Genomic DNA, 72089 nt, shown 5'->3' with positions numbered 1-72089 from the left:
CTGATATATGTCAATATTTCAAGTTTTGTGGGCGCCTTTGTGAATTTGAAATGCAGCCTTTTCCATTTTTCTTTTCCTGCTTGGAGGGATTGTGCGAGGAGAGAGGGAGAGTTAGGAACACACACACACACACACACACACACAGAGTACTTATGTGCTCCAGTCACAAGTTTTGGTACTTCTCGTCCAAACAAGAGTAATGCTTGATTATTGACAAGTAAATCTGCAAAATCGTATGCTGCTGCAGGCACAACAGATTTTGAGTCACTTTAGGAGCCTGAGAGAAAATACTGTCCGAAAGGCGAGGTGATATGACAAGCTTAAAATTAAGCTCCTCAGTGAGCAGGTGAATGCTATCAATAGAAGGACTTAGATTATTATTGCTTCTCTCCAGGGAACTGTTTTCTGTGGATATAATTGTAAGATAACCAGATGGTTTTTGTACATATAATTTCTTTTATTGCTCCTCAGTGAGTAATATAGGCCTTCACAACCTATTTTGGATCAAGTTTGGAATTGGTCCGATTTTGACAATAAGAGATTTCAGGCTTTATCCTTTAGAATCATGCCTTACAAAAATTAGCCTATTAACTCTGATGCAGTCCAGAGCAATAATATTTTTTTGAATCGCTTGCTCAATTATTTAAGCAAGCGAGATTGTATTTTTTTTTTTTTTTGAAATAATATTTTTAAGCAAGCGAGATTGTACTGTTAGACACCAATAATGTGCATGTTGGGATCGTGCGTTCAAAGCAGCAAAGAATGCCTCGTGTGAGTCGTGTCAGCACAGACATGATAGCAACACGCCATTAATTGTTTTGTTTTTATTTGAGAGCATTGTCTATATGTTTTATGTAGGGATCATATGCAGCAGACTCATTATCACTAATTGTTATAATATATTTCCTGCCCAAGTTCTGTCAAATAACATTACATAAATAAAATAAAGATAAATAAACGGATGGCAACTAAAAGAAAATAAGCGGTGTTTATTGTGGGAAGTGGGAACTGTGGTAATTCCAGGTACTATATATATAACCAATCTGGTAATTTTCCATTTATCTTTTTTTTTTCCCCTTTCTTTTACCTTACACCTTGTTTGGATGGAGAGTAGAGGAAGGGAGAGAATGAAAAGAAAATAAAATTTCCGTCGAATCGTGTTTGGTTCATAAAATTATGTCGGAGGTGAAGATTACAGCACAGGAAGTGAAAGGTTTAATCTTGTATCATTGTAATCAATAGAATCGGTTTCCCTTCTAATTTGGATTGTAACACAAATGTCTAATTCTATATCTTAACTATATAATTCTCATACAGTTTTTTTTTGTCACGATCCTACAACATCCACCAAATTTCTCATGAAACTTCTAAATTTTAATCAATCAAACAAGAAATAAAATAGAAAAAAAAAATTAAATTTATTTCCTCTTATTAATTATCCAAATACAAAGAGCTTAAATATATTAATATTTCTTTTTATTCCATTTCATTCTTTTCTATTCTTCACCTCGCATTCCTTCCGGCCTTTTTTATTAATACCCTTAAAAAAAATAATTTTAAAACTGCTCCCGATTTTTAAAACTGTCTCGATCGCCTGGTGTACGGGCGGTTCAGATCTCTAGAAGACTGCTGGGCAGTCCGCTAAGGATCAAACCGCCTGTGATATGAGCGATCCAATAGGGACCCATTAAACTCGTGAAATAGTGGCCGCATTCCTTCCACTACTCTCGTGGATAGGGTGTTAGAGAATTGACCCGTTACCATAAATTTGTTCAGGATGGAACACAAAATTTGAACATTCTCTGATCAAGCATCTTATTTATCAGAACATGTATTTCAAATAAGTGCCATTAATAATTTTAAAGAGCGGATTTCTATCTGAACATAAAGAAGTTTGTGGAAAAATTGCACACGGTTGCAATTCACACAATACAAATTAGGAACTTTTTGGATTGTGTGCTTATAGTTATGAGTGAATCCGTATCACCTCAGGTATCTGAGGTGCAAGTAGAAAATTCAGGCTGTTCTTTTAGCATGGCACAAATCTCAAAGCAGACCCCCCTACAGTCATAATAGAAGCCCGGTTGAGTTGGATATGAATGGAATTAATCTGAACCGTTCATTTTTTTTAAAATTGACCTAGGCGGACACGGACTCTATAGTTATATAGATCAAACGCCGCACTGCTATTTTCCCTTTTTCTTTTTGCACAAATATATACTGTACATGGAGTATCTTGTGGTCAAATTTAATTGGTTCAACAATCCGGATCCAAACTCAAAATTAGGGAAGCCTACCTGCTCCTTTTCTTGAGAAAAGGAGGACTCTTCTATTCTCCAATCCGAACCGTTCAACATCGATAAACGGCTTCAATTTCTTTTTAATATGACACGAATCTCAAAGCACAAATAAATCAGATGTAATTAAAACCGTTTGATCGATTTTAAACGGTTCGAATTGGAGAATAGGAGGGTCCTCCCAGATTTCATTCCCAAAATTAGGTAGGGATCTGAGTTCCACCGATAAATGGACCTGGTATTTTACTATATCAGTGAAGAATGGGCATTATATATATGGAATGGGACAGGGACGTGAGATCAGAAATCAGCCTTATTTATATTTCTGATGAACTTTTAAGAATAGTACAGTGACAAGTCTATGAAAGATTAAAACTTTATGAGATAACTTAATTTTGTTGTTTTGTTGGCTTCTTAATTGTCTCTAGCTAATTCATACATCTAGCTTTACTCATTGAATTTTATTTTATTTTATTCAAATTTCAAATTGAAATATTATCCTCTAATTTAAATTCAAATTAACACATTTGGCAATCAAAAGTTTCAATTTATTAGATTCTACATTTAACATTTATATCTAATCATAAACTTCAAATATGTGGTGATAATCTCATTTGTCTTTTCTTATAATTAATAGCTACTAGTGATCATCTAGTAAGATTCTTTTTATCCATGGAAACATCCGGTATACGTTGTGAGTAATTATTAATTAATGTATCAAAGATAAATATATATCTTCTCGTTCATCCCCACTGGATTGTTTCTCATATACATGATTCTAAATAGCTAATTATAGCTATGCAATAACTGCGTTATAGCTTTTGCGGACCTCAAAAGCTATAATGCTATTAATAGCTTTTCTTTTATAATAATTATAAATAGCTAGCTATAATTGCGCTATAGCTTTTTCAAATCTTAAAAACTATAACATTATAATCGTTATTTAGAACCTTGCTGATATATGATATATTATTCTTATCCTTCTCCTCAAGCAGATCATCATCATCGATGTCCATATATAATACAAATGAGAATGCTTCTGCATTTTCCTATAAGTATTACCGTCATTCTTTTTTCTTCTTCCTTTTTTTTCTGCCTTATTTTTTTTTCCTATGATATTGATGGTAAAAGTTTAAATTTTTTTAAACTCATACACAACTTGTTTCTCAGCAGAAAGAAATATCTGAATTTTCTTAAAAATATATAAATGAGAATGATTCTTTTTGTTTTCTCTGCCTTATATTTTTTTATGATATTGACATATAATAGTTAAATAGATTATCACAACAGCATTTGTATTGGTTTTCCGTTGTTAATGGGTCCCATATATGGAATAAAATTGAGTTATATAGATGTAGATATATAGTCTGAAATTGGTTTAGCGAGAATTGCTAAAACTAATGTTCTAATTTCATATATGGGACCCATTAACAATGTACAAATCTCCATGTATCAATATATAGTACACCTTACAAAACCTAGATTTTGTTTTTCTTGTGTAAAAGGAAATTAAGGTCCAATCGTTTTCGATTCCCATAAGCTTGAGCATGTTGGATTTGAAACATGCCACATAATAAACAAAATATATTCTCTTAATATAACTAACTATGCTAAACGTGGTTCTTACCTAATTTTTATAAATATTAGAAATATCACGAAATATAACTGTAAAGTACCAAGACTCCATGTGATGATATGAATAACCATTACTTGTCCCGTCCTTCAGTGAAAAGTTTAATTAATTTGCTCAGCGCCTAAAATAAATTATCTTGCATGCTTATATATATATTTAATTTAGCTCATACTTCTTGTTTTCTTTTTTTGAAAAACTTAGCTCAAGCTACAGAATCATGAGAGGAGCTCAAATTCTCGACCTAATTTGGATAACCACAGTCTTAGAACGTATTTTTTTCTCGTAGCCAACTGTACTACTGGCCCCATCTCTTAGCTCATACTTTTCATTGCTTGAGTTCAACCTCCTTATATATTGAGCTCATAGTTTGAATGTTTTCTAAGGTGCATAAATTTATACTATTTGTCATGTTTTCTAATATATATAGCATTGGTAACATTCATAGTACTGATGAATAGCTAGATATATAGTAAGAACCTATCATTGCAAATTCAGATAATCTAGCTTTATACGAAAGGTGTATATGTGGTCCATATGAATTTATTTTCTTATAAATGAACCGTTAATTCTTTATGGGCGGTATAATGAATGTAGAATAATAATATTAGATTGGATATATATATATGAGTAGAACTAGGGTGCTCTTAAGCTCACCAAAGTTTTGGTGAGCTTAACTCCAAAACTTATCAAATCGATTTCAAATGACGAATCCGAACCGTTGAAAGAATTAACTCCAAAACTTATCAAGCCGCCTACCTTATGTGTGATGCATCTACATGTGAAATTTTTAAACATTCGAATTAATTTAGTATAAAGTCAAGCGGTCAAAATTAGAAGGTTAATAAATTAATTTTAGTGCATTCATTTTTTGAACGTTTTTGACCGCTTGACATTATACTAAATTAATTCGAATGTTTAAAAATTTCACATGTAGATGCATCACACGTAAGGTAGGCGGGTTTCAACGGTTCGGATTCGTCATTTGAAATCGATTTGATGAGTTTTAGAGTTAAGCTCACCAAAATTTTGGTGAGCTTAAGAGCACCCTAGTTTTACTCTCTCTCTATATCAGTGTTCTAAATAGCGCGCTATAGCGCCGCTATAGCGGCGCTATAGCGTTTTTGGACCCAAAACGCTAAGCTATACAATTAAAACACGCTATTTGAGCTACAGACGCTATAGCGGTAATAGCGGTCCGCTATAGCGCATAGCGTGTAGCGCAAATAGCGCCCGCTATGCAACATGCTGTTTTTTTTTTCTTTTCAATTTATATGGGCTTTAAATAAAGGCTCAGATTGGATTTTAACTGTGATTTTTTTTTATAATTGACATACTAAGCTTTATATTAAATTATTAATTATTATTTTAATAAAAAAAATTATTAATTATTAAATGAGATCAAATAAGGAAGCTACAGCGCGCTATGCAACATGAGCTGTTTTTTTTTTTCTTTTTTTAATTTATATGGGCTTTAAATAAAGGCTCAAATTAAATATATTAAGATATTTCTTGAAGTAACAAAATGATACTTACTATATGGTAGTTTGAATATTTTGAATAGATTAAGATAATTAATTATGCCATGATGTCTAGGTTATTTTGAAATTTAAATAGAAAAAAGATAGATTATGTCATGATGCTAAATATATTTTGAATAGAAAAAGATCGATAGTTTATGATATTAGTAATACTATGGATATTTTGAGTCGCAATTTGGACTTTGTATTGGTTCAATATGAATACTATAATTTTTTAATCAATTTGATGTTATTTATTATTCTATGAGACTTATATAATGTTGATATTTAGTACAAATATATGATATAATTTTTATAAAAATAAAAAAACGCTATGTGGCATAGCTTTCGCTATAGCGACGCTATTCGCTATAGCTTTTTTTTTCGGCTTCCCGCTATGACGCGATAAACGCTATTTAGAACCTTGCTCTATATATATATAGGGCCCGGCTAAATTGCTATCGGGGTTATATTTTATTTTGTGATGTTCAAACAATAAATTCAAACTGTTAGATATTTAATCTATATTAAAATCTACTTGGAGACCAAATTTTATATTTTTTGGAATTTTTTTACTATTTATTAAGCTGGTTTGAAAACCGCTATTTTTAATGTTGCAGAAATTTACTAAAAACATAGGTTTTCAAACCAGCTTAATAAATGGTAAAAAAATTTCAAGAAATATAAAATTTGGTCTCCAAGTAGATTTTAATATAGATTAAATATCTAACGGTTTAGATTTATTGTTTGAACATCACAAAATAAAATATAGTCTCGGAAGCAATTTAGCGGGGCCCTATATATATAGAGAGAGAGAGAGATAGGCTAATGTGCTTTCGGTAGCATATGAACCAAAATACATACGGTCAAAATTTGAAATTTCAAAATCCAAAAAGTCGATCTGAACCGTTCATCTTGTTCTCCATATTAATATGTGCTTGTAGACCAAATTTTACATTTTTCTGAATTTTTTTACTTTTTATTAAGCCACTTTGAAAATCGTTGATCCAACGGTTTTACTGTTTTGTTAAGTCAATCAATAATTTTCAAAGTAACTTAATAAATAGTAAACAAATTCAGAAAAATATAAAATTTGGTCTCCAAGCACATATTAATATGGAGAACAAGATGAACGGTTCAGATCAACTTTTTGAATTTTGAAATTTCAAATTTGGACCGTGTGTATTTCGGCCCATATGCTACCGAAAGCATATTAGCCTATATATATATATATATATATATATATATATATATATATATATATATATATATATTAGTAGAACTAGGGTGCTCTTAAGCTCACCAAAGTTTTGGTGAGCTTAACTCTAAAACTTATCAAATCGATTTCAAATGACGAATCCGAACCGTTGAAACCCGCCTACCTTACGTGTGATGCATCTACATGTGAAATTTTTAAACATTCAAATTAATTTAGTATAAAGCAAGGTTCTAAATAGCGATTATAGCGGCATAGCGGGGAGACCAAAAAAAAAAGCTATTGCGAATAGCGTAGCTATAGCGGAAGCTATCACACATAGCGATTTTCCCTTTTCAAACTTTATATTCTATATTTCTACTAATTATCAACATAATCAATATTAGAGAATTGATGTAACAACTAAATGACAACTAATCTAAGTCTATACTTTTTATCAATTACGTAAATAAGAAGGAAAAAAAATCTAAAAAGTAACATTATTTAATAGTTTATACTTCATGGTATTACATATTATAATAGACAAAGAGTAATTAATTTTATAAGGTAAATGAAGTCAATATACATATTTAAACATTTTATAATTATAATAATAATCAAAATCAGCTTTCAATTGAAACGAACGATAATAATTTTACAAATTAATACTATAAAAAAAGTAATCAAAATGAAGAATTAGTATTTGAATATTTCTCGATATAGAATGATAGAATAAATCACAAATAAAAATAGAAGCATATATTTTTTTTAGTATACTTATCGTAGAAGACCATGTAGCATTAGAAATAAGAATAGAAGTACAGCAGTCCATATAAATTGCAAAAAAAAAAACATGTAGCATAGCGGTAGCTATAGCCGGTCTCATATAGCGGTAATAGCGGTCAACTATTATAGCTATAGCGGTCGTAGCTGAGTTAGCGCAATTTTATCTCATAGCTTAGCGTTTATGGTCCGGAAAAGCTATAGCGTAGCTATAGCGCCGCTATAGCTAGCTATTTAGAACCCTGGTATAAAGTCAAGCGGTCAAAAAACGTTCCAAAATGAATGCACTAAAATTAATTTATTGACCATGTTAATTTTGACCGCTTGACTTTATACTAAATTAATTCGAATGTTTAAAAATTTCATATGTAGATGCATCACACGTAAGGTAGACGGATTTCAACGGTTTAGATTCGTCATTTGAAATCAATTTTATGAGTTTTATATGAACTTTGGTGAGCTTAAGAGCACCCTAATTCTACTCTATATATATATATATATATATAACATGGTGGGTCACTCGTTCCTGCTATTTTGATCTTGGCATGTACATACGTACAGTAGAGCAGATAAGTAGGTCCGGGCCCATCTGATTTAACAAGAACCGTGCGCAGCTACCAGTCATGCATATACAGCAACCAGTCATACATATACTGATATACAGCTCCTGTTTGCTTGTTTCCGGTATATATAGATTCCTTTTGTGTACGAAATAAACCAGGTACATGGTACTTGGGTGAAGGTGTGCATGTTGTTCTTTCCTTTTCCCCTTTCTTTCTCCAATGGCTCCTCTTTGCAAGAACAGATAGTCAAATGGTCAGACTCAGACTCCGACCGAGAGCAGCCCCCGCCTCATTCCATTTATTGCTCTATTTACTTTCACATGCCCAACTTTGTCTTTTCTGTTTTGATTCCTTGTGTTTCTCTTTCCTACAGTCAATTATGTAACAATTAATAACAATATAATTTATTTATGCATGTTTAATTATAACAACAATTTTTCAGTAAGGGTTGGAGTTAGAATCATCTAATTATTTATTATTTACAAGAAATTTTTTATCTGAGTCTTTGAAACTTGTGACTTTTTACACAAAAGTTATTGTATTTACCACTAGTAATTAGGGGCAGATCCAATAAGGACAGAGGAGAGAATTTTATGGAGATCTTTAAGTCCGATCTAACTTTGACCTCTTTCTCTGGAATTTTATATGCCTTCTTCTGAAATTATGATTTATAATTATGGTTAAATTTAAGGTTCAAATTGGGATAAATTTCTTGAATTATGATTGGTATATTTAGTTTTAGAAGTTAGGGCATTGAAAATTATAAGTTAGAGCATTAATTTTTTTTTTTTTTAAGTTAGGGCATTGAAAATTATAAGTTGGAGAATTAAGTTAGAGTATTAATTTTGTGTGCCTGTTTAGCTAATGAGATTGAACCTAATTAACTATTTAAACACGATTTACTATTTACTTACCACTAACAAAAATTATGAATCCGTTTTCGTCACTAGATCAAAGCCTGATACTCATTTTATAACAACAATATAAACTATAAACTATGCCAATTTTGACCTCAAAGCACCTTTTAAAGAATGTGATATTCGGAAATTAATATGGTTATTTATAGCAAAACGAGAAAATTTCAAAATATTGTTTCGATTCAGCTACAGTAGTGAAGTGTATTAAACCGTGAGAAAACACACAATATAAAAATGCTTGTTAGGTGAGGATTTGATGCAATGATATTGTGTTGGTAATTTGGCATATAATTGATCTTTTACAAAAAATAAAACTTAATTGATTATACTAATTTAGAAGTCTTTTGCTTCTGTTCGAGTCTTTTGCAGACAATGACATTCAGATCAGTATTCTCTCAGATATCTGAGAATACCGAATTTTTTTAGTTAACACCTCAATTAATTCAAATTAAACAAACACCACTTAGCCCTTTAAATTTTAGTTGTTACTACTCACGCGTCATCAGTTGGCGCACCAAAATTTTTGGTGCACGTCCTAGAAAAGCACACCAATTTTTTTTTTTTGTGCACATCCTTGGAAGCGCACCATGTTTTTTTAGTTTTGTTCTGAATTGTTTGAAATATTTGGACTAATTTTTTTTTTGTTCTATTCAATTTTGTTATGTGGTATTTAGAATTATATATACACATAAAATTTGTCAGTTAAATTGTAGAAAATAAAATACACTTGTTTAACAGATAAAATTTTAGACTAAATTTGAACTAAAAATTACTACAACAAATTATACCTACAATATGAGTAGTATTTTGTACTAAGTAAGTTAGTGCACAAATTGCTACAAATTATACGCCCAATTCAATTAACGTTTTATACTACAAATTATATGCAAAACAAAGAAAAAAAAATGTAGTCTAAAAATTTCAAACAATTCAGAACAAAACTAAAAAAAAAGTGCGCTTCCAGAGGGTGTGCACCAAAAAATAATAATTTGGTGCACTTTTCCAGGACGCGCGCTGACTGAGGGCACGTTGGTGGTAAAAACTAAAATTTGAAGTTTTGAGTGGTGTTTGTTTAATTTTGAATTAATTGAGTGCTAACTAAAACAATTTCAGTTGAGAATATAATTAGAAAATAATGATTTGAATTTAATTTCAGCCGCATAAAAAAAAGAATAATTATTTTAGTACCCGCTCTACAATATTCGTGCTACAGTACCACTAATTATGGTCCCCACTAATTATATAGTCTTAACTAATTATTATTCTAAAATTCCAGCAGCATCATTTCTCTATGGTCCCCACTAATTATATAGTTTCTCTTTTACAATTCCCGCACTCGTTCTCGCGTCAACCTTTATAGTGGTGGAACACAGTGATGGGTAAAGGTTGCTAAGCTACCCCTATAAATTAAAATTTTATAGTTTGGTCCATTAGATATTGTAAATTTTATATGCATTAATACCTTTCAGCCCTCGTTATAAAATAAAATTACACTATATTTGAATTTTCAGCCTCCCTAATCTCTATTTTCTAGTTCCACCCCTGAACTTTTCTCTAAAAAAAATTGTTGACTTCATAGAAATAAATACTTCAATGTATAGATATAAATACTTTCAGTACTTAGGATATTAATATTTTCAGTGTCATATGTAGAAAATACTTAGATATGTATACCTTCGTAGTTATAAATACTTAGAAAATAAGATATTAACACTTAAAAAAATATTAGTACTTTGATGCGTGACTTGTTATGATTATCCTTTTTCGAGTTCCCCATTCATCCCGCATTAGCCTTCCTCTAACAAAAATAATTGATATCATACGTATAAATACTTCAATGTATAAATATAAATACTTCCAATACTTGGATATTAATACTTTCAGTGTCATATGTAAAAAATATTTGCAAGTATAGGTATAAATAATTGTACAGCCAGGTATAAATATTTGCGCAAGACGAGTCTGAAAGTACGTCATTATGGATTTTATTTGAAAGAAAAAATTATAGATATTAATAATATAAAAAAAAATTAAAATTGTAGAGATTTACAGTCCATGCAGGAAGTTATCTTTTTGCATTTAATTTTTGGTGGTTCCCTCGCGGATACAGCGTTGTGGGTACTATTATCTTCGCGTTACAGTACCTGCACAATAAATAATTGTTCACCTCATAGATATAAATACTTCCGTACATAGGTATAAATACTTCCGTGCATAGATACTAATACTTTAGGAAAAAAAATTTAATTGTGGAGTTTTTTGAATCCCCACAAAAAGTTATTGTTTCACATTTAATTTTTTGTGGTCTCCCCTGCGAATACTGTAGCGCGGGTACTGTTATCAGTTTCCTAAAAAAAATGGCTATTGTAAGGAAATTATTTTGAGATTCATGCCAGAGTTAAATAGTATGAAAACTTAATTGCACTCTCAGGTTTACAGATTCACTACATGCGAGGGGTCCATAAAACCCAAAATTAATTGAAGGCGTGCGCGATGATTAGAGCAAGGAATGCAATAAGATATAATCAATAATGGCTATCTTTTTCAGCTAGCTTATTTTCTGCAATAAGATATAATCAATAATGGCTATCTTTTTCAGCTAGCTTATTTTCTTGTTTTCTTATTAGAATAGATAATACACACCCAATCGGCCATCGACACAAATGATCCACCACATATAAGGACACATTTCCCTGCTCCCGTTATAAGACATAAAGCTCTGCATGTAGGGCACCAAGTACAACATTGTTCAGACGCATCACGCATGCATGCTCGAATGCTCCTCTCCCTCAACACAAAATTAACTCCAAAGATTAAAAAAAAAGGAGCAGATTCAATTAGCTCTGTAAAAGATAAGAGAGAGAGAGAGGATTTGCTTTGGTGTAATGAGCGGAGGCGCGGGTCCTGGGGGCCCTCCTCTTGAGTCCAATTCCATGTCCTGAATCATGAACACAGAGACTGCTCCAGAACAGTATGTATTAAGAGAGAATGGTAAGGAATTAATTAATGTAGGATGTGCGTCAAAGTTTATTTCGACACTTTCTGATTTGGAGGTCAGAAAAATATAATTTGGACAGAAATTTTAAACATACTCTCAATAAAAAAAAAATGAAAAGACCACTGTTTCTGTAAAAAAATTAAAAGACCATTATTTCTGTAAAATTCGATATTTATTATTTGTTCTTTTTATTTTTTTAAAAAATTATTAAACAAATCAATTAAAAGCAACGAATCATTTTAATTTTTTGGGTTTCTTTTGGATTTTTGCGGGGCCGCAATGATAAATGACGGCCTCAGTCTTGGAGGCCCGTCATTTGTTATTACAGTCCAGATAAATATCAATTTCATAAGTTCAATGGTTTTTTTTTTTTGGGCAAGGATATATTTCAAAATTTTGACAATTTAAGTCTTGATAATCTTTTTAATATTAACAAGGCTTTTGTTAGTCTACAGTCGCAGAGATTTGTAACGATCTGATTTGTGGTCTGATTTAAGGTTGGTCTTAATTAACATCTGTTTTCTACACGAAATATTTTTAATTAGCATCATAATAATTCAAAATAAATTAGTTACAATAAATACGACTGATTGCACTGAAATTGAGTTTTTACTACCCATACAATCTCAGTTCACGGACCAAATAGGGCCGATTTAAAAGTCCAGTTTGCGCACCAACTTTTTTTTAGTTATGTTATGTTCTGCGTATAATTTGTAATATAAAGCATTGATCATAGTGTGCGTATAATTCGTAGTAATTTGCACACCAACTTAATTAGTACAAAACGTTGCTCATATTATGTGTATAATTTGTTTTAGTAATTTTTAGGTCAAACTGATGAGTCAAATCATGACTACTACTTTTAGTATAAATTAATATACCTTTTAGCCCTAATTTCTATCTGCTATCGGATTACAAGTGCATAATCCTACCGCGTAATATAGACTGGGGTGTCGATCCACATGGATAGTGTATTAGATTATAATAATTTTCACTAGTTTAGGTTGGTTGGTTTATATGGGTTTTTAGTTTTGATGTGGTGGTGCTAATTGAATATAAGTGTTGAGCTAAATAATTTAAGAATAATTACTTGAGTACCCGCGCTACAGTACTCGTGCTACAGTATCCGCATGTTCACACAAAAAGTATGCACAAAGTTTCAGTACAGCAAGCTGTACTTTTTAACCTTGACTAACTCTTGATTTAGACTGCAAGTGCACAATCCTATCGTCTGCATTGTCAGGTATTGATCCAAGGGGCGATTCAGGTATCAACCAGATTCTACTTAAAGTAGCTAAAAACTAGAAGTTTGAAAGGTTGGTTTTGGTAATTATGTTTCCTAAGTTCAATTGCAATAATTAAATAACAGAAAGTAAAGTTTGGTTTTAAATCAATAATAAAAGGCGTTTCCAGGGTTTCAGACTCATCTAAGTTCTGCCTCTCAGTCCCTGATACGGGTCGTACAGCTTCCTGTCCGAGTCGTATCAATTAATACGGGTCGTACAGCTTCTTGTCCGACCCGTACTGACTTCGAGTTAATGCACCAGATACAGTTTCTTTGTGTTGTTCCTTTGTGTAGGGTTTTACTGACCAGACCTAATGTTCCTAAACCTCAACCGTTGTATGTTGGTTCATTAACTTGGTATGGAATTGCAATATCTGCCCTCGTCGGTTTCTAGACCTCAACTGTCGTATATTGGTCTGAATTACCTAGTTGCTTGTTTGGTATACTAAAGGTAATCTCTTATCCGTCGATAAGAGGAAATGTTCACCTTTTGGCTACTACTTGGTTTCACCTTTCGGGTCACTAATCCTACCTCATGTACTTAGTTTGGTCGAGAGATTATAAGGGTTGTAATGCGCTATATACGTGGCCATTCATCTATTGGAAAACAAATAATAATCAAACAATTTCTGCTAAGCAATTAAAATCAAACACAATCAAGCAAACACAAATTTCAACACAAAAATTCCAATATCCAAAATGCAAAAAAAAACATTCGATTACATCTTAACCCTAGAAACAAAGAAATCTACTCTAGCATAGTTCTAAAACAAATAAAATAGATGAGATAAAGAAAAGTCATGATAAAACCCAAAGAAGAAGAAGATCCGTCGAAAACTCGCGTCTTTCGCTTCTCAACTTCGTCTCCAAGCTTAGCCGCTAATCCAAACCCTAGAAAATGCTTCCCTATTCCAGAATCAGCTCTCAGGTGCAAGAATTCCCGTCTATATCCATCTCTGGCCGACCTTCCTTCATTAGACTTTGTTTCCATATTCTGGATCTGTTTCCGAATTTGTCTGGTATGACTCGGACAGGATTTTGTTCGGGTTGAACAGGATGTTGTACGGGTAGGACAGGATGTTGTACGGGTAGGATAGGATTTCAAAAAATGCTTGTCTTTTATTCAGATTGTAGATCTTCTCGCAAGCTTTCCGAAAAGTGGTCGTACACTCAAAACGAAGTTATGAGTCAAAAGTTGTGACTTTTTAAGTTTGGATGCTGAAATTTCAGTAGAATGTTGTCCGGCCCGGACAGAATGTTCAGAAAACATATTTTCTTCTCATTTTCGCCTGTTTCCTGCAAGATAAGAATAAAAGTGCAGCAGTACCATATTCTATAGATATTTAATGGAATACGACCGATTTAACGGTTCTAAACACAGGTTTTGGTACAAAATATGGGTCGGAAAGTAGATAGGATTACGAGATATCAAATTCCCCCAAGCTGAAATCTTGCTTGTCCTCAAGCAAAAATTCCAACTTAGGTATCGGGCTGGTCTTTGGATTACCTAAATGCAGATTAAATTCTAAATGTGAAGAATTTACGTGAGTTTGCTATAGTTAAGAATCTCGAGAATCCTTTTGGGTATAATTTAGGCTTTCCTTGATCAATTTTGATTCACCCCACGAATTGACTAATCAAACTTCAAATTCTGAAATGTTTCAATATTTGCAAAGCTAATTACCCGAATTGATCAATATTTCATTCTTTTACTGAAACTATGTCCTCATTTGTGGTGATTTTTTTTTACTTTTTGCCCCCCCCCCCCCCCCAAGCTTGGAACAAGCTTAGGTTAGAAAGTCGCGGACTTCGTGTGTTGATGTATGCAAAAGTTCTTTTATTTTCTAAGTTTGGGAGATGAGCTCAAAGGCGCCCAATAGGACTTGTTGTCAATACTCTTATTTTCTCCATCTTTTCATTTATTTCATCACTTTTTTTTTCTTTTCTTTTTTATTATTATATATATATTTTTATTTTCGCATACACCATGAATACACACATCCAATGGTATTCATTCATACTAGTGGATATCCCAATCTTTCTTTATTTAAAATCTCATTTCCCTATTTAAAATGCACAGTTCAGTTTCAAAATGGCTTTTCGATACAATTCAAGTTTTCATCTTTTCAAGTTCTCAAAACATCCCTTCCTAATAAGTCCTTTGATCAATTATGGGGTTAGTTGTAATTTCTCAAGGTCATTCCAAACACAACCAAAACTTTTCACAAAAGTCCATAATTCAAGCAATCACACAAATTTATCACCTAAAAATACAAATTTTGAAAAATAAACATGACCTAAATGCAGATACAATTTTCTTCTATTCCACCCCCCTCCCCCCAAGCTTGAATGAAGCATTGTCCTCAATGCTTGAATTCACACAAGAAAAAGTAAATTGAAGAAAATATGAAAACTAACAAGACATGGAGTGAGGGAAGAGGCAGGGGCGCCTCACTGATTGGTGGGAGGTGGGTCGGGTGGTTATGGGAGGAGCATCCACCTTTGAGGTACACAGCCTGGATGATGGTCTGCACGGCTTGGATGATATCTGTACGGTCTGTGTGCACTGGGGCTGGTTCTACTGGAAGATATTAATACTTTCAGTGTCATATATAAAAAATACTTAGATATTTATACCTTCGTAGTTATAATATTTAGAAGATAAGATATTAACACTTAAAAAGAAGATATTAATACTTTGATGCGTAACTTGTTATGATTACCCCCTTTTGAGTTCTCCAATCATTCCCGCGTCAGCCTTCCTCTAAAAAAAATAGTTGACCTCATACGTATAAATACTTCAGTGTATAAGTATAAATACTTTCAATACTTAGATATTAATACTTTCAGTGTCATATGTAAAGAAATACTTACAAGTATAGGTATAAATACTTATACAGCGAGGTATAAATACTTGCACGACGATGAGTCTGAAGGTACGTCATCATAGATCTCATTTGAAATAAAAAATTGCGTAGGTATTAATAATTTAGAAAAAAATTAAAATTGTGGAGATTTTGCAGTCCCTACAGGAAGTTATATTTCTGCATTTAATTTTCGGTGGTCCCCCCGCAGATACAGTGTGGGTACAGTACTGTGGGTATTATTATCTTCGCGCTACAGTACCCGCACAATAAATAATTGTTCACCTCATAGCTATAAATACTTCCGTACTTAGGTATAAATACTTCTGTGCATAGGTATTAATGCTTCAGGGAAAAAATAGAATTGTAGAGTTTTTGCACTCCCCACAAAAAGTTATTTTTTCATATTTAATTTTCAGTGGTCCGCACTGCGGATACTATAGCGCGGGTACTGTTATCAGCTTCCTAAAATAAAACAGTTAAATATGTGACCTATTTATTAATTTTACAAACACATAAAACTTATGACTTTTTAATTTGGATATAACTCAATAAGTTTAAAATTCAATGGCCCGTAAATTGTAATTATTCACATCAATATGTTTATGTAAACTCTTGATTTCAATCAAAATAAAGTTGTAATGGTATAATTAATGTTTAGGTGTTTGTAGAAAAAAATGATACATATAATATACAATGAATTTATTTTGATATTTGAATTAAATATTGTGTTATTAATTAAAAATTTGAAAATAGAAGCCCAATGAAAACACTAAAAGTATAGGTACTTGACCTGTTTTATAATAAAAAAAAACTAGTATCGTGGTCATGTGTTGGAACAGGAAAAAAAATTCTCATAAAAATGATATCTCCATTCTTATATTATGCACATAGTTGTTCTGATCCGCCAACGGCTCAGATTGAAAAATAGATTTTCAAATTGAATATCAACCCTCCAATTACATAAGTTGTCCTATTTTGATTAAATACATCTATTTTATGTATAGAAGCCTAAATTTAATTAAAAACATAGTCGCCACATAGACTGCTACATTATTTGTCACATTAGGATTGAATGAATCCCAAGCAATATGTTTCCTTATTTCTCCTTACAACTGTCTTTGATTAATGCAATCAAATTATTTCTTTATTTCTCCATTTTCTCCATTTCATTTCTCATCTTCCTCTATAGTTTTGAAAATGAAAATGGAAATAATCATATATTTTCGAATTTTGTTTAGAGGTACTGTATCTTTGTGAATATATTAATAGCAATTCTTATGCTGATGGAAACAATCGTACATTTTTGACTTGGAGAGAAAATAAAAAATATCTAAAACTTTCGAGTAGATTATTTCCATCCTATGGTGAGCAAGTATTTTATTGAAAATTTCATATCAGTGTCATCCTTAGAATAAAACAACTTCTACAAAAAAAAATTGAGGAGAAATCAATTGCGCCTTGGTATAAATTCTGGGCTATTACAACTAAAAGCACAAATTCATACACATATATTCAAGTTTAGCTTACCTCCCCGGAAGTTTCTTCTAGAACCAAGCTTGCCAGTATATATATGCATATCTAAATCCTTATCACTCTATATAAGTTGGCTAAATGTATCTCCTTTTATTTAGAAATTGTATTTTTTTATAGATGCCTAAATATGCAAAAGCTTTTGTTTTGAGTTATAAAATATTTTTTTAAGAAAAAGAAAAGAGAAATATCAGTGAATTGTTTGCAAAATGTTCTTCTTGTCATAGAAATCCGACAAAATATTTTTATCTTTTTAGACCTATATATCGGAATATGGATTTCGATATTTGGTAAAGCAATATGCAAATTCATGTATGTACTTCATTGAAAGGTTGAGATGGATATACACTTTTTGCTGCATAAGAGTATTATAGGCTTCATCAAAAGTTTTTGCTGCACTGAAAGGTTCGATTCCATAAAATTAAATGAATCCCTATACTCCTACATGGTTTGTCATATTAAATTGAATGAATTTATAGCGATATGTTTTTTTTTTATTTCTTCTTACAACTATCTTTGATTGTTGCAATCAAATTAGTTTCTTATTTCTCTATTTTTTTGTTTTATTTCTCATCTTCCTATATAGTTTCGAAAATGAAAAATATAAACAATCATATATTTTTAGATTTTATTTAGAGTTACTGTATCTTTGTGAATAAATGAATATCAAATCTTGTGCTGATGGAAACAATCATACCTTTCTAATTTGGAGAGAAAATGAAGAGTATCTAGAACTTTTGTGTAGAGAAATGATATGTTGAAAATTTTTTATGTTAAAATAACTTCCATCCATAATATACATGTAGAGAAAATTCTTATTTAAATCGTTTAATTAAATCTTTTCCAATTTTGTTTCTTTATAGATCATTTATCCTCTAACACCTTGTTTGGATGAAGAGTACAGGAAGGGAGGGAATGGAAAGGAACAAAAACTTTCTATTGAATTGTATTTGGTTGATAAAATTATATTGGATGTGAATGGTACACAGGAGGTGAAAGGTTTAACCTTCTATCATTATAATTAATAGAATTGGTTTCCCTCCTAAATTGAGGTGTAACGGATGGAAAGAAATGTTGTTACAAATATTTTTTAGAAAAAAATAATACAAATGCCCAACCATATATCTTATATATATAATTCTCATACAAGATTTTTTTCTCAAACCTACAACAATCACCGAATTTCTCATTAACCTTCTAAATTTTAAACAACCAAACAAGAAATAAGACGGAAAAGAAAGTTAAATTTATTTTCTCTCATTAATCATTCAAACGCGAAGAGATTAAATATGTTAATCTTTCTTTCTATTCTTTACCTCTCATTCCTTCCTCTACTCTCTATCCAAATAGGGTGTAAATCGTTTAATGACATGTCTTGCTTGTGAAAAAAATTAGATATTAAATCGCAATGATACTTCAATTTTTTTTCATGTTATATTTGATCTTTTTTTCATTTGTTGTTGTTTCTTTTATTGTTATTTATTATTTGAATTTTCATTTTCTTCATTTGTGTCTTTTATTTTTATTTAAATATATTCTTTTTATTTTGTGTGAATATCAAACAAAAAGATCTCTTCGTATTCTATTCAATCATATAATATATTTCCGTTGCAACGCACGGGTATGATACTAGTATTTTTATAAAAAGTTAAGGCAATGAAAAAAAATAATTAGTTAACAATATTCATGAATGATATTAAAATAGATTGGTTCTAAATTCAAATTATGAATACAAAGTCAATTTGTATAATAAAGCCCAATGAAAAATCGGCTTAATTCAAATTGAAAATATCAAGCGTATAATTCTACCGTGCAGTAGTGTCGGGTGCAATCCACAGGGATAGATCTTAAGTAGTTTAACAATTTAGCACTAGTCTAGGTTCTTTCGGTTTAATTGGTACGCGTGTATAATAAATAAAATAAATAAAAAAATAATAATAATAGTAGGTGCAGTTTGATTTTACAGTTTACTCTAGCGAATTTATAGGTGGAGATGCTAATATTAATTGTTGTAAACCAAGTTTAGGGAGCTTCTAGGGTTTTGGATGAATTCCTTCTAATTATCTCAATACATATTTATGGTACTCATGTCTACCCGTATACGGCCTTCTGTCACTGCTATATACGGCCCCATATGGCCTTTTATCACTACTGTATATGGTATAAACCACCCCGCAAAGCAGAGCCGCATACCGGTACTATTATTCCCTATGGATGCTTAGGTTCGGTTCTATGCGTATTTGAAAGGCTCTCCGACTCTAAGGTCAGCTTGTGGGGGATAATTCATATTATCACAGGATATAATGTAATTAAACTACTAACACCAATCTAATTAATTATATTCTCCTATTACTCGCTAAGTAGTAACTCTAAACCCTATTAATTACAATTAATAAATAAATTCCTAATTAAACCTTGAGATGCTATCTAATCTATATCCTGCCAAGGGAGCCCACTGGGTTCTAACCCTAGTCTTTGAAATGTTGCCAAGCCTCATTAGTCGAAGTGTTTATAGTATTTACTTGTATCCCCTTTCACACCGAGGTGCAATGACTTAACACCTATAGGTATGTGGAGGACATTGGCATATAGTAAATAGAACTATGTATGTAATGACATATTTCAATAACATTCTAAGTATAACGAAATTTCAAATAGACATAAAAGAAAAATAAATATTCTAGTAAAGATAAATTAAAATTCATTACATTCATCCCTAGAGAGGAGGAGCTTAGCTACTCAAGCCATAACAAAATAAAAGAAATAATAAAAGAAAGACAACCTAAAACCTATAACACATCTTCCTTGGATGACTCCTTCTTCTTCCGCCTTGGACTTCGAGTGCCTCTTCTTCTCCCAAACTCCAGAAATTACACGCCATATTCTGCTCTAAACTATGAACTTACACAACTAAAATATGCACACAATTCCTATTACAAGAGAGATTTATATAGTCTTCCTAAAGGTGTGGAGTCATGGAGATGATGGGAGAACATGGTTGCCAAATATAGTTTTTCATGCTACATTTGGAGCGCTAAAAATAGACTTCAATGCGCAGCAAGGCCTGCCACATCTGGAGATTCATCATTCTAGAAGGTTGCTGTCTAACGGCCGAGATTTCATCCAAACTAGACAGTCCACGAATTGGATTCGTGTGCCCATGTGGCATAGGGTTTATAACGCGTGCGGTATAGCTTATACCGTAAGGCACTGTACTTAGCTGAATTTTAGTGAATTTCACTATGTTGCATGTTGTGCACTTCGTGTGAGGTCCATGTGATATCCTTTTTTGATGCTTCCTTTAAAATTGACCTAAATATGACATTTTTGCTCCATTTTCGGCCTAAATTCGCAACTTTCTCCAAAACCTGCCAAAATAGCCTAAAAACATGTTTGTGGTGAATAATTCGGAAAAATAGATACTTTGCATATGCTTTTTCACCATTTTCTGTACTAAAAATAGTGATTTTCGTTATATGTTTTGGCGTTATCAGACCCCTCTCTCTTGTGAATGTTTCAAAACAAGTTATAACTTGCTAATATTAATTATTACCTTGTTTTAGACTGATAAGAGTCAACTTATTTAAATAAAATAAGTAAATAATTAGTGATGACAAAAAATGAAAACATAACCAATCAATTCAATTTTTTTGTAAATGACATTTAAAAAATGGAAAGAAATCAAGACCAATATGAAAATCGAGTATCTGACAATCAAATAAGTGTAGTGAGTACGTGTGTAAATAAATTTAGAATTCTATGCATATAATAACATAACAAGATGCATAAAATAAATAAAAAGGCATACTATTTGATCGAAGAGTTGATATTCAGTTCAGAATTTATCCTTTAATCATAAAATATCTGCATGCTTTATATACGCTTAATATATAAGAGAGGAGAGATAATTACAAACATGGTTCTAAATAGCTATAGCTACGCAATAGCTGTGCTATAACTTTTTTGGAGCTCAAAAGCTATAACGCTATTAACCGTTTTTTTTATAATTAATGATTATAAATAACTAATTATAGTTGCGTTGTAACTTTTTAGAATTTTAAAAGCTATAATGCTATAATCGTTATTTAGCACTTTGATTATAAACAAAGATAAATTGACTGAAGAAACATTACTTATTGTTAGCATTGCATAAAGAAAAGTTGATATGACAAAACAGAATTTCTGAACTGCGATAGCTGTAAATAATAATAATAAAAAGAATAAGCATTCTTTATTATCATGTTTGGATGTGGCGATAAGATGATGCCTTTCACGAAGCATTTCTTTTCCTCGTGTGGTTTTCAGTAGGCAGACAACTGTGCACATGACGTATAAAAGTATGTCATAATTGGCGCCGAATTTGGGGTTTAATGCCCCAATTTTATTCAGAAAAAAAAAATGTATATATAGTATTTTAATGTTACAGAAATAATTTTCTTAAAATAACTCATATCTATAACCCCACAAGGCCACAACTATATAAAGGTTAATTTATTGTGACCTCATAATTATAGTTTTGTTTTGATGTAATCATTACATTTAAATTTTATATTTCATATATAATACATGATTTATTTTAAAAAAAAAATCGAGAACCATCACTATATAAACAGAGAGAGGCTATGGTGAGTTGTGAAGTAAGAGTCTTATTTTACTACATGTTCATATTTTCGTTTTCAAAGTTGAAATAATCGATCTGGACCACTCAACATGATCTCCATATTGAAATATGTTTGTAGACCAAATTTTACATTTTTTGAGATTTGTTTTTACTATTTTTTATATGGATAGAAAATCGTTGTTTTTTGGATGATTTATGAACCATGAAAAAACAATGATTTTAAAAAATTATAAATAAATAATAACAAATTTAAAAAAAATGTAAAATTTGGTATCCTAACACATTGCAACATATAGATCATATTAAGCGGTTCGAATCGATTTTTGGAACTTTCAAAAGTAAAAATATGAACGTGAAATAAAATAAGACTAATTACTTCACAACTCACCATAGCTTAACTTTCTCTCTCTCTATATATATATTATTGCACCAAGATTTACAAAAAAATAAAATAAAAGAAGTGAAATGTTATATTGAAAATAATTTTCTATTTGACAACTCTGACAGTCGATTAAATGATCATCAAAATTAAAAAAAAATATTTAGAGATATATTATTTATAACTTAGATAAGTTATCTACTAAATTTGATCCAAATTTAAAAATCAGTTGGTTTAACACTTTAACATAAATATAATTTTATTAGTAATATTTCAGTTTTATTCGCACTTAGGGGTGTCAATGACATCCGTTTACCCGTATCGTATTCGATAAGACGGGTATGGGTAAGGTTTTTTTTTTCGTTAGTTTATTGGGTATGGGTATGGGTAAAGATTTTTTTTCGTTAGATAAATGGGTATGGATACGAGTAAAGGTTATTTCGTACCCGTTGGGTAATGGGTAATTATATGAAATATATTATATATAAATATATCAATATATTATATCCAATTTATTTATTTTTCTTTTTTTCATATTGTTGTATGCATGTATCAACACTAGAGACATATATATCAACAAATTCATTTCCTTGTTTTCTTCCTTATTCATCGTTATTGCATTTTTCTCAATTCTACAAATTGAAATATTCCATCTTTCAAAGAAAATATATCCTCACCTTATTTTATGGAAATAATGTATTGTTTGGTCCAAATAAGTAATCCATTAATGTCAACTCAGGTGTTAGCGTCTGAATTTTGCATCACATGTCAGCTTTCTCAAGGTTATACTATGAATATATATATTTAATAATTGAATGAGATGGAATGAAATGTTAGAAGAAAGAATGTAACAAGTGACAAAATTGACCCTATGCTGTCCGAACCATTATATTAGTATTTTCGTTATTCGCCCACTACCGTTTCGTTACCCGTTAATCATAACGGGTATGGGTAGGGTAGGGTAAGACAAATTCTTAACGGGTATGGGTAAGGTCAATTCTTAGTGGGTATGGGTATGAAAATGGTTCCACCCTCCCCGTATCGTACCCATTAACACCCCTATTCGCACTTAATTAGTAACTAAATAATATAGAACATATCAATATATAATCGTATTTTTAAAATTTTAATAACTATTTTATCAGTTTTCATAAATGTCAAATAAATTAACTAGCTTATATATAATTCAATAAATTTCAATATATATTATTAAAATATTTAAAATTAAGGGTCACTAAGTACACTCACTTACATGTGAATCCGCCGCCTTGACGACACGTGATCAAAGTCACCACACAGTATGAATTTACATCCTACTTTCCTACTTCCCTACTGATATATATATATATATATATATATATATATGAGTTAGGCTGGGGTGCTATGGATAGCATAGTGGCCTCTATGCTACGGCTCAATATTCGAGTTTTCAAAATCCAAACGGTCGATCCGAATCGTTCATCTTATTCTCCATATTAATATCTGCTTGGAGACCAAATTTTATAATTTTCTGAATTTTTTTACTATTTATTAAGCCACTTTGAAAATCGCTAATCCAACGGTTTTACTGTTTTGTGCAGCCACCGTTGGATCAACAATTTCGTAAAATACTTAATAAATAGTAAAAAAATTCAGAAAAATGTAAAATTTGGTCTCCAAGCAGATATTAATATGGAGAATAAGATGAACGGTTCGGATCGACCGTTTGGATTTTGAAAACTCAAATATTGAGCCGTAGCATAGAGGCCACTATGCTATCCATAGCACCCCAGCCTAACTCTATATATATATATATATATATATATATATAGAGAGAGAGAGAGAGAGATGGGCTACGGTGAGTTGCGAAGTAAAACGCGTTTCTACTTCACGCCGTATTTTTATTTTGAAAGTCCAAACGACCAATCCAAACCGTTAGATATTTAATCCATATTGAAATGTGCTTGAAGACCAAATTTTACATTTTTTTCGAATTGTTTTACTATTTATTAAGCATTTTTGAAAATTGTTGTTTTGCTGTGAACAGTGAAAAACAGTAAAATTTTCTGGACCATCAGATCAGCGACTTTCAAAATTGCGTAATAAATAGTAAAAAATTCAAAAAAATGTAAAATTTGGTGTCCAAGCACATTTCAATATGGAGAAGAAGATGAACGGTTCGGATCGACGTTTTGAACTTTAAAATAACAAAATATGAGGGTGAAATAAAATAGTCGCTTTACTTTGCAATTCACCGTAGCCCATCTCTCTCTCTCTATATATATATAGCTGCAGAAATTGATCTTCTTTTGCATGCATATTTAAATTTGCATTTAAAATATATACTACATCACTACATGCATCATATTATATATGTCATCACACATGTTGTCATCGATTTATCCATGCCTCATGAGGGAAGCGGGGTTGAATTTTTCTCTCCAGTTTCCACGTAAATATAATTTTCTCTTAAATTATACAGATTTTATTAAATGGTAATTACCAGAACTGGACTATCTTATTTTTAAAATATATGGACGGTCTCGATCAAATTTAATCATATAACTGTTCCTACTTGTCCTTTCTATGAACCATGAAATGAATTTCGTACCATCTGATGGGTGCAGATCCCAGTCCCCACCCAACCCTATGCTCTCTCTCTCTCTCTCGTCTACTTTAGAAATCCTCTCTAACAGTAGCAGATGCTACAAGAAAACGAAGTCCTTTCTGGAGAATCAAAGCATTTTGTTTAATTCCTGATGGCACTTCCGCATAAGGAGTTTCTACAGTTAACATTTCAGGAAAGCAAAGCGAAGCATGGATGACTCCATTTCTTCTACAGTATCTCAAGTTTAGATCTCTGCTGTTTTCTTCTACAGTACTTCATCTCTTAATTAGTTTCTTCTTAAATTTCTTGTTCTTATTATTAGTATGTATCGAATTAATTTGTTTTCTTCTTTTGGCCTTGATAAAATTGTTGAAAGAAATTTTATATATGCACAGGACCTGAACAGAATACCTAATCTTCTAATAATAAGAAGAAATTTACTGCAAGCATTCAGTGAAGTGGTTCCAACCTGTATACATGCAAATTGATTAATAAGCCGAGGCGAGTAGAGAGAGGAAGAAGAAAGGAAATTAAAAGAGAAGCACCCACTTCAATGATAGGGAACAACATCATTATTATCACAAGACCATTATAACCAATCACCATCTCTCCTTATTTCTCCTCAATCACCAAAGTGCAACCCCACCCACAAAATTAGGGTTAAATAATTGATCAAGCCTTTTTCACTGGTACTACCCGATTCCCACTCAGCCGACACACACACACACACCAACAGCACCTCCACCTAAGAATGGACATGAACAACACAGCATCAACATCAATCCCCCTACCGCCTCTTCTCTCTTCCAATCCATCAACCCTGACAATCATTCCCCCCACCAGCACCGCCACAAGCCCTTCATCACAATCCCCGTCTCCGAGTCGCTATGAGGCACAGAAGCGACGTGACTGGAACACCTTTGGTCAGTACCTGAAGAACCACCGGCCACCCCTCTCCCTCGCACAGTGCAGCGGCGCACATGTGCTAGAGTATCTCCGCTTCCTCGACCAGTTCGGAAAGACAAAGGTGCACATGCAAATGTGCCCCTTCTTTGGCCGCCCAAACCCTCCGGTCCCTTGCCCATGCCCTCTTCGCCAAGCATGGGGATCCCTTGATGCACTCATTGGCCGTCTCCGTGCTGCCTATGAGGAGAACGGAGGCATCCCTGAGACCAACCCTTTTGCTGCCAGGGCTGTACGCTTGTACCTTCGCGAAGTACGTGAGCTTCAGACTAAGGCACGCGGCGTCAGTTATGAGAAGAAGAAGCGCAAGAAGCCAACTCAGGGAGGAACAGGAAACATGCCATCTTCTTCATCAGATGCGCTACCTTCTACTGGTGCAACTTCAGCATAGCAACCCTAGTTTTCTGCCACTTGGTCTGATCTGATATGCCAGTAAGGTTAGTAGTTTTTCTGCGAATCTTTTATGCTCTTGCTTTTATCACATCTTTTGGTTTTTGTCATTCATTCCCGTACTAATGGTGCTGTTGACAAATAAGGAAATACTGTGTTTTGATCTGACTATTCATTACTTGCAATATCTACTAGGATCTCACCTTTGTCAGCTTTATTTGTATTCTTTCTATTTGGGTATACAAACAATTTCTTTTTATGGTATTAAAGCACTAGTGGAGACTATGTCCTTCTAAATTTCTTTTGCTTTGACCATTCCAGCTATCTATATATACTGAAAATAAAACAGATTCATTCCCCCTCCTCTTCCCTTTGTCCTTTTCAATGTAAGTATTTTATAATCACAGTTGTAAAGGTTTTTTTAAAAAGGAAAGATAAAAGAAATACAAAGGTAAAGTTGAACACATTTTATTTTCATTTTCTATTTTATATGTTGCTGCATCTGCATTAGAGATGTGACGGTTCTACAATGAATTTAGTTAAGGCTGGAATATTATTTCTTGAAGATATATATCTGTATCAGTATTATATACAATTATCAATTGTTACTGTTATAAGGAAACTATTAATTGAGGGGATATATGTCTTTTACTAAAGCCCTCTTTATTTTGATCACTTTGCTCGTCCGTTCCTGATATTGTTAGTGATATATATATATATAGAGGAGGGTTCAAATGCCTCCATGTTTTTGTGCCTCCATCATGCCTCCATCTCTCTCCATCATTTTCAAAGTTCAAACAGTCGATCCGAACCGCTCAAGCTAACCTCCATACTAAAATATGTTTGGAGACCAAATTTTATATTTTTAGGAATTTTTTTACTATTTTTTTAGATAGGTACAAAATCAGTAAATCTGAACCATCTAAAAACAGTATTTTTGTACCTATTTAAAAAAATAGTAAAAAAATTCCTAAAAATATAAAATTTGGTCTCCAAACATATTTTAGTATGGAGGTTAGGTTGAGCGGTTCGGATCGATTGTTTGATCTTTGAAAATGATGGACAGAGATGGAGGCATGATGGAGACACAAAAACATGGAGGCATTTGAACCCTCCTCATATATATATATATTAAGACTACTATACTTTGCAAATTAAAGTGGGTGTTTTAATTTGCGCTCATATCTCTAGTTTCAAAGTTCAAAACGTCGATCTGAACTGTTCAAGTTGATATCCATATTAAATTGTGCTTGGAGACCAAATTTTATATTTTTTTTGAAAATTTTTTTACTATTTTTTTAGAATTTTTCAAAATAAGTGTTTTTCAGAAAATTCTGGACCATCAAAAACAGTAATTTTGAAAAATTCTAAAAAAATAGTAAAAATTTTTCAAAACTTGTAAAATTTGGTCTCCAAGCACAATTTAATATGGATATCAACTTGAACGGTTCGGATCGATGTTTTAAACTTTGAAACTAGAGATATGAACACAAATTAAAACACCCACTTTAATTTGCAAAGCATGATAGCCTGTCTCTCTCTATATAGTTAAGGTCCTCCTTCTTCAAAGAATATATATATATATATATATAGAGGAGGGTTCAAATGCCTCCATTTTTTAAAACTTTAATAATTCAAAATTTAAAACTTAAAAGTTAAAATAAAACCATTGGATATGATATACATCATTTTATTTATGCACGTGCAAAAAATTATGGCATTTCAATTTTATTTTGATTGTCATCAAGAGCTTGTAAAAAATGCACTAATGTGAATGATTTCTAAACGTTGATTTTTGAACTTATTGATTTACATAAAAACAAAATTGAAATGTGATAATTTTTTATGAGCACATAGAGAAAATAATATAGATCACATCTAACGATTTTATTTTGACTTTTAAGTTTTAAATTTTGAATTATTAAAGTTTTAAAAAATGAAGGCATGGTGGAGGCACAAAAGATGGAGGCATTTGAACCCTCCTCTATATGTATATATATGTTTGATGCATGGATGACTTGCATTCTCTTTCAAAAATTAATTATATATAAATCTATGATGGGAAAAATCGGAATCAAAATCAGAATTGGTCCCTGCCGATACCGATTCGAGATCGGTGAATTGGCCGGAATTAGCTAATTTAGCTCGGAAAATCAGACTTTTTTGCCAGAAACTTGTTTTACACTAAAAAAATAGGAAAAATTGATAAAAATTTTTTTGTCAATAATTTATATTTAGATAAATGATTACAATCAAATAATCCACTAAGACAAAATAATACAAGCATTAAAACTATAAACACACTCTTTCACTGCCAGAAACTATGTCGTGCTGACTAAATCACTTTATCGTCGTCTGTATATGAAAAAATGGAGATATTGGATCACTTCATGTGCATAGTTGATAGTTCTCTATTTAATCAATGGATGTGCATAGTTCTCCACTTCTCCTCTATTTAATCACGAGTCCACAATGGATGTGCATAGTTCTCCACTTCTTCTCTATTTAATCACGGGCACACAATGGATGTGCATAGTTCATTCTGTTGAATAATTATTAGAATCGGACCAGAATGACAGAAATTGGACGAAAAATATAGAATTCGCGTTAATTGGCAAGGTATCGGATCAGTTACGGCCGATATCGATCCAGAACGGCCGATACTGATCCGGATCGGCCGATACTTCCTTCCATGATAGAATCTTAATTTTTAACTCTCTTATTTTTTAATGACAAGTAATTAAATACTTCATTTTTAGAGGAAATTTTTTTTATTTGTTTATCAGAGAAGGAAAAAGGAAAAAATGACATCACGTATACCTTAAATAAAGATCGATATAATTTGAGAAACGTAGTAAACTATATTTGATTAGAAGCATGTATAGCATACATATATGGTGTATATTTTTTTGGTTTACAATAAACAAAAACAGTAATAGAGGGCTACAACTTAACAAAGCCACTTAAAACTAAAATGCTTTTAGACTTCGGATTTAACACATGATATTTATCACATGGTTTTGAAACTTGAGATTAGAATATTGCCAGTAATTAGGTGATTATGTCAAAAAAAAAAGGTTGAGATTGCAATCAGAACCAGCTTAACATTTGTGCATCGGAATCCTATGTACGACTTGAATCAAATTAGCCTATTTTAAGCACTACTCTCTTTGATTATTATCCTCTTTATATGGATCCTTCAAACAATTGAAAAAAAATAAACAGTGAGTCTATGGTACTATGCATAACACGGGTTATTACCGTGCTACGGCTCTATATTCGAGTTTTCAAATCCTAACGGTCGATTCGAACCGTTCATCTTGTTCTCCATATTAATATGTGTTTGGAGACCAAATTTTACATTTTTTGAAATTTTTATACTATTTTTTTACATATTTAGAAAATCACTTGATCTGAAAATTCTGGACCATCCAAAAACAGTGATTTTCAATAAATCTAAAAAAAATAGCAAAAAAATTTCAAAAAATGTAAAATTTGGTTTCCAAACACATATTAATATGGAGAACAAGATGAACGGTTCGGATCGACCGTTAGGATTTGAAAACTCAAATATAGAGCCATAGCACAGTAACAAATCGTAATATGCATAGTACCATAGACTCACTCAAAAAGAAAATACAATGAATTGAATCAATTGGGTGTCAAAACATTTTCAACATTTCACTTGAATATTTGACCCGTCTTTGTTTTTCCTTTTATGAAGTAGCACACATTCACTTGAACAAATGAGGAAGTTATAGTTAGTTACAAATTATACCCGAAATAAGATGAAGGTCCAAAATATCCAAGAACCACATGCAAAAATTGTTATTAAAAATTATAACAATTGCTCGAGCTAATATGTATATTCTGTACAGATACAAAAGACTGCACAAGTGCACATGATCTTTTTAATTTAATTTTTTTCTTCTAGAAAAAAGGGTTCAGCGATCGGCGAAAACACCGGTCACTGATACGGGTCGCAAATACCCTTTTTTGCCATAGTGTTTGCTTGTCCGTTCCTGACATTGTTAGTGATATATATATATATATAAATATACAGTTAAGGTCCTTATTTTTCAAAGAATATATATGTTTGATGCATGGATGACTTGCATTCTTTTTCAAAAATTAATTATATATAAATCTATGATGTTTGACAAATTTTATAATGAGTTATAAATAGCTGTAATAGAATCTTAATTTTTTTCCTTTTTTTAATGATAAGTAAATACTTCATTTCAAGAGGAAAAAAAGATATTATTTCTTCAAACAGTAGAATAGTGGGGGGTCCAATAATCGGATCATGGGCTGCAGATAAATTATTCAAACCCAGTAGCAACAATGTACTATTGCTTTCTATGGTAGAAGGTTCTAATTTTGAGCATGGTGCTTCACAAACAGTAGAATAGCTGGCCACCTTAAGTTCATGATTTATGTTACCAAAACATTTCAATGAAATATCAAATATGCAGCAATTATTGGAGAAACAAGGAAGAAGTGAAAGTGGTGTTAAGCTCATATTTTAGTTCATTTGTTGTAGGTAAAATGGACAGAAGAAGTATAGGGGCACTAATAAACAGCATATCAAGGCTTTTGCATCTAGTTTATTGTCAGACCAGCAAAACTGCAGCAATAAATGAGTTCAAGTGCATAGTTGGCATGTTAAAGCCATTAAAATGCATAATAGATGAGGCATTTGGTTCTCCCTTCCCTTGGGATGAACGGCTGGTGACAGCAATTGATGAGCTTGACATGGCTGTCAATGAGGCTAGAGATTTTTTGGAGAAAGGACCTCATAGGTTCGGCAAGATCTACAGTGTGAGAGCTCGCTCGCTTCTGTTTCTTTTCTTTTTCAACTTGTTCAAACTAAGACTGGTCATATTATTTCATTAAGAAATGGTCATTGTTGCTTTTTTTTTTTTTTATTATTTACTAGTTTATCAGAAGCAGCCAAATGGCGTCCAGCATACGCAATTTGTCCATGCGCATTTGTCAACTCTATAGCAATTTGCTGCCCGCTTATTCCTTTCCTTCTCTTTTGTCTGTCACTCAGGTACTTGGTGTGATTTAACAAGGTGGTATGTTTTGTGCTTTTAATTGTGTATTCTCGTTGTTATTTCAATATCGGCAGCATATGATTATTACATTTTGGTTGCTACTGGTTCAATTATGTACTTGTCAAAATTTCTGCCAGTGCTTAGTTGTTATGTTTGTCCCTGTCTCTTTTTTATGGCGTCGTTACTTAATTTTGGCTTAATGATGCTCATTGAGGCCATTTGTATTCCCTAATAGAGTTCAATCTCATGATATGGTCACATGATCTCAAAGGAAAAAAAACCCGAATATAAATAGTCAGTAGGAACTTCATTGAGTCCTGTTTCTGGTATGCTCCAGCCCAAATTTCATGTCTTAATTAGATCATTTGTTGGAAAGCCTATTGATGTCCCAACTTTTTGATTCAGCAATGCATGCGGAAACTTGAATGTAGACAAAGGGACCCACTGACAGAACTGATAGTGGTTGCTCAGATGGACCTCAAGGACTCATTCCCAGCATTGAAAAGATTTTGAAGATAGTGGATACTCTCGGTCTTGCATCAAATGAGGAACTGCTGATGGAAACCATAGCACTCGAAAAGGATAGACTGAAGCTCGAAACCAAGCATAAACCTGAAGACCTTGCCATGATAAATCAGATGATTCAACTTGTTTTGCATATCTGATATTGTGTTCCAAAATTTGAGAAATATAGCTCCATAAATGGGGTCTCGATCCCTACCCATTTCAGGTGTCCTCTTTCTCTGCAACTTATGTTGGACAAACATTTGAGAGGTCTTATATACAGAAGTGGCTTGATAATGGGCTAAGAATTTGTCCCATCATCAGGTAGAATGTTCAACATACTGATCTTGTTTCAAATTACACTGTCAAGGCATTGATCTCAACTTGGTGTCAAGAAAACAATCTCATGTATCTTGAGTCCATCTCTTGCAACGAGTTTGTGAGCCCCTTCATGATAAGTCCTTGGCAGTGTAGAGAACCAACTTCCATATCCAATACTAAACCTGTAAATCGAGTACAAGCACAAAAATATGAGATTTCATGTGTAGATGGAGAGGAGGAGAGTTCCTATTGTACCAGCGACCATCAGATGCAAAGCAGCTATTTCCTTGATCATAGGAGCTCTAGTACCCGTAGCGAATCTAATTCGAGTGTGATCTCTAGTATTGATGTACTAGCGAGTAATTTGATGAAAAATTGAGCTCTCCTTTCAGTAAGGATGGCGGACCCTTACTCTCTCCTGATTTGTCCCGCACTAACTTATCAAGTACAACCCATGATGATTCGGCAACCAGATTTCATGTAGAAAAGCTAGTGGAGGGATTAAAAGACCTAAACCCTGATACACAGGTTAGATGTGCATATGAGCTGAGGCTTCTCTAAAAAAATAACGCTGAAAACCGCATTCTAATTGCCAAATTAGGAGCCATTCATCCTCTCATTTCCTTGCTTCATTCAAAATGCACTGATGTACAAGAAAACACAGTCACTGCTCTGCTTAACCTATCTATTAACAATGGGAACAAGGGTCTAATAGCTGAAGCTGGTGCATTGCGATCTCTCATTTATGTGCTCGTGTCTGGTACACCTTTGGCTAAACAAAATGCAGCTGCAACCCTGTTCAGCCTCTCTACACTAGAAGAGTACAAGATCAAAATTGGTAGCTCAGATGCAATCCACGCATTAGTTGATTTACTAGGCACCGGTACTCTGAGAGGGAGAAAGGATGCTGCCACGGCACTGTTCAACTTGTCAATCCAACATGAAAACAAGGCACGCATAGTGCAAGCAGGTGCGGTCAGGTATCTGATATTGTTGATGGATCCCAGTACTGGGATGGTAGACAAGTCCGTGGCGCTCTTGGCAAATCTATCGACAATACATGAAGGTCGCGTTGTGATTGTTCAGGAAGGTGGTATTCCTTTGCTGGTTGAGACCTTGGAGACTGGTACGCAGAGAGGGAAGGAGAATGCTGCATCTGCTTTGCTGCAGCTCTCTATTAATAGCACCAAGTTTTGTAGCCTTGTTTTGCAAGAAGGCGCTGTACCTCCTCTTATTGCCTTGTCTCAATTTGGTACACCTAGAGCAAAGGAAAAGGTATGCAAACTATGCTTTTCATTTTACCTTCATTTTGGTACAACAATGTGCAATGCTCCCATGTATTTCCTCCCTTCAAAATTCCAGATCTGATATGGTCTGACAGATGTCGAAAAGTCGTTTTGTTTTATTTTTTCCTCGTGTCTTTTCTGTTTCTTTTGTTTTCCTCAGGTTAAATCACGTGTTCACTCCTGGTTAATGTGAAAAATATCATTTGTGCCCTGTAAATTTGAAATACCCTGGATAACCCTACAAAACTACCTAAATAGCACGGGACACTTTATTAGCACAATTCTATGTGCTCTGGTCACAAGTTTTGGTACTTATGTGCTCTGGTCACAAGTTTTGGTACTTCTCGTCCAAACAAGAGTAATGTTTGATTATTGACAAGTAAATCTGCAAAATCGTATGCTGCTGCAGGCACAACAGATTTTGAGTCACTTTAGGAGCCTGAGAGAAAATACTGTCCGAAAGGCGAGGTGATATGACAAGCTTAAAATTAAGCTCCTCAGTGAGCAGGCCTATCAATAGAAGGACTTAGATTATTATTGCTTCTCTCCAGGGAACTGTTTTCTGTGGATATAATTGTAAGATAACCAGATGGTTTTTTGTACATATAATTTCTTTTATTCTTTTTGAGCTTACATTGTATTTTTTTTGTTTTTACACGTTTCCATTGTTTGGGGAAAGACTCGCTTGCCCTTGGTATTTTAGTTATGACAAGGACTTGTAGCCAGTAATAGATCATAACTTGTGATTTTTTGTTTAGTCTTACCTTCTTCCATGCTGGCTTTAAACTTTATCAATGAAAAATTATGCTGACAAGTGTATTGATCTCAAAGCTAAAGGTGAGAAAGGTAAAAACATACAGGTGTATTGATCTCAAAGCTGACAATTAGAGATTGCTGGGGCTGCTAAAGGTGAGTAATATAGGCCTTCACAACCAATTTTGGAATTGGACCGATTTTGACAATAAGAGATTTCAGGCTTTATCCTTTAGAATCAAGCCTTACAAAAATTAGCCTATTAACTCTGATGCAGTCCAGAGCAATAATAATTTTTTTTGAATCGCTTGCTCAGTTATTTAAGCAAGCGAGATTGTATTTTTTTTTTAAATAATATTTTTAATCTAATTTAACCAGTTTAATTTTGATTGTACTGTTAGACACCAATAATGACACATGCACTGCATTATTTCGATAGCCGTGCATGTTGGGATCGTGAGTTCAAAGCAGCAAAGAATGCCTCGTGTGAGTTGTGTCAGCAAAGACATGATAGCAAACACGCCATTAATTGTTTTGTTTTTATTTGAGAGCATTGTCTATATGTTTTATGTAGGGATCATGCATGATGCAGCAGCAGACTCATTATCACTAATTGTTTTAATGTATTTCCTGCCGAAGTTCTGTCAAATAACATTACATAAATAAAATAAAGGTAAATAAACGGATGGCAAATGAAAAACTGTGGTAATTCCAGGTACTATATATATAACCAATTTGGTAATTTTCCATTTATCTTTTTTTTTTCCCCTTATTTTACCTTACACCTTGTTTGGATGGAGAGTATAGGAAGGGAGGGAATGGAAATATATATTTTTTTTTTTCTGTCGAATTGTATTTGATACTTTAGTTAATAAAATTATGTCGGAGGTGAAGGTTACAGGAGGTAAAATGTTTAACCTTGTATTATTGTAATCAATAAAATCGGTTTCCCTTCTAATATGGAGTGCAACACAAATGTGTAATTATATATCTTAATTATATAATTCTCATACATATTTTTTTGTCACGATCCTACATGCAGCCATCAAATTTCTCATTAACCTTCCAAATTTTAATCAATCAAACAAGAAATAAAACAGAAAAGAAAATTAAATTTATTTTCCCTCATTAATTATCGAAACACAAAGAAGTTAAATATATTAATCTTTCTTTCTATTCCATTTCATTCTCTTATATTTTTCACCTCCCATTCCTTCCTCTACTCTCCATCCAAACAAGGTGTTAGAGAATTGACCCGTTGTCATAAATTTGTTCAGAGAGGAACATAAAATTTGAACAGTCTCTGATCAAGCATCTTATTTATCAAAACATGTATTTCAAATAAGAGTCATTAATAATTGTAAAGAGTGAATTTCTATCCGAACATCATGCAGTTCGAGGAAAAATTGCACACGGTTGCAATTCACACAATACAAATTAGGAACTTTTTGGGTTGTGCTTATAGATATGACTTATGAGTGAATCTGTATCACACCAGGTCCCTGAGGTGCAAGCAGAGAATCCGTACTCATCTTTTAGCTTGGCACAAATCTCAAAGCAGGCCTCCGACAGTTATAATAGGGATCGGATTGAGTTGGATATGAATGGAATTAATCTGAACCGTTCATTTTTTTTTAAATTGTACCTCACCTAGGCGAACACGGACTCTATAGTTATATTGGTACGTTTGGATGAGGGTTAGAATAGCTAGAATAACGAAATTTGAGAATAGTAAATAATAATAGAGAAAAAATAATGATTTTTAGATTAGTGTGAAAATCGTGTTATTCGGATTACTAGAAACGTTGTTTGGATTGTACATTTGAAATAGTGAATAGTTATAACCGATAAATAAACAAGGTGCTAATTAAGATAAAATATAGGCAAGTGAGATCTTAAACAAATTGTCACAACGTAGAGATAACATAAATTAAGTAGTGTCAATTTTGTTATTTCGTGAACGTGTTAATGAAAATCCAAGAAAGAATCACTTTTTTCTCTCTTCACATATTCGAATAGTAGCTATTCCAATATTCACAAGAAATAGAAAATAGCAGCTATTCTAACTATTATGAATAGCAAAAATGTTATTTGAATGCACATTGTTATTTTAAATATCCACTATTTTAGAATAGCCTCTATTCTTGACACAACCAAACATACCGGATCAAAGGCCTCACTGCTATTTTTCCTTTTTCTTTTTGCACAAATATACACTGTACATGGAGTATCTAGCTTGTGGTCAAATTTGGTTCAACAATCTGGATCCAAACTCAAAATTAGCTAGGGATCTGAGTTCCACTGATAAATGGACCGGGTATTTTACTATATCAGTGAAGAATGGGCATTATATATATGGATATGCAGGAGCTAAATGTATAAACCAAGTAAAGCCAGGAAAGGCTGCAAGGGCAATGGGCAGGGAGTGATCTGTTGATTGCTGATATAACATGTGTTAGTACTTGACTACTTGGTACTTATATGCTCACTTTTTTTTTTTAGATCAAATCATATCCATAGAATGGGACAGGGACGTGAGATCAGAAATCAGCCTTATTTATATTTCTGATGAACTTTTAGGAATAGTACAGTGACAAGTCTATGAAAGATTAAAACTTTATGAGATAACTTAATTTTGTTGTTTTGTTGGCTTCTTATTTGTCTCTAGATAATTCATACATCTAGCTTTACTCATTGAATTTTATTTTATTTTATTCAAATTTCAAATTAAAATATTATCCTCTAATTTAAATTCAAATTAACACATTTGGCAATCAAAAGTTTCAATTTATTAGATTCTACATTTAACATTTATATCTAATCATAAACTTCAAATATGGGGTGATAATCTCATTTGTCTTTTCTTATAGATATTGAATAGCTACTAGTAATTAGATTCTTTTTATCCATGGAAACATCCGGTATACATTGTGAGTAATCAATGTATCAAAGATATATATATATATATATATATATATATATATATATATATATATATATATATATATATATATGAGGTGGGCTACGGTGAGTTGCGAAGTAAAACGCGTTTCTACTTCACGCCGTATTTTTATTTTGAAAATCTAAACGACCGATCCGAACTGTTAGATGTTTAATCCATATTGAAATGTGCTTGCAGACCAAATTTTACATTTTTTAGAATTTTTTTACTATTTATTAAGCATTTTTTAAAATTGTTGTTTTGCTATAAACAGTAAAAAACAGTAAAATTTTCTGGACCATCAGATCAGCGACTTTCAAAATTGCTTAATAAATAGCAAAAAAATTCCAAAAAATATAAAATTTGGTCTCCAAGCACATTTCAATATGAAGAACAAGATGAACGGTTCGGATCGACGTTTTAAACTTTAAAATCGCAAAATATGAGCGTGAAGTAAAATAGTTGTTTTACTTCGCAACTCACCGTAGCCTAGCTCTATATATATATATAGAGAGGTGGGCTACGGTGAGTTGCGAAGTAAAACGTATTTCTACTTCGCGCCGTATTTTTATTTTGAAAGTCCAAACGACCGATCTGAACCGTTAGATGTTTAATCCATATTGAAATGTGCTTGGAGACCAAATTTTACATTTTTTGGAATTTTTTTACTATTTATTAAGCATTTTTTTAAATTGCTGTTTTGCTGTGAACAGTAAAAACAGTAAAATTTTCTGGACCATCAGATCAGCGACTTTCAAAATTGCTTAATAAATAGTAAAAAAATTCCAAAAAATGTAAAATTTGGTCTCCAAGCACATTGCAATATGGAGAACAAGATGAACGATTCGGATCGACGTTTTGAACTTTAAAATCGCAAAATATGAGCGTGAAGTAAAATAGTCACTTTACTTCGCAACTCACCGTAGCCCATCTCTCTCTCTATAGGTATATAAGTTAGCTACTCTACTTTTATAAGTATATGAGAGCATATCCTTATAAGTCATTATTGCATTTTTAATGTCCACATAGTCGATCTGATGCACTCAACATATTCTCTATACTATAATATGCTTGGAGAGACCAAATTTTATATTTTTTGAAATTTTTTTATTATTTTTTTTCAGAAATTTTCAAAACAGTCATAAAAAAAAAATCTAATTTTTTTTTGTCTCCAAATACATATTATTTAATATGGAAAACATGTTAAGCACTTCAAATCAACCATTTAGATATTCCAAAGAGTAGAACTAGGGTGCTCTTAAGCTCACCAAAGTGTTTGGTGAGCTTGACTCCAAAACCCATCAAATCGATTTTAAATGACGAATCCGAACCGTTGAAACCCGCCTACCTTACGTGTGATGCGTCTACATGTGAAATTTTAAACATTCGAATTAGTTTAGTATAAAGTCAATCGGTCAAAATTAGAAGGTTAATAAATTAATTTTAGTGCATTCATTATTTGAACGTTTTTTGACTGCTTGACTTTATACTAAATTAATTCGAATGTTTAAAAATTTCACATGTAGACGCATCACACGTAAGGTAGACGGGTTTCAACGGTTCAGATTCGTCATTTGAAATTGATTTGATGGATTTTAGAGTCAAGCTCACCAAACACTTTGGTGAGCTTAAGAGCACCCTAGTTCTACTCTATTCAAAATGCAAAAATAACTTATAAGTATATGTTCTCATACGCTTATGTAGGTAGAGTAGCCAACCCCTCTCTCTCTCTCTCTCTATATCTCTATTCTATTATTAAGCACGTTGGGTGTCCGATCCGCAAACGGCTACGATTGAGAGATGAAACTTCGGATTTGATCTCAACTCTCCAATTACATATTTTGTCTTCTTTTGATTAAATGCATTTGTTTTATGTATAGAAGTCTAAATTTAGTTAAAAACATACCCACCACATATGCTGCCACACGATATGTTACAATTAAAATTGAATAAATTATGAAATTTAGCATATATTTATCCGTTTTTTTTTTTTTCCATATTTCTCCTCTTCAATTAAGAAGACTCCACCTTCTATTTTCTTATTTATTATTTCCTTACTTCTTCGTTTCTATACGGATCATAATGAAAATCATTTTTTTTTTATTTTCTTATTTTTTTTTCTTTGTTTCTATACATATTGGTGTGGGCAATTTAGAATATATTTCCGATATATAATATATCAATGTGTGTGTGTGTGTGTTCTAAATTGGAAATAAAGAAGAATATAAATTGGAACGTGTGTGTAAATATATATTTTTCTTATAATATGTGTGTGTGTGTGTGTGTATCCTATACATACACACGATAACACTTTTTATTTATGTTTTTTGATATCATATTATATGTTGATATTGAATTGTTGTATGATATTTGATATTTGATTCGAATCGAGCAATTATTTGATATTATTGGTACTTAAAAATAAAAAATCATCACATCATCAAATTGTTATCAGAGATCACGATTAAAGTTAATTAAAAATACATAATCATATAAATTTTCTATTAACATGTGTTTTAATTTTTAAATAATTATTATTTTCATTAATATATTTGTTTCTTATAATATGTTCCTGTTGCAACGCACGGGTATGATACTAGTATGTATATATACATGTAGAGTAGAAATCGATTTCATATGTAGATGTATCACACATAAGGTAGGCGGATTTCAATGGTTCGGATTCGTCATTTGAAATCGATTTTATGAGTTTTAGAGTTCAGCTCACCAAAACTTTGGTGAGCTTAAGAGCACCCTAATTCTACTCTACATGTATATATATATATGGCTGTTATGGTTCACACCCACTGGATTGTTTCTCATATATGATATATTATTCTTATCCTTCTCCTCAAGCAGATCATCATCATCGATATCCACAATACAAATGAGAATGCTTCTGCATTTTCCTATAAGTATTACCGTCATTCTTTTTCCTTTCTTTTTTTTCTGCCTTATTTTTTTTTCCCTATGATATTGATGGTAAAAGTTTAAATTTTTTTAAACTCATACACAACTTTCTTAAAAATATATACATGAGAAATTGAGAATGATTCCTTTTGTTTTCTCTGCCTGATTTTTTATGATATTGACATATATATATAATAGTTAAATAGATTATCACAACAGCATTTGTGTTGATTTTCCATTGCTAATGGGTCCCATATATGGAATAAGATTGAGTTATATAGGTGTAGATATATAGTCTGAAATTGATTTAGTGAGAATTGCCAAAACTAATGTTCTTATTCCATATATGGGACCCATTAACAATATATATATATATATATATATATATATATATACAATAACAAAGTAGATACTATTCGCGAGGGAAAAAACTCATTTATAACGATACTTTCTTGCGAAAAGTACTGTCACAAATAGAAAAAAAACATTTATGACAGTACTCCGTCACGAAAAGTCATTTTTTACCTTCGCAAATACTGTCTTATTAATGTACAAATCTCCATGGATCATCAATAGTTACCCTACAAAACCTATATTTTGTTTTTCTTCTGTAAAAGGACATTAAGGTCCAATCGTTTTCAATTCCTATAAGCTTGAGCATGATGGATTTGAAATATGCCACATAATAAACAAAATATATTCTTTAATATAACTAGCTATGAATGTAGGGTGTTTGCTTTGAGATTGTGCCAAGCTAAAAGAACGGTATGGATTTTCTGCTTGCACCTCAGGTATCTGGAGTGATACGGATTCGCACTTTTGGGTCCTGTCCTTCTTATAGCGTAAAGTTTAATTTGCCAAGTGCCTTCTAGCTCCTCAAAAATAAATTATCTTGCATGCTTATATATTTAGCTCATACTTCTTGTTTTTTCTTTTTAAACTTTAGAGAAATTGCAAAATCAAACTCAAACTCTGGACCTAATTTAAATAACCATAGTCTTAGGATATATTTTTTCTTCGAAATTTTTATAAATATCCAAAAAAATTTAAAATTACCAAATCTACCCACCTTTTGAAAGTATTTCGATTTATACCCCTTCCGGTTACTGAGTAACCGGATTTGGAATAATTTTTCAGTCACTGGGTATCCGGATACATGCAAATTGTTGGGTTACTGGGTAACTGGAAAGACAGCATTTGTTGGGTTACTGGGTAACCGGAAATAGAGTTGGGTTACTCAGTAACCGGAAAGGTGATTTTTTTTATAAAATTCGAAAATTTCTGAATATTTTCTTTTTTTCATCCTCTTCTTTCTCTATTTTGAATATTTTCTGAATTAAATAAAATTAATTATAAAAAAATAATAAACTACAATTTATAACAATTAAATAATAAGTAACATAATTTCAGAAATTAAATAATTTACAAATTAGTTATAAAAAAATACTTTTTTTTTCTTTTTTCTCTTCCTTTTTGTCTGTCTGAGTGTCTTCCTTTCTCTCCGTCTGAGTGTGATCGTGTGCTTCGAATTTATAGCAGATTACAAAACCAGTTATAAAAATTGATATTTAAAAGAAATAATAATTAACATAATTTCAAAAAATGATAGATAGTTAAAAATTGAAGGCCTATTATTTTAAAAAAAATAATAACTTACATAATTTCAGAAATTAAATCGAAATTCGGTTATAATACCATTCAAAAATTGGATAGTTTTCGTAATTTCATTTTTTTTTTAGTATTTATAACAAATTTGGCTGATAATAGCACACACAGCATGCAGCACTTAAATAGGTCCTATTGGCTCATTAATTAATCAGCATTGTATTTTTGAATTGTTTTATTGTTTGAGTTGCGATGTATGTCACATGCTGTGTGTGATAATAGCACTTAAATAGGTCCTATTGGCTCATTAATTAATCAGCATTGTATTTTTGAATTGTTTTATTGTTTGAGTTGCGATGTATGTCACATGCTGTGTGTGCTATTATCAGCCAAATTTTTTATAAATACCAAAAAAAAATGAAATTACGAAATCTATCCAATTTCTGTGATATTGATATGAGGAGGGTTCAAATGCCTCCATGTTTTTGTGCCTCCATCATGCCTCCATCATGCCTCCATCCCTCTCTATCATTTTCAAAGTTCAAGCAGTCGATCTGAACCGCTCAACCTAACCTCCATACTAAAATATGTTTGGAGACCAAATTTTATATTTTTAGGAATTTTTTTACTATTTTTTTAGATAGGTACAAAATCAGTAAATCTGAACCATCTAAAAACAGTATTTTTGTACCTATCTAAAAAAATAGTAAAAAAAATCCTAAAAATATAAAATTTGGTCTCCAAACATATTTTAGTATGGAGGTTAGGTTGAGCGGTTCGGATCGACTGTTTGAACTTTGAAAATGATGGAGAGAGATGGAGGCATGATGGAGGCACAAAAACATGAAGACATTTGAACCCTCCTCTATTGATATATAATAGTTAAATAGATTATCACAACAGCATTTGTATTGATTTTCCATTGTTAATGGTCCCATACATGGAATAAGATCGATTGAGTTATATAGATGTAGATATATAGTCTGAAATTGATTTAGCGAGAATTGCCAAAACTAATCCATATATGGGACCCATTAACAATGTACAAATCTCCAATCGTTTTCATCAATTCCTATAAGTTTGAGCATGATGGATTTGAAATATGCCAAATAACCCGAGAATAATACTATTTTTTTGAGTTATTCAATGTTTGGATGGAGCAAGAATAACACTAATTCACTATTAGATCACTATTCTACTAACCTAACCAAAAGTTGAATTAGCTACTATTCTCAAACTTGAGATCAACTCTATTCTTGCTCTATTCTTTGTTTCATCCAAACGTACATATAACTAACTATGAATGTAGGGGGTCTGCTTTGAGATTTCTGCCAAGCTAAAAGAATGGTCTGGATTTTCTGCTTGCACCTCTGGTATCTAGAGTGATACGGATTCGCACTTTTGGGTCGCGTCTTGCTTATAGCGTAAAGTTTAATTTGCTCAGTGCCTCCTAGCTCCTCTAAAATAAATTATCTTGCATGCTTATATATTTAGCTCATACTTCTTATTTTTTATTTTTTAAACTTTGTAGAAGCTGCAAAATTGTAAGAGGAGCTCAAACTCTCGACCTAATTTAAATAAGCACAGTCTTATAATATACTTTTTCTCCTAGTCAACTGAACTACCGCCCCCCTATCTCTTAGTTCATACTTTTTATTACTTGAGTTCAACCTCCTTATATATTGAGCTGTTTGAATATTGTTTTCATACAAATTCCAAGGTGCATAAATTTATATTATTTGTCATGTTTTCTTATATATAGCATTGGTAACATTCATATATATATATATATATATATATGGATAGAGAGAGAGAGTTGGGCTACGGTACTTTGCGAAGTAAAGCGAATGTTTTACTTCACGTCTATATCTTCGATTTGAAAGTTCAAAATGTCGATCCGAACGTTCAAGTTGATTTCCATATTAAATTATGCTTGGAGATCAAATTTTACATTTTTTGAAATTTTTTTACTATATCTTTAGAATTTATTGTTGTTTTTCAGAAAAATCTGGACCATCAAAAACAACAATTTTCAAAAGTTCTAAAGAAATAGTAATTTCTTTTAAAAAAATGTAAAATTTGGTCTGCAAGCATAATTTAATATGGAGATCAACTTGAACGGTTCGGATCGACATTTTAAACTTTCAAATTGAAGATATAAACATGAAGTAAAGCATTTGCTTTACTTTGAGCCCAACTCTCTCTCTATATATATATACATAGTACACTGTAATTTTAAAGACATGCATTTCATACTTTAATGGGAGGATTTTCTTTTTCTTTTTCTTTTACTGAAGAATAGCTAGATAGTAAGAAGTAAGAACCATATCATTGCAAATTCAGATCATATAGCTTTATACGAAAGGTATGCATGTGGTCCATGCATATGAATTTATTCTCTTATAAATGAACCGTTCTTTATGTATCGTATTAATGTAGAATAATAATATTAGATTGGATATATAAGATGGTCGTTCCTGCTATTTTGATCTTGGTACGTACAGACGTACAGTAGAGCAGATAAGTAGGTTCGGGCCCATAATTAATTATATATTGTTTCTACTCTCAGCCTATCTGATTTAACAAGAACCGTGCGCAGCAACCAGTCAATATATATATAGATTCCTTTTGTGTACGAAATAAACCAAGTACATGGCACTTGGGTGAAGATGTGCACGTTGTTCTTTCCTTTTCCCCTTTCTTTCTCCAATGGCTCCTCTTTGCAAGAGCAGATAGTCAAATGGTCAGACTCAGACTCCGACCGAGAGCAGGCCCCGCCTCATTCCATTTATTGCTCTATTTACTTTGACATGCCCAACTTTGTCTTTTCTGTTTCTTGATTCCCTGTGTTTCTCTCTCCTACAGTCAATTATGTAACAATATAATTTATGCATATTTAATCAAGGTTCTAAATAGCGTTTATCGCGTCATAGCGGGAAGTCTATAAAAAAAGCTATAACGAAAGCTATGCTGCATAACGTTTTCTTATTTTTATAAAAAAAATATATCATATATTTGTACTAAATATGAACATTATCTAAGTCTCATAGAACAATAAATAATATCAAATTGATTAAAAAATTATAATATTCATATTGAACCAATACAAAATTCAAATTACGACTCAAAATATCCATAGTAATACTAATATCATAAACTATCAATCTTTTTCTATTCAAAATATATTCAGCATCATGACATAATCTATCTTTTTTCTATTTAAATTTTAAAATAACCTAGACATCATGACATAATTAACTATCTTAATATATTCAAAATATTCAAACTACTGTATAGTAAGTATCATTTTGTTACTTCAAGAAATATCTTAATATATTCAATCTAAGCCTTTATTTAAAACCCATATAAATTGAAAAAAAAAGAAAAAATAACTCATGTTGCATAGCGCGTTGTAGCTTTCTTATTTTGATTTCGTTTGATGGATCTCTCATTAAATATTTTTAAATAGTTTAATATAAAGCTTAGTACGTCAATTGCAAAAAAAATTACGGTTAAAATCCAATCTAAGCCTTTATTTAAAGCTCATATAAATTGAAAAAAAAAACCAGCAAATGTTGCATAGCGGGTGCTATTTGCGCTACATGTTATGCGCTATAGCGGATCGCTATTACCGCTATAGCGTCCGTAGCTCAAATAGCACGTTATTATGCCATAGCTTAGCGTTTAGGGTCCAAAAATGCTATAGCACGCTATTTAGAACACTGTATTTAATTATAACAACAATTTTGGAGTAAGGGTTGGAGTTAGAATCATCTAATTATTTATTATTTACAAGAAATTGTTTATTTGGATTTTTGAAACTTGCGACTTACACATAGGCTATTGTATTTACCACTAGTAATTAGGGGCAGATCCAATAAGAGCAGAGGAGGGAGGAGGGAGTTTTATGGAGATCTTTAAGTTCGAACTAACTTTGTCCTCTTTCTTTGAAATTTTATATTCCTTCTTCTGAAATTATGATTTATAATTATGGTTAAATTTAAGGTTCAAATTGGGATAAATTTCTTAAATTATGATTAGTATATTTAGTTTTAGAAGTTAGGGCATTGCAAATTATAAGTTAGAGCATTGCTTTTTTATCTTGCCGAAATTTTTAAATATACCATACTTTCAAAAAAAATAAACCAAACAACCACAACTTCTGAAAATTTCAATTTTTGACATGGCCGCATCCCCTAGGTGCGGCCACCTCTTTTCGGGCCGCATCTAGGGGATGCGGCCACCCCTTTTTTTTCCGTTCAAATTGAACTGCATGAAGAAGAGAAAAAAAGCAAAAAAAAAAAAAAGGTGGCCGCATCCCCTAGATGCGGCCTGCAGAAAAGTGGCCGCATTTTGGGAATGCGGCCATGTCAAAATTCAAAATTTTGAGAGAAAGTGATGGTTTGGTTTTTTTTTTTTGCATAATGGTATATTTAAAAATTTCAGTTTATCTTGTACCCAATTAGCTAATTGGGTTGAACACAATTAACTATTTAAACACAGAGGTTATTGTAATTTAGAAGTCTTTTGCTTATGTTCGAGAATTCTTTCGCATACAGTGACATTCGGATCTGTATCCCCTCAGATATCTGAGAATATCGGATTTTGTTTTAGTTAGCATATCAATTAATCCAAATTAAACAAACACCACTCATCCCTCTAAATTTTAGTTTTTTTACCACCCACGCGCTCTCAGTTCGCTCACCAAATTTTTTGGCGCGCATCATGTGGAAGTGCACCAAATTGTTTTTTTTTTTTTGGTGTGCACCCTCAGGAAGCGCACCAATTTTTTTTTTTAGTTTTGTTCTGAATTGTTTGAAATATTTGGAATAGTTTTTTTTTCTGTTCTATTTGATTTTGTTCTGTGGTATTTAAAATTATATACACACATAAAATTTGACGGTGAAATTGTAGAAAATAAAGCACACTTGTTTAACAAATAAAATTTTGGACTAAATTTGAACTAAAAATTACTACAACAAATTATATGGACAATCTGAGCATCGTTTTGCACTAAGTTGGGAGTCAAATTGCTACAAATTATATACCCAATTCGATGAACGTTTTATGCTACAAATTATACGCAGAACAAAAAAAAATGTAGTCTAAAAATTTCAAACAATTCAAAACAAAAATAAATAAAAAATTTGGGCGCACCAAAATAAAAATTTTGGTACGCTTCCCCAGGACGTGCACCAAAAATTTTGGTGCGCTGACTGAGGGTACGTCGGTGGTAAAAATTGAAATTTGAAGTTTTGGGTGGTGTTTGTTTAATTTTGAATTATTGGGATGCTAACTAAAACAATTTTGGCTGAGAATATAATTAGAAATAACGATCTGAATTTAATTTCAAGCCGCATAAAAAAATGGCTATTGTAAGGAATTTATTTTGTGGTTCATGCCAGAGTTAAATAGTATGAAAATTTAATTGCAATTTTTTTAATTGCAATCTCATGCGATTCACTACATGCGACGGGTCTATGAAACCCAAAATTAATTGAAGGTATGCGCGATGATTGGAACAAGCAATGCAATAAGATAAAATCAATTATGGCTATCTTTTTCAGCTAGCTTATTTTCTTGTTTTCTTATTAGAATAGATAATACACACCCAATCAGCCTTCGACACAAAATGATCCACCACATATCAGCACACGTTTCCCTGCTCCCGTTATGAGACATAAAGCTCTATACGTAGGTAGAGCACCAAGTACAACATTGTTTAGACGCATCACGCATGCTTGGATGCTCCTCTCCCTCAACACAAAATTAAATTAGTATGCTCCAAAGATTAAAAAAAAAAAAAGAAAGAAAAAGAGCTGATTCAATTAGCTCTGTAAGAGATGAGAGAGAGAGAGAGGATTTGCTTTGGTGTAATGAGCGGAGGCGCGGGTCCTGGGGGCCCTCCTCTTAAGTCCAATTCCATGTCCTGAATCATGAACACAGAGATTGGTCCAGAACAGTGTGTATAAAGAGAGAGAGAATGGTAAGGGATTAATTACAGTAGGATATGCATACTACTTTTTGATTTGGAGGTCAAAAAATATAATTTGGACCGAAATTTTTAAATATACTCTCAACAAAAAAAAAATAAATCAAAAGATCATTGTCTCTATAAAATTTGATATTTACTCGGGTTGCAACGAAAAATGACGGCCCCCTGCAGCTCCCAAAAAATCCAAAAAATTCAAATATTTTGCTGTTTTTAATTGATTTGTTTAATAAGTTTTAAAAATAGAAAGAACATCAAACAAAATAGATAAAACATCTTATAATTTAGATGTACTAGAAAGATTCTGAAATATTTTTCAAAAAGGATTTTTTCTAGCTGTAAGAAAAATTAATCTATTTCTTGGTGTGTTAGTAAAAATAAAAAATAAAAATGTTTGGGATCTAAATTATTGATCTCGGTTCAAAAGTCATTTCTAGATAAATAGAGAAATTATCGTGATTCTTAGTACATTCAAAGTTTAAGATACCCCTTCTATTTTGAAAAAAAAAAGTTCCTCACCATCATTACAAAGTCAAATCGTTTTTCACCATTTTCTGAAAGAAAAGATAATGGTTTTCGCTCTATATTTTGGCTTCGTCTAGTGCAATTTCTTCTTTGTTAAAAATATGCGTTTATTTTCTACAATTTCTCCGTCTAATTTGATACAAATATATAATTCTAAACATCACAGAATAAAATATAATAAAACAAGAAAAAAACTTAGTACAAAAATTTCAAACACAACGCAACTAAGAAAGAATAGTACACAAGCCACCCGAATTGAGCTTGCATGGTGGTATTTTTAAAATTTTGAAATTTAGAATATTAACTAATTAATTTTAAATTATTACTGTGGTAACTAAACAAAATTTCGGATATTCTAGATAGGCAAAATTTGTATTGGGTTTAGAGATTTTGGAACGTATTTCGGAATGGGACTGTGTAATGGGTGTGTCCGGCTGAATACAGACTGCATCCAAAGTTTCTAGTAGATACAGATGGATTTTTTTTCTTTCTTTTGGTAAAATATATTAGAGTGTAAAAATTAGTTTGATGTGAACGTACGTAGATAAAGAACGTGAGGAAAGATGTAGTATAATTTGGTAAAGGTTTTGATAGGGTTAGATATATAGTTGAGTCACCACTCCGTAGCGCAGATGGTAAAGACACCCCACTCTCCTTTGAGAGATGTGGGTTCGATCTCAGCCAAAGGCTGAAAGATGTGTGAGTGTGCGGGGCCTATGGACATATCTCAAAAAATATATATATATATATATAGATTTTAATTTGGACAGCAAAAGCTGAGATTCCTGATTGCCGATGGCGGCTAGCTAAGTGGTGGTATACGGTATTTTAGTATGCAATTAAAAAAAAAGTAGCTAAAATGTCTTAACTTCACACATGTTTATATAATTTTTTTTATTTCTTAATAACAATATTTTAAAAGTCCAATTAATAATAAAATAAAACAGTTAAATATGTGATATATTTATTAAGTTTACAAACACATAAAACTTATTATGACTTTTTGATTTTGATAAGTTTAAAATTCAATGGCGTGTAAATTATTCATGTCAATATGTTTCTGTAAACTCTTGATGATTTCAATCAAAATAAAATTGTAATGATATACTTGTTGGGAATCATAAAGACCAAACAATTATGCCTTGTCTAGAGATCAAACAATTATATCTCATCTAGGGGTCAAACACTCCGGGGAATGAGAAACAGTTCTCCACCTTAACCTAAGGACCGTCCTATGCCAAAGAGATTCAAAACATAAATCTTAAGTGCGGAACATAATACCTGATTCCATGTCGTTTGTCATGGAATAACCAAAACCATAGCAGAGTAAGCCATCTTCATGAGCACGAGACAAGTCTTCAAATGCAAGAAGTCATTCTCGCCTTTTGTCGTCGGGTCGAGGAATAAGTCTTCCAAGACAGCAAGGTGTGGCCCTTGAGAAATCATCTCCAAATTTTCCTAATGAATTTCTCTTCTCTATTCTTTGATGGTGGAAGAAAAATAGAAGACACACAGAACTGTATTTTTCTTAAGAGAAAAACAGATGTTCAGTTTCTGTGCTTTTCTTGGTTACCTTGTGCCTTGGGGTCCAATCCTTATATATAATAACCTTTATGGTTATTTGCCAAATTGAAAAAGGTATTTTGTGATGTGCACCAAAAACCGTGCTGACACATCAAAAGCTGTGCGATTGCATCGATATCCGTGTGGATAGCACAATCCTCCATAAAGGCAGATTTCTGACCTCTTTTCTACTTTTCTAAATTGCAAATTTCTAAATCAGTCCATCAATGATTTGATCTTTGCCTAAATTATTCTACACATTTATGAACCACATCCTAATGAATATATTAATTGTCTATTACCTTATTTGATCACTTTAATTGACAATCATATATAACAGTAAACAATCCATAATTAGATTACATATATGCTCAATGTTGACATTAAATTCAACGAGGTTAGCAGTAAATCCAACAATATTTAATGTTTAGGTGTTTTTAGAAAAAAGAAATGATACATATAATATACAATGAATTTATTTTTATATCTGAATTAAATATTGTGTTATTAATTAAAGTTTTGAAAATAGAAGCCCAATGAAAACACTAAAAGTAGAGGTACTTGACCTTTTTTATCATAAAAAAAAACGAGTATCATGATCGTGTGTTGGAACAAAAAAAATTGATATATTTCTATAAAAAGTTGGACCAATGAAAAAATAATAATTAGTTAACAATATTTATGAATGATATTAAAATAGATTGGGTCTAAATTCAAATTATAAATAAAAAGTCAATTTGTATAATAAAGTCCAAAGAAAAATCAACTTAATGCAAATTGAAGATATCATAGTAGTAGGTATAGTATACACCTTATATTTGTAAAAGAGAAAACAAATATTAAATTGCTACAATTGAAAATATATAATAAAATTAGAAATATTAAAGTAATATGGCTCATACTTTATTACTCGATCAAGATCTTCGTATAAACTATATTTCTGATATACACTCATGAGGCATCATGTTTTATTTCCAGCTAATAGAATAGTAACTGACAAAAATACTCCTTTGAATTTCAAATTTATATTTTATTTATAAAATATTAAGTTAAGATACAATACATAAATTTAGATAGGTGCTAGTTTTTTTTTGTAAAAAAAGAAAGGTGTAGGTCGTGCACCCCTCTCTCTTGTGAATGTTTCAAAAAAAGTTACAACTAACTAATATTAATTATTACCTTGTTTTAGACTAATAAGATTCAACTTATTTAAATAAAATAAGTAAATAATTAGTGATGCCAAAAAAATGAAAAAATGACCAATCAATCCGATTTTTTGTAAATGATATTTAAAAATAGAAAGAAATCAGAACCAATCTGAAAATCAAATATCTGACAATCAAATAAGTGTAGTGAGTAAGTGTGTAAATAAATTTAAAATTCTACACATATAAGAACATAAAAAAATACATAGAATAAATGAAAAAGTAGACTATTTGATCTAGAGTTGATATTCAATTCAAAATTTATCTTTTAATCATAAAACATGTGCATGCTTTATATACGCTTAATATATATAAGAGAGAAGAGATAATTATAAACAAAGATAAATTGACTGAATAAACATTACTTATTGTTAGCATTGCATAAAGAAAAGTTGATTTGACAAAACAGAATTTCTGAACTGCGCTATCTGTAAATAATAATAATAATAACAAGAGTAAGCGTTCTTAACTATCATGTTTGGATGTGGCGATAAGATGAGATGATGCCTTTCACAAAGCATTTTTTTTTTCCTCGTGTGGTTTTCAGTAGGCAGACAACTGTGCACATGACGTATAAAAGTATGTCATCATTGGCGCTGGATTTGGGGTTTAATGCCCCAATCTTATTCAGAAAAAAAATGTAAATATAGTATTTTAATGTTATAGAAATATTTTTCTTAAAATAACTCATACCTATAACCTCACAACTATATTAAGGTTATTTTATTGTGACCTCATAATTATAGTTTTGTGTTTTGATATAATCATTACATTTAAATTTTATATTTCTTATAATACCTGACTTTTTTTAAAAAAAAAAAATCCAGAATCATCACTATATATATAGAGAGAGAGAGAGAGAGTTAGGCTATGGTGAGGTGTGAAGTAAGTCTTATTTTACTATACATTCATATCTTCGATTTCAAAGTTCAAACAATCAACTCCAATCACTCATCTCCATATTGAAATATGATTGTAGACCAAATTTTACATATTTTGGGATATTTTTTACTATTTTTTATATGGGTAGAAAATCATTGTTTTTGGATGATTTATGAACTATAAAAAAAACAGTGATTTAAAAAAAATCCAAATAAATAATAACTAATTTTAAAAAAGATGTAAAATTTGGTATCCTAACACATTTCAATATGTAAAACATGTTAAGCAGTTCAAATTGACTTTTAAATCTTTCAAAAGTAAAAATATAAACGTGAAGTAAAATAAAGTTCTTACTTCATAACTCACCATAGCCCAAAACTCTCTCTCTCCACACACACATATCATTGCACCATGATTTACAAAAATAAAATAAAAATAAAAATAAAAATAAAAATAAAAATAAAAATAAAAATAAAAGAAGGGACATGTTATATTGAAAACAATTTTCTATTTGACAACTCTGACAGTCGATAAAATGATCATCAAATTTTTTTGAAAAATAGAGATATATTATCTATAACTTAGATAAGTTATGTACTAAATTTGATACAAATTTAAAAATCAGTTGGTTTAACATCAAACAATTTTAATAGTAATATTTCAGTTTTATTCACACTTAACTAGTAACTAAATAACGTAGAACATATACAAGAATGGGAGAGTATCTGCGAGGATAAAAGTGACTATCTGCGAGGGTATACTGACAAAAATATGTTTTTTCCTATTAGCAACGGTAGTATTTGCGACGATATACTGACAGTATTGGTTGCAAATACTCTCCCATTCAATATATAATCTTATTTTTAAAATTTTAATAACTATTTTATCAATTTTCATAAATAAATTTCAATATATATTATTACAATATTTAAAATTAAGGGTCGCTAAGTACACTCAACTTACATGTGAATCCACCTTGACGACACATGACCAAATTCACCGCACAACATGAATTTACATCCCTACTGATATATAGCTGCACAAATTGATCATCTTTTGCATGCATATATATTTAAATTTGCATTTAAAATATATACTACATCACTACATGCATCATATTATGTCATCACACATGTTGTCATCGATTTATCCATGCCTCATGAGGGAAGCGGGGATGAATTTTCTCTCCAGTTTCCACGTAATATATAATTTTCTCTACAATTATACAGATTTTATTAAATGGTAATTACCAGAAGTGGACTATCTTATTTTTAAAATAGACGGTCTCGATCAAATTTAATCATAGAACTGTTCGTACTTGTCCTTTCTATGAACCATGAAATGAATTTCGTACTATCTGATGGGTGCAGATCCCAGCCCCCACCCAACCCTATTCTCTCTCTCTCTCTTGTCTACTTCAGAAATCCTCTCTAACAGTAACAGATGCTACAGGTGATGATGATGGCATCACATTAAGAAAACGAAGTCGTCGGTTCTCTCAATAAATCGATCCTTTCTGGAGAATCAAAGCATTTTGTTTAATTCCTGATGGCACTTCCGCATAAGGAGTTTCTACTGTTAACATTTCAGGAAAGCAAAGCGAAGCATGGATGACTCCATTTCTTCTACAGCATCTCAAGTTTAGATCTCTGCTGTTTTCTTCTACAGTACTTGCTCTCTTAATTAGTTTCTTCTTAAACTTCTTGTTCTTATTACTATGTATCGAATTAATTTGTTTTCTTATTTTGGCCTTGATAGGATTGTTGAAATTTTATGTATGTACAGGACCTGAACCGAATACCTAAGCTTCCAATAATAAGAAGAAATTTACTGCATGCATTCAGTGCAGTGGTTCCAACCTGTATACATGCAAATTGATTAATAAGCCGAGTAGAGAGAGAGAGAGAGAGAGAGAGAGAGAGAGAGAGGAAGGAGAAAGGAAAAAGAGAAGCACCCACTTCAATGATAGGGAACAACATCATTATTATCATAAGACCATTATAACCAATCACCAATCTCTCCTTATTTCTCCTCAATCACCAAAGTGCAACCCCACCCACAAAATTAGGGTTAAATAATTGATCAAAGCCTTTTTCACTGGTACCACCCGATTCCCACTCAGCCGACACACACACACACACACACACACACACACACAAACAGCACCTCCACCTAAGAATGGACATGAACAACACAGCATCAACATCAATCCCCCTACCGCCTCTTCTCTCTTCCAATCCATCAACCCTGACAATCATTCCCCACACCGGCACCACCACAAGCGGCTCATCGTCCTCCTCCCCTTCATCACAATCCCCGTCTCCGAGTCGCTATGAGGCGCAGAAGCGACGTGACTGGAACACCTTTGGTCAGTACCTGAAGAACCACCGGCCACCTCTCTCCCTCGCACAGTGCAGCGGCGCACATGTGTTAGAGTATCTCCGCTACCTCGACCAGTTCGGAAAGACAAAGGTGCACATGCAAATGTGCCCCTTCTTTGGCCGCCCAAACCCTCCGGTCCCTTGCCCATGCCCTCTTCGCCAAGCATGGGGATCCCTTGATGCTCTCATTGGCCGCCTCCGTGCTGCCTATGAGGAGAACGGAGGCATCCCTGAGACCAACCCTTTTGCTGCCAGGGCTGTACGCTTGTACCTTCGCGAAGTACGTGAGCTTCAGACTAAGGCGCGTGGCGTCAGTTATGAGAAGAAGAAGCGCAAGAAGCCAACTACTCAGGGAGGAACAGGAAACATGCCATCTTCTTCATCAAATGCGCCACCTTCTACTGGTGCAACTTCAGCATAGTAAACCTAGTTTTGTGTCACTTGGTCTGATCTGATATGCCAGTAAGGTTAGTAGTCTTTTTACCTCTTTCTGCGAATCTTTTATGATCTTACTTTTATCACATCTTTTGGTTTTTGTCATTCATTCCCGTACTAATGGTGCTGTTGACAGATAAGGATATACAGTGTTTTGATCTGATTGTTCATTACTCGCAATATCTATTAGGATCTCACCTTTATCAGCTTTGTTTGTATTCTTTCTATTTGGGTATACAAACAATTCAGTCGTGACTTCTTTTCTGAAAATTTCTTTTTATGGTATTAAAGCACTAGTGGAGACTATGTCCTTCTAAATTTCTTTTGCTTTGACCATTAATTCTTAGCTATCTATATATACTGAAAATAAAACAGTTCCATTCCGCCTCCTCTTCCCTTTCTCCTTTTCAATGTACGTATTTTATAATCACAGTTGTTCTCCTCAAAAAAAAAAAAAAAAAAAAAATCACAGTTGTAAAGGTTTTTTAAAAAGGAAAGATAAAGAAATACAAAGGTAAAGTTGAACACATTTTATTTTCTATTTCATATGTTGCTGCATCTGCATTACAGTTGTGCATTAGAGATGTGACGGTTGTACAATGAATTTAGTTAAGGCTGTAATATTATTTCTTGAAGATATATATCTGTATCAGTATTATATACAATTATCAATAGTTACTGTTATAAGGAAACTATTAATTGAGGGGATATATGTCTTTTACTAAAGCCCTCTTCATTTTGATCACTTTGCTCATCCGTTCCTGACATTGTTAGTGATATATATATATATATAGTTAAGGTCGTCATCTTCAATGAATATATATGTTTGATGCATGGATGACTTGCATTCTCTTTCAAAAATTAATTATATATAAATCTATGATGTTTGACAAATTTTATACAGAGTTAAAAATAGCTGTAATAGAATCTTAATTTTTTCCTTTTCTTTTTTTAATGATAAGTAAATACTTCATTTTTAGAGGGAAAACAAATATTTTTTGTTTATGAGAGTAGTTCATAAGAGAAGATAGTTAACTGAAAATAGAAAAAAATGACATCACATGTATACGTTAACTAAAGATCGATATAGTTTGAGAAACATAGTAAACTATATTTGATTAGAAGCATACATAGCATGCATATATGGTGTATATTTTTTTGGTTTACAATAAACAAAAACAGTAATAGAGGGCTACAACTTAACAAAGCCACTTAAAGCTAAAATGATTTCAGACTTCGGATTTAACACATGATATTTATCACATGGTTTTGAAACTTGAGATTAGAATATTGCCAGTAATCAGGTGATTATGTCAAAAAAAAGGTTGAGGTTGCAATAAGAATCACAAGCTTAACATATGTGCCCTCGGTATACCCTCGCGGATAGTCACCTTTTACCCTCGCGGATATATATGTTTAAATTTATATGTACGACTTGAATCAAATTAGCCTATTGTAAGCATTACTCTCTTTGATTATTATCCTCTTTATATATGGATCCTTAAAACAATTGAAAAAAATAAAAATACAATGAATTGAATCAATTGGGGGTCAAAACGTTTTCAACATTTCACTTGATTATTTGACCCCTCTTTGTTTTTCATTCTATATATGAAGTAGCACACATACACTTGAACAAATGAGGAAGTTATAGTTAGTTACAAATTATACCACAAATAAAGGATGAAGGTCCACAATATCAAAGGACCACATGCAAAAAAAATGTTATTAAAAATTATAACAATTGCTCGAGCTAATATATATATATATATATATTCTGTACAGATACAAAAGACTGAACGTTATCCAATTCAGACATAAATCAATAGTTCTAATGCTGTTAACGTTGATGGAAAATTTTAAACATAAAGATAGGTACAAAAGAATGAACACTATCCAATCAGTTCTAGTGCCGTTGATTGATAATTAAATTTAAACATAAAGCTAAATTTAAACACAAAGATAGATACAAATTAAGACTGAACACGATCCAATTCAGTTCTATAAATGCTGATGATTGAAAATCTAAACAAAATATTAAAAATAATCCAAATATTTTATCATATTTTTTGACAGAATATATATATAGGATAAGTAATATCAGTAATCCATTATACTTTCACGTTCTCTGAAAAAAAAAATCAAAATTGATAATTTTTTGTATGATGTTTTTGTCACACTGTCAAAACTACGCAAAATAGACACGACTTAGCGAAATTGAAGCCGATTCAATCCAATATGCATGTATTCGATATATCTCATCCAAGCTATGAGCACTCGGCTTGATTACATCCTAGTTTAATCCAACATGACTCTTTTAAACCATGGTTTCTAATCAACGGATGTCAATGTATTAAATTCTCTGAACATAATAATTTTCTATGCAATAATTATAAAAAGATAGTTTGTATTATCAAATTTTTTAAGTGAATTAAGAGAATGGACCAAGCGTACCTAATGTGTTTAATTAATTGTTAATATAATTATTGTTAGATTAGACTATCATTTTTCTCACGGATCGTTCATTGTTTATATATAGTGCACTCTTGTTATAAATCTTAAAATATAAGTTAATATGATAAATATACATAATCAAACATCCACAATAGCTTTAATATAATTTTACTACGTTTTTTTTTGAAAGGTTGGTAGAAGCTACCAACTGGTACAGGAAATTAAAGGTTTTTACATCTCAATCTAAGCTATTACATTTAGAGACTGCACATCACACACAGCAATATGTTTCTATCTTCCTTCCATCAGCAGCATTTCAACAACCACTCATACTGTGCACAAATCCAATCAGCCAGGATCTTTGTTGATGAACAGTTTTTACTACGTTGAATAGTAGTTTTTAATTGTTAATTCACATAACTAGGCGCTCTTGCCAACATATAACGACTACACAATTAATTTATCTTAGGTTTATTTGATAGGACAATCAAATTGCTGACAATCGTTATATCTTAAAATGGATATATCTTAAGCAGGAAAGGATTTGAGTAGATCGTATATATTAACGTACAAGTACTCGTATTATATTTGAGCGGGGTAACAATTACTTTTATATTAATGTGACTGTGTAGAGAAATGATTTATATATATAGTAATAAGAGTATGGCTAAATTGCTACCGGTAGCACTTCGATCTAAGTGCTTACGGGGTCATATCTTCGTATTTGATGTTCAAACAACAAATCTAAACCGTTAGATGTTCAATCTATATTAAAATGTGCTTGGAGACCAGATTTTATATTTTTTAAATTTTTTTTACTATTTATTAAGATGGTTTGAAATCGCTGTTTTTTAATGGTGCAGAATTTCAATAAAAACAGCGATTTTCAAACCATCTTAATAAATAGTAAAAAATTTCAAAAAATGTAAAATTTGGTCTCCGAGCACATTTTAATATAGATTAAACATCTAACGGTTTGGATTTGTTGTTTGAACATTAAATACTAAGATATGACCCCATAAGCAGTTAGGTCGAAGTGTTATCGGTAGCAATTTAGCCATACTCATAGTAATAAATATCATCCATACATATAAATATATGTCACACAATTTTTTTTATGGGTTTTCAAAATAAGCAGCACCTACTATAATATTGCTTCTCGCCAGTCTAATATTGCCAATCTATAATATATTTTCATGAAAAATAACCCATTAAACCACCTAATAATTAACTGTTAAAATTTTAGACAGAAAGATTGTATTACTTGCATGAATGATTGCTTCTCCAACAATAATTAATTAACTGAGATCAAGTATTTTTTTTTTAATTTCTCCTTCTAATTTTCTTTACATGCATGTGTACTTCTTTTTGTTTTACCTTTAGTTTTTCATGTTGGCAAAGGTTGTAAACAAGAATTTTATGTGGGTATGATGGTCACTATCTTCCTTATTGAAAGATTTATTACTAGCTTTCAATGATTAAAGAAAAATTAATCAATATCAAATCTAATATAATCAAGCTACAGGGGTTACTTTTGTCCATAAATTTTGATTATTACACAAAATATACGGTGCCAGAACCCTGAACACAGAATATATAGGAACTATATATGGATAGAAGAAAGTTTGATCAATGGTTTAGTTGTAGAGAGAAAAATATATACAAATGAAAGCTGTAATTTTTTAGAGGAAAATTACGCGTAACAATTGATTAAATATAAATAAATTGATGATAAAACTTGCACAATGAACTTAATTATAACCCATTATCATGCTTTATATATATAACTAGCTAAATACAAAATTAATGACAAGAATCAATCCTAGGCCCTGTGGAATTTAAACACTTCTTAAAAATGCCCTCACTACTGATCAAACTCTAGCTTCCTACTTTATATTGGGGTTTCTAGAAGTCCTTAAGATCATAAATCCTAAATTAAGATTTTATTGGACTTGGATGAAATCAATTAATGTAAAGCGATAGTGTAATAGGTAAATTATGCCATCCATGATGAACAAAAATACACTTGTACAAGGGATGAAGTATATGTGTAGTTGGTAACTGATATAGAAGAGCAGCCCGGAAACAATATCTAGTAACTTGTGCTAAACAGAAGGTTAATTAATTGCTTGAACATTTCTAATCTGACTTATATTATAGCTAGTGTGAAAAAATGGCACAGGACATTTACTTCAAAATAAAAAGGTAGAAACAAAGTTGTAACTGATGTAAGAAGCATGCATACCTAAGTTTTAATTTTCAATTTCTTCAAAACGTAGGAATATAGGATTGACTTGAAGGATTCGATTAAATGATGAACTAGAACTGGATGGTTTTTTTTTAGAATAAAGCAAGAAAGCAGTGGAATCATATATATTTCAAATGGCATGTATGATCTTGCAAAGACCACACTGCCCCCCTCCAAAACAAAATTTAAGAGTAAATTGAGAATAATTAGTACTCTTAATTAGTCTTGAAAACAAGATAAACAAAAATTCACATAAATTTAGTTGACCTGATTTCATGGGTAACTATTAATTCCTCTCTTTCTATGCTGCTCAGGTGGAGAATATTGAGCTGCAAAAGCAGTCGGCCTTAGTCTGACCCTATTGCTTTTGTGGTTTATGTGACATAAATTCAGGTTTCAGGATGATAGTTGAACTGCCTGCATTAACAAAAGCATGCTTAATTTATAGATAATTCCTTTCCTATTTTGAGTTGCAGATATGGAGGGGCTAAGAGCAGTGCACTTATATAAGATGCAAGGGCTACTGAAGCTCTGAGCACAATTTGATATTCAGAGGCAAATATATTGACCCATTATATAGTTGGCCTGCTCAAAGGCAAACAGGTCAGACTCCCCAAGTGAAGGCAATATATTTTATTTTACAAACCTAAACTGTGTACACGTTGAAGTAAAAATTAATTATTAAACTAGCTAGATTGTTGGCTAGTTTTTTTATTTTGTTTTTTGTCTGGATGTATGCATACACAAGCTGGTACGTACACTCCAACTTTTGAGGAAACTGGCATTCCTTCAAGGTTTAGTCTATCTAATGCTATATTGACATGCTAAAAGCACAAAACTGTGTTTAGTTCAACGTGACTCTCTCGTTCAACAACTAGTTTGTTGTCTATAAAGGAGAACAAGTAGATGTTCATTAAAAAAAAGGCGACCTTTTGTTTTACTGAAGTAGACTCTTTGTTTCTCTTAACGGAAGTTCATTCTCTTGTAGTGTAAAGTGCATGAATGCGTTGATCCTTGATGCTTGTGAAAGATATATATATTTCCTTCGGATAAATAATTCAAAACGTTGACAAAAAGCTATATGTACTGTACAGTTTAGGAGATATATACCTAGGGGTGGCAAAAAAGCTCGTAGCTCGTGGCTTGATCGTGACTTGCAACTCGCTCGTTATTGAACCGAGCTGTTAACGAGCCAGCTCGCCACTAGCTCGGTTCAGAATTAACGAGTTCAAGATGGGGCCTAGCTTGCTCGCCAGCTTGCGAGCTAGCTCGTCTAGGTATCAATTTGTCAATTTGTATGAACTTTTGTGCATTGTATACTATCTAGCTCAATTCAGACCCAGTCAGACCCAGCGAGCCAGTTTGTCACGATTTCAAGCTGAGGTTTTAGCTCGGATGTCTTAGATCCAGCTCACTCGGTTGTAGCTCGGTTCAGAATTAATAAGTTGAGCTAGAGCCTAGCTCGGACTGAGCCAGCTAGTTGACACCCCTATATATACCTAAGAACGCAACATTAATTTCTTTTTGCAGTCCCGTAGACAGTTTTCACAAGAAAAGAAATGGCAAATATTCATATGTAATTACAACTACATCTAGAAAGAACATTAATGCTATATATAAAGTGCTACAAAGTGAATCAGGACATTATTTTTTTAGCAGTGCTGAAATCTGATTTCTTCAAAGAGAAGACTAAATTATGTCTGACATTGCTACTAGGGTTAGCATCTCTGAATCGAACACAGTAGGCAAAGCTCACAACTCTTCTGAATTCCCCTCCCCTTCAATTTACCCTTGAAGAACGCCTCATAAGCCTAAATGTAATAACATAAACAGTAACTAACAACAAAAAATCATGTTGTTGTTAAAAGACAAAAGTATTTAAGTGGGGATTGATATGAACTATTGAAAATAAAGAAGAATACCAATAAGATTAATCTCAGACACTCATCATAGATCAAAAAATCAAGAATAAATAAAATAGAAAATAGAAAATAAACTTTTATGGGAATAAAATAAACAGTAATGTATACCGTATTGTCATAAATAGTAAAATAGTACAAACGGTGACTTAAGAGAAGCTTTTTAGTATAAATAGATGTAGGAACTTATAATAAAAATAACTTCATATTCAATAATTATTATCTCCTCAAAATTTATAGAATTCATTAAATCATCATGAAGATACAAATAGGTTCTAGCCTGAAGAGCAGCATGCAAAGGACCGAATTAACATCCATCAATTGATCCTGGCCTCAGCGCATGCATGAAAAGCATTTGTGAGTTTGCCTGCCAATGCTTTTGTTGACTTCGTAGAAATCCTTTTTTTTTTTAGTGCATTTACTTTTTGTACCGCAAGATCCAACATCTCTTCAGACTGACGTGGAAAAATTTATTAACACCTCGCTGGCTTGCTGTGATTACATCTCCAGAAACCTGCATTCCAGTTGTCAAAAGGACTGCCTTTCTAAACTTATAAACAGAATAAATTAAATACAATTCTACTAACTTTTGAAAATAAAAAAGAGCAAAATGTGAAGTTAAATTCAGATTTCTATAAATAGAGGGACCAGATTTTCATAAACTGGTCCAACTTACATTAATTAGTCACCGCAAGAATGTACAGATTCCCGCTCTTTCTTTGAATAAAATTGAACCAGTTTTACAATTACTGATTCCACCTTAGAATTTGGCAAATATGACATCAATGTCATATGATATCAACTTTAAAATTTATTGGATAGACTTCAAAAGAGTAATTCAAATCGTTAAAACCGATTTATTTTATTAGTGATGTGTTTAATGCAAAATTATTTTTTTAGTTATTTATTAAGTCAAGCAATCAAAAATTAATGTTGAAAAATGAATGTATTAAAATTAACTTAAAAAATCTCACATTTGACTGTTTGACTTGGTACTAAATAAATTCGCATTGATATAAATTTTACATGTAAACAAACAACTAATGAAGTAAATCGGTTTATATAATTTGGATTCACCGTTTGAAATTTACTTAATAAATTTTGAAATTAGTGTTATATAGATTAAAATGACACAAATGTAATACTAGCTAGACTTCTTGTGGGAAATGAAATATGCTTTTTTTTCTTAAAAAAAAAGAGGACCCTCCTCTCTATCTCTCCTACTCACTCTTTCTCTCTCGCTCCTCTTTTTTCTCACTCTCTCTAAAATGAGGACCCTCCTATTCTCAAGAATAGGAGCAGATTCTCGAGTAGAACTAGGGTGCTCTTAAGCTCACCAAAGTGTTTGGTGAGCTTGACTCTAAAACCCATCAAATCAATTTCAAATGACGAATCCGAACCGTTAGAATCCGCCTACTTTACGTGTGATGCGTCTACATGTGAAATTTTTAAACATTCGAATTAGTTTAGTATAAAGTCAATCGGTCAAAATTAGAAGGTTAATAAATTAATTTTAGTGCATTCATTTTTTGAATGTTTTTTGACCGCTTGACTTTATACTAAATTAATTCGAATGTTTAAAAATTTCACATGTAGACGCATCACACGTAAGGTATGCGGGTTTCAACGGTTCAGATTCATCATTTGAAATTGATTTGATGGATTTTAGAGTCAAGCTCACCAAATACTTTGGTGAGCTCAAGAGCACCCTAGTTCTACTCGCAGATTCTCACGTTCTTGTATATAATGCTAGGTTCAACTTTTGTGGCTATCAGGTAATCTATTATTGTCTCTTTTTTTATGACAGGTGACGTATTGTTCTCAGTACTAAGTACTGACACCCACCACTATGTTTTTGTTTATTTTTGTTTTATAATATTGCTAAAAAAATAAAAAAATGCATAGATTGCATTATGTTAACGTTACTTGAGCAAATTTGAGGGCCGTTCTAATTTTCCAAGCTCAAGAGGTAGGGACCAATTTAGGTTTGATGGGTTTCACGTCTGTTCAATCTTCTTTAAAATTCGTGCACACTACTTCAATATGAGTGTCAGCTTTAAATATTTTGTGTACACAGATCTTAAAGCAGATCGGACGGACGAGTAATCATAATCCTTTGCAGTTTGCTCTGTTGTCTTCGCTAAATTTTCGGTGGAAGCCACTGGAAGGGGGTGGATGACCAATGTTTCCATTGTATTGTTGGATTGTCAAATCTTTGTATTCCTTCTTTTATGGCCCAAGCTAGTATACCTCGAAAACTTAAAGAATGAGCCTAAAAAGAGGTCTTCAGGCCCAGTAAAAAGGTCTTCAGGATAGGGGTGTAAATAGTCGGATACGCATCTGATAGTAGTCTTACCGTATCTGTATCCGTTATAATTTTTCGGATACGGATACAGATAGTCTCGGATAAGGATTGAATATCAGACGATACAGATATTTTTCATAATTAGCTTGTTGGTTACAAAACATCTATTATATTATTAAAAATATTAGTCACTAATTATGTCAGTGTTATATTCTTCATTAAAATATATATCTATATGCAATTTAATAAATTATTGGTACAATATATAATTTAATAAATCAATTTAAGAACATATAGTACATTTGTTCCGATTTTTTTATTAATAGAAAATAAATAAAATATCGAAATACGGTATAGGATTTGAATTTTGTCGAGAAATGAGTAGAACGGGTTGCCATAGCCCGTCTCACCGGACGGGTCTAATTATCCCGTCCGGTTAATTAATGGTTAGCGTTAAACTCAGCGGAGGAAAGGAAAAAAAACAAAACAAAACAAAATCCGGACGGTATGCTTCAACCCGTCCCGGATCCAAAAAAAAAAACAAAAGAAAAGAAAATCCGGACGAGTTAAGTAACCCCCGTCCAGGATTTCAAAGATTTTTCTATTATATTATTCTATTCTATTATATTATTATATTATAATTTTATATATATTATATTATTTTTTGTTTTTTATATTATATTATATTATGATTTTATATATATTATATTTTTTGTTTTTTATATTATATTATTATATTAATATACTTAGAGGAGGGTTCAAATGCACCCAAATGCACTCTATCTTTCAAATTCTTTTTCTCCGTTTTCAAAGTCCAAATAGTCAATCCGAACCGTTAGATGCGATATATATATTAAGATGTACTTGGAGACCAAATTTTATATTTTTTGGAATATTTTTACTATTTATTAAGCCACTTTGAAAATCGCTGATTTTACATTTTCTGGACCATTGGATCAGCGATTTTTCAAAGTGGCTTAATAAATAGTAAAAAAATTCCAAAAAATGTAAAATTTGGTCTCCAAGCACATCTTAATATATATATCGCATCTAACGGTTCGAATTGACTATTTGAACTTTGAAAATGGAGAAAAAGAATAGGGTGCATTTGGGTGCACAAAAATTTGGGTGCATTTGAACCCTCCTCATATACTTATATATATATTATATTATGAATAGAACTAGTTTAGTTGTGCTTAAGCTCACCAAAGTGTTTGGTGAGCTTAACTCCAAAACTTATTAAATCGGTTTCAAATGACGAATTCAAACCGTTAGAACCTGCCTATCTTGCGAGTGATGCTTCTACATGTGAAAATTTTAAACATTTGAATTAATTTAGTATAAAGTCAATCGGTCAAAATTAAAAGGTTAATAAATTAATTTTAGTGCATTTATTTTTTGAACGTTTTTTTACCGCTTGACTTTATACTAAATTAATTCGAACGTTTAAAATTTTCACATGTAGATGCATCACTCGTAAGATAGGCGGATTTCAACGGTTCGAATTCGTCATTTGAAACTGATTTAATAAGTTTTGGAGTTAAGCTCCCCAAACACTTTGGTGAGCTTAACTTCAAAATCCATCAAATCGGTTTCAAATGACGAATTTGAACCGTTGACATCCGCCTATCTTACGAGTGATGCATCTACATGTGAAAATTTTAAACGTTCGAATTAATTTAGTATAAAGTCAAGCGGTAAAAAAACGTTCAAAAAATAAATGCACTAAAATTAATTTATTAACCTTTTAATTTTGACCGATTGACTTTATACTAAATTAATTCAAATGTTTAAAATTTTCACATGTAGAAGCATCACTCGCAAGATAGGCAGGTTCTAACGGTTTGAATTCGTCATTTGAAACCGATTTAATAAGTTTTGGAGTTAAGCTCACCAAACACTTTGGTGAGCTTAAGCACAACTAAACTAGTTCTATTCATAATATAATATATATATAAGTATATTAATATAATAATATAATATAAAAAAAAAAATATAATATATATAATATAATATAAAAACAAAAAAAATAATATAATATATATAAAATCATAATATAATATAATAATATAATAGAAAAATCTTTGAAATCCTGGACGATGTTACTTAACCCGTCCGGATTTTCTTTTTTCTTTTTCTTTTTTTGATTCGGGACGGGTTGAAGCATACCGTCCGGATTTTGTTTTTGTTTTTTTTTGTTTTCCTTTCCTCCGCTGAGTTTAACGCTAACCATAAATTAACTGGACGGGATAATTAGACCCGTCCGGTGGGATGGGCTGTGGCAACCCGTTCTACTCATTTCTCGACAAAATTCAAATCCTATACCGTATTTCGATATTTTATTTATTTATTTTCTATTAATAAAAAAAATCAGATTTTCTTTTTTCTTTTTCTTTTTTTTTTGATTCGGGACGGGTTGAAGCATACCGTCCGGATTTTGTTTTTGTTTTATTTTCCTCCGCTGAGTTTAACGCTAACCATTAATTAACCGGACGGGATAATTAGACCCGTCCGGTGGGACAGGCTGTGGCAACCCGTTCTACTCATTTCTCGACAAAATTCAAATCCTATACCGTATTTCGATATTTTATTTATTTATTTTCTATTAATAAAAAAATCGGCACATTTGTTATGATATAAAATGTAAACGGTCGGATATGGATAGTTAAAAGTTTTATCGTATCCTTACCCTTATCTGTTATAAATACATATACGAATCAAATAATTTAGATAATTTATTAAATTCGAATCAAGACGAAATCGGATAATATCCGATCTGTTTACGCCCATACTTCAGGACCAGGGTTTGCTTCTATCGAGGAGGTATCTCCATTGAAGATGCTCTCTCGGATTTGTAGGCGTCTGTGAAGCGGATAATGTCACTGCGATGTCCAGTAGCTCGCTCTTCTATTTCCACACTACTTACCATCACAACGGATCCGATAGTCTGATGGGGTTTCCTATCATGTCTCTGGTCTTGAAGTTTACTTGTCTGGCTCTTGGGACCCAGTAAACATCCTCCTCAAAACAGATGACCACTCAATTGACTACACAAAATTTCGCCAATTCTAATTTAAATGCAGTTAATATTTATACTAATTAATATCTTAAGAGGGTTTCACGTTACAACATTACTTTTTTTTTTTTTAATATTTACATTTTAAAATTTAAACCTTAATGCTAAAATCAATTCACATTTGTTTATTTTCATGAGATGTCTACATAAAATCTAAAAATTTAAATTTTATTTTACACAATCAAATAGTTAAAATAAACAATCTAATAAACTATGATAGATCATAGATTAATGATTAAGGGCCACGACTTGATGACCATGAGTTTACAAGCTCATATAAATTATGCGAACTCATATCTTATGAAAATGAACAACATCAACAATTGTAATTTCAAAATTTGAACAGCTCAGCAGTCAAAACTCATTCACTAATTATATAACTTTTTTTAACTCTAGCCTTTGCAAACACACTGCCGATGCATGTTAGCAAAAGTATTCTCATAATAGTTTTCTTAAAGCAAATACAAACATGACTTTAATGAATGCACAAGGACAAAAAAACAATCCTATTCCTATTGCCGGGATCTGATTTCTTCGGAGATAAGCACGACGGCTTCCTGTCTGGAATTACTACTAGATGTAGCATCTCTAAGCACATTTTCCAAAGCTCGTAATTCTCCTGGATTGGCCTTCTTAAAGAGTTCTTGAAGCATGAGGCTAGGGTTGTCAGCCGGAGCACTAGGAGCCGCTCTTCTGACAAGGGGACTCTGATGACGCAGTCCAGATGCTGCTGAATTTAAAGTTCCCGCTCCCATCGATTGATCCTTGATGCGACAGTACTCAGAAACCCGCTTTGTATCTAATGCCTCTAAATCCTGATTGCAATAGCAACAAAAAACAGTGAAAAACAACAGAAGATGTTGCTGTGAGAATAACTTGCGAAGTCAGAATTGATAGGAAGATAGAAAATTCCTAACCCGGAGAACAGAAGACTCAAGAAGACCAAACATCTCAAGTCCATCAATGGATCCTGGCTTCAGCAAAGGGAAATTGGGTGCAGGTCTGCCCCTCTTTGCGTTGTCTTGGTGCGCAATCTTGTTGATTGTATTAACTTTTTGCACCACAAGCTCCCAGCATCTCTCCGGACTGACATGAACAAACACCTCGCTGGGGTTTGCTTCTACCGAAACCTGCATTGCCAGCTGTCAAAAGAACTGCCTTTTTCTCTACTTTCAAACAGAAAAATTAAGTACAAATATTTGATATAAAGATGAGGGAAAATATGAAAAGGTAAATTCAGATTACCATAAAAAGAGGGCCCACAAGCCTTGCATCCAGAATTTCAGAGACATAGTCACACTTTGTGTTTGCTTCCAGAACACTCCAATATTTCACACGACTTCGGAATCCTGTAATTCAGCACAGTAATGTAAATAACGGCTGCCAAGACTGACAAGTCACACAGTGTATTTGGAGGGCATTTTGCAGTTCTGAATGATTAGTCAGCCACCGAAATCAATTAGTTGGCCACCAAACCAATTAATCAGCTGCCAAATCTGATTAACCCACTGATTAACTTTCCAGACTGCACAGTATTGTTTGGTAGGGTCATTTCTTTTTCATCGAAAATTCCGATTTGACGATTTAAGACACTAGAAACTAGACTTCACAAACTTTAATTTCATATTAATTTTTAAACAATTAGATATTCATAAAAAGTTCAATAATTTTATGACTTTGATTGATTCTTTTACACAATATCTGCTTAATAAAGCAGGTCATGGGGAGTTATTTTATTATGAATAATTAAGACTTGATAACTTTTTAAGGAGCAATATTTTTATCATAGCTCACAAGTGTAATCTCTCTTCATTAGACAACTAATATAGACTTTTTAAGGAGCAATGATAGGAGGGCTTCACAAATATAGACTTTGAGCCCTCCTATCATACAAAAACCAGTGATCTACCCCGGTATTTACTGATTCAATGGCAGAAACATTTTTTCAAACAAACCAAACCGGAAAAGGGTCCGACTTAAAAAACATTGGTCCTTTTACTTCAATAAAATACGAAAGATTTTTTCAAGTATAATTACTGCTTAGAAACATTAATATAGTGACAGGTCCTTGTACACTAGGGCTTTCTGTACAATAAGAAACCCACCTAGGTATTAGTGACGTTTTGTCACCTCAATGGATTTTCAAACATTCTTTGGTGTTCCTGGGGCTACATTAAAGATGGTTTGTACTAATATTTCTGTATTGGAGGGAACTCATAAAATTTTGTCAGCTAGTGACTGGTTGTCCAATAAAGAAATATGAGGTGGTAATGGACCCTACTGGTGCCATCTTGATTTTTTGTTAAAAAATGGTGATTTGCAATTAGGCAACTACAAGAAACATATTTGGTTTATGGGTTTCATCGGAAATTGTCTGTATTGCCAAATGGTAATTCATAAACCTATTTGCCCTTCAATTGTTTTGACTAGTAAGGTGTCTTTAATTTCCTCTTGCTTTTGTCTAATATCCAATCCAACCAATCATTTTGGATTCTTCTCACTACTCAAGCACTTCTATAGATCAGTAAATGGTTCACTGCTTATTACAACTCTTCATTGTTTAGTGGTTATTGAAAGTTTCACAATGAGGTAATATTATAAGCTGTGCCCTAATCTCAAAATAATATAATAACATATTATTAAAGAAGCCAACTACCTTTAGGAAATATTGCCTTTTTGGTTGACCAGAGTTCATGGGGCATGATAGTACCATACTCTACAACCTCGACCATCCTCTCCTTTCCAATTTTGACAAAACGAGGAAGGTTGTGTGGTTGTGCTGGAATACCATTAGAATTTCGGTCCCTTGCTGATGAGCTTGGTCCCTCCTGCAGAACAACATTGTTTCTGGTTGGAGCTGCTGCAATTCCTTGGGCCATGCTACTCTCCGCTACATCCCTCATCTCTTCAATGGCAGTGGTGGGTCTATTGACAGGAATTGCCACATTATCATCAAAATCTTGGGCCATTGCTGATGGGCCTGGTCCCTCTTGCAGTCCCATATCTTTTCTGGTTGGAACTGCTTCAGTTTTTGAGGTCCCAATATTCTCACCACCACCTGATATTCGACCAGAATTTTGTCTATGTTGCTGTTGTGTGCTGGTACCAGTCGAAGCTGCATCCCTCATCTCTTCACTGGTGGTATTAGGTCTATTGACAGGAGTTTCCGCCTCTTTTTGAACTCTAGAATATTGGCATGAACTAAGCCTAAGCCCAAGATGATTCAATCCCCATCTATGGATCGAACTTAACTTAGGCCTTAAAGCATCAAGAAGAATATCCAATTCATCATCATTGTACCGGAACAGAAAGTGTTTGTTCCTCCAGTTGCACAAACACAACTCCTTTGCATGCATCAAACAAGCATACTTATCAGGGCATGAGGAACAACTAACAGCAGAGAGATACAAGTCATAGTGGCAAAAGACACATTCCCTCACAGCAGCATCAAATCCAGCATCCATCTTTCGACACTGAGAGGGTGAGCAGAGGTGCTCCCTCTCGTGCTTTTCTGCCTCCTTACGCTCCTAGTTATAATAAGCAATTAAAATCAAACATCTTCTCAAAACCCTATTGATGCAATATAAGATGGCTGAACAAAGTCTAATGGACCTACCTGGAAAGTTTTTGTAAGGATGCTGCCATCTCCAGAAAGGCATTTCCACTCCAAGTCACCAGGAGTAAATTTATTCAGCAAAAAGATATTCCAGAGGGCTCTTACGGCCTCATTGGCAGCACCAATCAATAGTTTGTCGTGGGAGATGGTTGTCATGCGTCTCTCCTTGCGGTATTGCTTTACTGCATTCTGGCCATGAGGAAACCAGTCTACAGGAGCCAAGTTCACGGCCTCTGCACAGTTGAACCCGCAATTGAAGCCCGAATGATATGCCCCAGGAAAGGTCAGAACAAATTCACCTTCATTCTGAACACATCGAAAGACTGAGATCCCCTCTTGTTTCAACACAGACGGCGAAAATTGAGTAACCTGACAAAGAGCGACATCATTGTATCGAACAATAGTAGAACATGGGACATAGTAGAAACAAACAACAATAACTCTTCCACAAAATTAGTTCAGCCAACTTTAGAGCTGATGAGAGTACAAATTCAAAAAATAAATAACACCAACAATAGTAATTATCCACTAACCAGGTTATGGAGCAAGTCTGGCTGTTCTTCAAATAAATGTGGGAGGTGCTTCCTCAGGACATGCTCAAACATCTGGGCATCCTTTTCCGGCACACCATACCACACTTTTGGAGCTCCCATGTGCATGCAATTCAGGGAGTATAGATGGTGGTCTTCAACATGCTAATAAGTAAAGAAATATCAAAAAGATGAAACAAACAAAACAAACAAATTGATAAAAACAGGTACACATTGTTAACAATACATATAGAAGCTAAATTAAAAATGGGTGGTTAAGGTGGAATACCCAGCAAAAAGAAGAGAGGCACATTCCAACATACAGCCAGGGAATCTTCACCCCAGATATGTCGCTGCTCTCAAAGCATAGCATAGAACGAGGAATATTTGGAATGTTGTTCAAATTCCATCCAGACTGGACATACTGTGAATTTCCAGCCTTGGGAAAACCACTTCCAAATGAAGCCGTGTCCAGGTCAGCCCCGTACAAAACCTGCAAAAACATTGACCAAGAGGCAAGGCTCAAAAGAAGGGACTATCTATCTAAGTGATAGCCAATTTTATCATATTTTTAATCTCGTTATATTCTGTTTTTTCTTAAACAGTTACCTCAATCGTTTCAGTTGGCTTCTCAACTATTCGCCAAAATTCGCCTTCAATTTCATCGACAGAGGGAATAGACTCCAGCCTGTCAGCCTCTGACCTAAAGTACTCTTCTTGGAACAAATCTGCATATCTTTTAAACGACTGCAGAGTGAAGTCTGGGCCAGACTGGAACCCAAAGCGTTCACCAACCTGGTTTAGAACTGTAGTATCCGTCTTTCTCCTTTTCTTTCGCACCAAGGCATCCCCAGTTTCACGGTTTTGAAGCCTGTCAATTTGCTGAACTCGAGTGCTAAATTTACGCCCTTCCCACTGTTTCTTCTCTTGTAGGAGAGGAGGGGGCTTCCAGGAGGATGGTGGTACAATGCGGCATATGCCATATGGCTTTGCAGCGGCCTGTATGCTCTCTATGTACTTCATAGGGTCATTAAACTCCTGATGTCAATATAG

General features: G+C 32.4%; 3 protein-coding genes and 1 pseudogene across 6 annotated transcripts in view; 3 read left to right on the top strand and 1 right to left on the bottom strand.

Annotated features, from left to right (window-relative positions):
- The window catches only part of LOC144576148 (U-box domain-containing protein 2-like), an 8148-nt gene extending 7684 nt beyond the window's left edge, over positions 1-464 (top strand). Inside the window, exon 6 of the mRNA XM_078326428.1 lies at positions 248-464. Within this exon, the coding sequence (XP_078182554.1) occupies positions 248-310 (63 nt within the window). The 3' untranslated portion in view covers positions 311-464. The remainder of the gene's footprint in view (positions 1-247) is intronic.
- Positions 465-31180: 30716 nt separating this feature from the next.
- On the top strand, positions 31181-34317 carry LOC144543629 (U-box domain-containing protein 3-like; annotated as a pseudogene). Its single transcript, XR_013508023.1, has 4 exons — positions 31181-31346; positions 31465-31581; positions 31991-33685; positions 34106-34317. The product of XR_013508023.1 is annotated as a U-box domain-containing protein 3-like (transcript).
- Positions 34318-53554: 19237 nt separating this feature from the next.
- LOC144543794 (protein LIGHT-DEPENDENT SHORT HYPOCOTYLS 5-like) lies at positions 53555-60428 on the top strand. Of its 2 annotated transcripts, none has more exons than XR_013508077.1 (2): positions 53555-54924; positions 60067-60428. XR_013508077.1 is itself a non-coding variant. In XM_078292199.1 (2 exons), the coding sequence occupies exon 1, from the start codon at positions 54251-54253 to the stop codon at positions 54872-54874; it is 624 nt and encodes a 207-aa protein (XP_078148325.1). In that variant the 5' UTR covers positions 53557-54250; the 3' UTR covers positions 54875-54920; positions 60067-60428. The 2 variants fall into 2 exon arrangements, 1 of the variants encoding a protein (XP_078148325.1); XM_078292199.1 differs by having other exon boundaries at positions 53557-54920.
- A 6787-nt stretch (positions 60429-67215) lies between these two features.
- LOC144543792 (lysine-specific demethylase JMJ703-like) overlaps positions 67216-72089 on the bottom strand; it is an 8270-nt gene continuing 3396 nt past the window's right edge. For both annotated transcript variants that reach the window (XM_078292196.1, XM_078292197.1), the window contains exons 5-12: positions 71646-72074; positions 71326-71529; positions 71040-71201; positions 70507-70875; positions 69547-70417; positions 68136-68239; positions 67808-68020; positions 67216-67705 (exon numbers count right to left, since the gene is read on the bottom strand). In XM_078292196.1, coding sequence (XP_078148322.1) covers positions 67403-67705; positions 67808-68020; positions 68136-68239; positions 69547-70417; positions 70507-70875; positions 71040-71201; positions 71326-71529; positions 71646-72074 — 2655 coding nt within the window. In that variant the 3' untranslated portion in view covers positions 67216-67402. The remainder of the gene's footprint in view (positions 67706-67807; positions 68021-68135; positions 68240-69546; positions 70418-70506; positions 70876-71039; positions 71202-71325; positions 71530-71645; positions 72075-72089) is intronic.

Source organism: Carex rostrata, chromosome 25, assembly GCF_964058835.1.
Source record: "Carex rostrata chromosome 25, lpCarRost1.2, whole genome shotgun sequence".
Taxonomy (NCBI): Eukaryota; Viridiplantae; Streptophyta; class Magnoliopsida; order Poales; family Cyperaceae; genus Carex; species Carex rostrata.
Note: the sequence above shows the minus strand (reverse complement) of the source record. Positions and strands in the feature narration are given on the sequence as shown.

Bases quoted from the DNA above. Each gene is read 5' to 3' on its own strand.
- LOC144543794 (XM_078292199.1), top strand. From the start codon at position 54,251: ATGGACATGAACAACACAGCATCAACATCAATCCCCCTACCGCCTCTT.